This window comes from Rhinatrema bivittatum, chromosome 14, assembly GCF_901001135.1.
Source record: "Rhinatrema bivittatum chromosome 14, aRhiBiv1.1, whole genome shotgun sequence".
Classification (NCBI taxonomy): domain Eukaryota; kingdom Metazoa; phylum Chordata; class Amphibia; order Gymnophiona; family Rhinatrematidae; genus Rhinatrema; species Rhinatrema bivittatum.
The window spans coordinates 75,499,314-75,571,402 of NC_042628.1; the positions used below are offsets into that span (position 1 = coordinate 75,499,314).

The 72,089-nt window shown below is 46.0% G+C and overlaps 1 protein-coding gene across 1 annotated transcript; it reads left to right on the plus strand.

The window, feature by feature from the left end:
• Positions 1–4,568: 4,568 nt before the first annotated feature.
• On the plus strand, positions 4,569–58,934 carry LOC115076170 (phospholipase A2 inhibitor and Ly6/PLAUR domain-containing protein-like). The gene is made up of 5 exons (XM_029577314.1): positions 4,569–4,698; positions 27,278–27,394; positions 35,993–36,145; positions 39,217–39,363; positions 58,486–58,934. The coding sequence occupies exons 1-5, from the start codon at positions 4,647–4,649 to the stop codon at positions 58,602–58,604; spliced, it is 588 nt and encodes a 195-aa protein (XP_029433174.1). The 5' UTR covers positions 4,569–4,646; the 3' UTR covers positions 58,605–58,934.
• Positions 58,935–72,089: the final 13,155 nt, after the last annotated feature.

Here is a 72,089-nt window from a genome sequence, read left to right on the forward strand (position 1 = left end):
GCATATTTGGGAGGGGGACACCTTTATCCCGTTTCCCACTTTATGTAGAAAGTATGGTTTGCCAGGTAATGAAGCGCTGGCATACAAGCAAATCTCTCATTTCTATCGAGGTCTCCATGTATCCCAATTTTTGAAATTGGGAAAATCCCTGTTTGAAGGGTATTGCACGACACCAAATACTCTCAGCAAGTTAATCTCTAAATTGTATAAATTGCTTAATAAACCGTTGCCCACGATGCCCTCCTTTAGAACACAATGGGAAAGGGACTTCTCGATAGTGTTAGAGCCTGAAGCGTGGACTAATATATATATTCAAATTAGCAAAGCTTCGGTATCCTCAACTATAGTGGAAAATGGGTACAAGCTCTCGCACAGATGGTATTATACACCAGAGCGGTTATATAAAATGACAATTCTTGAAACAAATTGTTGCTGGAGAGGGTGTGGAGTAACGGGATCCTTCCTGCACATGTGGTGGTCGGGGGATTGCATTAAGCCTTTATGGAGGGACTACAAACTTTGGTTTCCATAATTCTTGATGCGTCAGTAGACATCTTAATGGACTACGCCCTATTGTGCAATACAGAGAGAGCAAGTGGAACATCAGCTCATCCGTTATGTCTCCAAGTCTGCATTGCTGCTAGATTGGAGATAGCACACGCGTGGAGGTTGCCTAAAAGCCCACAATTGGCGAATGTGATCCGAAGACTGGACTTTGTGTGTACCATGTATAAAATTACAGCTGCCAAACATCAAAAGCTACAATCATTCTATAATACATGGGATGTTTCCTTACGTTGGCGAGAACAGAACGATGGGACACTATAATATAAGGAAAAAGGTTGGGAGAACTCGGTAGATATTGGAATCTGAGAGGTGCGCTATTTTAATTATTCCTTTCTTCTACTGCATTTATGGAACCGGATAGTAAAGGGGAGGGGGAGGGGGGCTTTCACTTAAAAATTTACAATGTAATGTTTCTGCCTCATGCGCTACCTGCGTGAGGCAGAAACCTCCGGCTGGATGTCCCTGGGGCCTCCTTCAACCCTTGCCAGTGCCAGAAGAACCATGGACACATATCGCAACCGACTTCATGGTAGACTTGCCACCTTCTAACGGGAATAACATGATCTGGGTGACTGTCGATCATTTCTTGAAGATGACCCACTTCGTGCACTACCAGGGTTACCATCAGCTGCGGAACTGGCCAAGTTGTTCGTGAAACACATCTTTCGCCTTCATGGCATGCCGAGATACATCCTGTCAGATAGAGATGTCCAGTTCACTGCTAAATTCTAGAGGGCACTGTGTCAGAAATTTGACATCTCGTTGGACCTAACATTGGCCTATCATCCGCAATCCAACGGCCAGACCGAGAGAATGAATTGGACACTCAAACAATTCCTAAGTTCTTATGTGAACTCAAGGCAAAGCTCTAGTCAGATTTACTTCCCTGGGCTGAGTTTGCCTTGAACTCTCATCCTGCTTCTGCCACCGGACCAACTCCATTCCAGATTGACTATGGTCGTCAGCCATTACCTCCACTATCTTTACCTAAGTCCGTATCTTCGCCAGCTGCTCAAACCACTGCAGAAGAGCTGCAACAACTTTGGAGGCAGATCAAGGACCTCTTACTCAAAGCAGGGCAGAGAGTTAAAAAGACCTATGATGCTCATCATCGAGTGGCACCTCAGTTCCAGCCAGGTGACAAATTCTGGCTCAGCACAAAGGTCGTTCGCCTAAAACTACCCTCTGCGTGCTTCATGCCACGTTACGTCTGACCCTTTGCTTTTCTCCGACGCTTGGGGGCATTAACTTACAGTTTAAAATTACTTCCCTCTATGAAGATTCACAATGCCTTCCATGTGGCACTCTTGAAACCGCTTATCCTTTCTGAATTCTCAACCAAGACTCCTGAGCCAGTACCGCTAGATGCTGAAGAAGATATTGCTTATCTAGTTCACGATGTCCTTGATGTACGCAAGAGAGGTAAACACTGGGAGAACTTAATCTCATGGGAAGGATATGGACTAGAAGAGAACTCCTGGGAACCTGCTGTCAATATTCTTGATAAAGCTTGACTCAACGCTTTCATCAAGCATATCCTAAGAAGCCAAAACCCCCTGGGAGGGGCCCTAAGAAAGGGGGTACTGTTGCGCCCGTCGGCCGCAGATGGCTGCGGCCTCTCTGTCCCACCTCTTTTCTGCCTTTCTTCGTTCCAGTTGGCAAGATGGCTGCCTTCACTTCCACACGCTGATTGCTCCGGCGTCCACGGACCAGCAAGGGCGATTGCGCTTGCCATTTTCCTTCTGGGATCACTTATGGCAAGTGTGCAAGTATGCGTTGGCCCTCCTTTTACGTACATCATGGTGAGAACCTTGGGGGCGTCCCTTCCGCATGACGTTACTACCTCCAGGTATTTAAAATCCAGTTTCCATTCCAGCTATGAGTTAGCAACAATTCCTTCCTGCTGATTTCGCTCAGGTTACAGACACCTTCGGGTATTTAAACTCCAGTTTCTATTCCAGCTACAAGTTAGCAAGGATTCCTTCCTGCTGATTTTGCTCAGGTTACAGACGCTTTCGGACGACCCAGGTACCTGCTCCTCGGGGGCCTTGCTACATTCCTGTTTTACCCTTCGGGGTCAGCTTGTTCCAGCTAGAATGCCCTTGGTACCCGCTCCTCAGGGGCCTTGCCTCATCCTGGGCCTCCGTTCCTCAGAGGTCCCTCTCTTCTTCAGCCAATCTCTATAGAGTGAGTACCCCAGCTTTCCAGCTTGCCTCTCTCTCTCTCTCTCACCTTTCTACAGTGTGGATTCACAGCATATCCCGCTATGCGGACCACTACAGATCTACCTCACAGGCTTACCACCTACAGCGTGGATTCATGGCGTACCTCGCTCTGCAGACCACTACTGGATCTACCTTACAGGCCTGTCATCTACAGTGTGGATTCACGGCGTACCCCGCTCTGCGGACCACTACCGTATCTACAGTCCTCTGATGAGAGTTCATCTCTGCAGATCATGCTGCGGAGTATCAGTGAGACCACTCCTCTGGGACCACCCTCCTCTGTGCAGAGGCTCTCTGCCCGCTCCTCGGGTTAATTACATCATCAGCTGTATAATAAGACTCTCTTGACTCCTGTGTGTATGCACCAGTAGAGCCAGCCTATCGCAGCAAGTCCCCACAGGGCTCCTCCCTGTGGGAGGTACCATCTCTTTCTACGACCAAGGGCCCACCAAATCATAACACAACTTCAGACACCTGTGTCCTTGGACGCTTAAAAAAAGTATAAGAAACTTTACTTCTTATCTTTGTTCTTGAGGAGTTAGAAAATGAGAGCTCCCATCTGGCTACCCTTGTCAGGGGAAGGGGGCAAAAAAGTTAACTTTCCTCAATTGGGATTCCTTCCAACTTTCTTATCTTTGTCCTTGGGGGGCTTCAAAATCTGAGCCCGCACCACCCTGGCTATTCTATTTAAACCCGTTAAGAACAGTACGGGGAGAAACGGTAGCGGAGCAAGATAAACTCTGACAGACCACATAAGAGAGACAGTAAATGGGCTAATTGCTTCATGACATTGGTAAGCCTTTTAATTAGTTATTTTTCTGCATAAGAGAACCCTAGCTAGTATTAGCTAAGCATTTACTAGAAAGAATTTATTTTACAAGAAAAAATGTCTTTAGTAGGTATTTATCTAATTGCTATAGTAGCAGTAACTATTGTTATCATACTTATAGCTCTGTACTGTTTGATTACGATAAGATTTGAGAAGTATAGAGCTTCATAAATCTAATCACATGCCTTAAAAGATTATAACTTTTATCTGACTAAAGAGCTGTTATTTTCATATATCCAGTCTGGTTTATTTCTCTAAATAACTCTATTGGAGAACTCTTATCTCTAAACAATAAACTCCATCTCTAAGGGCTGGAAGGTCTTATGAAAAGGTAGAGTAGGAGCAGAGCATATCCTGACTTTCACTGACAGGGGAGGGTATTTCTATGCACTGGGGCCTAATGACAAGCCAGCAAAATTAAAGTTAGGAGAATTTTCAGCCACAACCTGAAATCTCCCTGCTTTTTACCAACTGAAATTTAACCACTGAGTGGCTTACTGAGAATTTACCCCTTAAAATCTCCCTGTGATCAAGCTTGGGAAAGGAGCACTGTGATCACATGGATGGGATTAAATGTCTATGTACTACAATTATATCAGTATGACAAGGCAAAGTTGCCTCATAATTAAAGAAAAAGCTATATTTAATAAAAAGATTCTGGTAATTAGCATTTAGGCTCTCAGATATGTGCCTCCATGTCCTGGTTGCAGACACTTAGGATAAATAAATAAGAGAAGGAATAAATGAGAATCAGATAAAAAGTGTTCCCACGGCATCGAGGGGAAGCTCCTCTCATTATCGTGGTGCGGATCCTTTTCATGACTGACTGTCTTTGAAGTGCCACAGCCACATTGCATATTCAGCAGTAGACATTTCTCACATCTGAACTTCCTGGTCAGGCAGGAGCTTCCTGTTCCCCAGAAGATAAATACTGTATCCTGAGCAGGAGGTGTTATAGAGGACCAGAGGGTGAGCTCGGAACCTGTCATACACAGAGCATCCAGCTCCATCATCTCTCCGGCACCATGAGGGCTTCTCTCATCAGCATCTGCATCTTCTCTGCTCTGATTGTTACAGGTGAGGCACCTTCCCTGGTTTCTCTTCCTAAATTACCATTCCCAAACTGATTCTCATTAATATTCCCTCCCTTCTACTTCTTGTAGCTTAGTCGGTTCATTACTGTTTGCCAAATGAACTCTTGAGAAGTTACACACATGCAGGTGAGCTTCTTTTCAAAAAGAAAACCAAACTGTGTCTATCATGTCAGATGCTGTTGCACTGGAAGGAAGGGCAGTAATAGAAAAGAACATTTTTTCCTATCTCTTTTAATTTAGAAGTTAATGATCACTCTCCATGTCACCTGGTCCTCTTCCTCTAGATTCCCTCCTCCTTTCCTCACTACACAAATGATTTACTAAACATTAAGAACATAAGAAATTGCCATACTGAGTCAGTCCAAGGGTCCATCAATCCCAGTATCCTGCTTCCAACAGTGGCCAATCCAAGCTACAAATACCTGGCAAGTACCCAAACACTAAATAGATCCCATCCTACTGATGCCAGTAATAGCAGAGGCTGTTCCCTAAATCAGCTTGATTAATAGCAGTTAATGGACTTCTCCTCTAGGAACTTATCCACCTTTTTTTAAACCCAGTTACACTAACTGCCGTAACCACATCCTCTGCTAATGAATTCCAGAGCTTAACTATGTACTGAGTGAAAAAGAGTTTTCTTTGATTTGTTTTAAATGTTCTACTTGTAACTTCATGTCCTTCTATTATATGAGAGAGTAAATAACAGATTTACATGAACCTATTCAAGTCCTTTCATGATTTTATAGACCTCTATCAAATTTCCCCTCAGCCGTCTCTTCTCCAAGCTGAACAGCCCTAACCTCTTTAGCCTTTGCTCATAAGAGAGTCAGCCGTTCCATGCCCATTATCATTTTGGTTGCCCTTCTCTGCACTTTCTCCAGTGTAACTATATCTTTTTTGAGATGTGGCAACCAGAATTGCACATAGTATTCAAGATGCGGTCTCACCATGGAGCTATACAGAGGCATTCACCTTTTTATTTGCCATTCTCTTCCTAATAAATTCTAACATTCTGATGATTTTTTGACTGCCACAGCACACTGAGCTGACGATTTCAATGTGTTATCCACTATGATGCCTAGATCTCTTTTCTGGGTGGTAACTCCTAATATGGAACCAAACATTGTGTAACTACAGAATGGGTTATTTTTCCCTATATGCATCACCTTGCACTTGTCCACATTAAATTTCATCTGCCATTTGGTTGCCCAATCTTTCAGTCTCGCAAGGTCCTCCTGCAATTTATCACAATCCACTTGACATTTAACAACCCTGCATAATTTTGTGTCATCTGCAGATTTGATCCCCTCACTTGTCATATTCCTTTCCAGATCTTTTATAAATATATTAAAAAGCACCTGTCCAAGTACAGATCCCTGAGGCACTCCACTGTTTACCTTTTTCAAGTCTGTGGATCCATCAAGTCTAGTGGGCGTAAATAAAGAGGAGGCAGCAAAACACTGCACAGAGGGCAGTAGCCACAGAGGCGTTCACGGAGCGGGATGCCAGTGGCCAGTAGGTGCTCCACCTTCAGGCAGCAAAACACTGCACGGAGCGGCAGTAGCCACAGAGGCATTCACGGAGCGGGATGCCAGTGGTTGGTGTTCCGCCTTCACGGAGGGCTGCCATCTCCAAATAAAACTAAAACAAGAAACAAACAAACAAAGCAGGGGTGGGTAGGAGTATGGGGCAGGGGTGTGGCCTGCTTGTTGCGGCGGTTGCTACCCCTGTTTGAGCTGGATGTTCACTGGGATGCGGATACAGCGCTGCTCTCTGCATGGTGGAGGGGTAGAAGGGAGTTGGGGCCGGAGGGTGCTGGAAGCCAATGGTGATGGGTGGGAGGAAGAAAAAGGGTGGAGAGAGAAAAAGGGTGGGGAAAAAAAAGGGTGGAGGGAGAAAAATGGTTGGGAAAAAATAAATAATAAATAAATAAATGGATGAACTGCGTGGCTTGCTGGGCAGACTGGATGGGCTGTTTGGTCTTCTTCTGCAGTCATTTCTATGTTTCTATGTTTTCCATTGTGACAAAAGACCATTTAATCCTACTCTTTGTTTCCTGTCTTTTAACCAGTTTGCAATCCACAACAGGATATCACCTCTTATCCCTGACTTTTTAGATTTCTTAGAAGCCTCTCATGGTTTCAGCAGTTAGTGTAACTGGGTTAGAAAAGGTTTGGATAAGTTCCTAGAGGTTACATCCATAAACTGCTATTACGGTAATTAATAAGCAACGGTGGCTTGAGATTTATTTAATTTTTGGGTACTTGCCAGGTTCTTATGGCCTGGATTGGCCACTGTTGGAAACAGGATACTGGGCTTCATGGACCCTTGGTCTGACTCAGTATGGCAATTCTTTTGTTCTTATGTTCTTATCTGCACTCATATTTGGCCCCTGCCTATGCCACCTGTTTCTGTAGTACCTGCATGGTGGTTTCCAGAATTGCCTCTTTCTTTCTATATTCTGGTACATTCGTGTACCTTGTGCTGGTTCAGTGCTACAAGTCTGCTAGCTGCTGTGCCAGCTCCACATGTGCTTCATTCAACTCTGCACACTCTTGCCGGACTGCCTCTTCTCTCTCTCAGGTCCTATTCTCCCAGAGGTTTACCACCTGCACATGGGCTTGAAGCTCAGCATTGGTGACCTACAGATCCCATGTCTTAAGAACATAAGAACATGCCATAGTGGGTCAGACCAAGGGTCCATCAAGCCCAGCATCCTGTTTCCAACAGTGGCCAATCCAGGCCATAAGAACCTGGCAAGTACCCAAACACTAAGTCTATTCCATGTTACCATTGCTAATGGCAGTGGCTATTCTCTAAGTGAACTTCATAGCAGGTAATGGACTTCTCCTCCAAGAACTTATCCAATCCATTTCTAAACACAGCTATACTAACTGCACTAACCACATCCTCTGGCAACAAATTCCAGAGTTTAATTGTGCGTTGAGTAAAAAAGAACTTTCTTCGATTAGTTTTAAATGTGCCACATGCTAACTTCATGGAGTGCCCCCTAGTCTTTCTATTATCCAAAAGAGTAAATAACTGATTCACATCTACCCATTCTAGACCTCTCATGATTTTAAACACCTCTATCATATCCCCCCTCAGTCGTCTCTTCTCCAAGCTGAAAAGTCCTAACCTCTTTAGTCTTTCCTCATAGGGGAGCTGTTCCATTCTCCTTATCATTTTGGTTGCCCTTCTCTGTACCTTCCGTATCGCAATTATATCTTTTTTGAGATGCGGCGACCAGAATTGTACACAGTATTCAAGGTGCGGTCTCACCATGGAGCGATACAGAGGCATTATGACATTTTCAGTTTTATTCACTATTCCCTTTCTAATAATTCCCCAACATTCTGTTTGCTTTTTTGACTGCCGCAGCACATTGAACCGACGATTTCAATGTGTTATCCTCTATGACGCCTAGATCTCTTTCTTGAGTTGTAGCACCTAATATGGAACCTAACATTGTGTAACTATAGCATGGGTTATTTTTCCCTATTTGCATCACCTTGCACTTATCCACATTACATTTCATCTGCCATTTGGTGCCCAATTTTCCAGTCTCACAAGGTCTTCCTGCAATTTATCACAATCTGCTTGTGATTTAACTACTCTGAACAATTTTGTATCATCTGCAAACTTGATTATCTCACTCGTCGTACTTGTTTCCAGATCATTTATAAATATATTGAAAAGTAAGGGTTCCAATACAGATCCCTGAGGCACTCCACTGCCCACTCCCTTCCACTGAGAAAATTGTCCATTTAATCCTGCTCTCTGTTTCCTGTCTTTTAGCCAGCTTGGTTTCCTCCTGGTCATGGTTTTCTCTTGCTTCCTGGTTACATCTGCCGACTACCTCCCGACCAGCGGCTGTGACTTCAAATGCTTTCCTTAGCTACATGTGTTCCCACAATAGTGCATGCTGAGTCTGCACTGCAGTTGCCAGCTGCTGTCTCAGCTGCTCACTGTCTACTCAGGAATCCTCTGTTTCCATCAGAGAGCACCAGACCTGGGAGTTCAACATGGAGATCTGGTCCTTGAGCCTCACATGGTCCTCTCTGGTCTGCTAGCAGCTATTTAATTCTAATGCCACCAGTTCCAGGTGCATCTGGAGGAGTTCTTCTTGCTTCCCTGTTTGGTAGCAGATTTGCTTCTCTGTTTTCAGCTCCAACTGCAAATCCACCACTTGGGTTAGTAGTTCTTGCACTACTTTGAGAGCCTCCTCTGTAATGCCAGGCCTTGGCATCTCTGCATCCCTTGTGCTGGAGTCTCCATGGCATCTCTCTCTGGGCTCTCTTGTAATTTAGTCACACTCTGCAGATTCACATTTTTCTGGCCCTCCTTACCAGTGTAGGTGTCTGGACATTCTACAACGCCTCCCTCTCTCTCGGGTTTCAATGCAACACCTGCATCTGGCTCTTCTGAAGTGCGTCCCATAGGCCAATCAGTGCTGCATCCAGGAGTCCATTCTGTATTGCTCCTATCTGGGCAGTCTTTGTTGCCTTCCCCAGGCCAGGCTATGAAGCTCTCCCATGAGCCTTCTGGTGTCTGTCACATCAAGTTCCTTTCCCCAATTTTCAAGCTGCTCTTGCAATTCAGGGTCTGTTTTCCCTTCCACTACTTTGCTGCTTTCAACTCTCTCTGGCAAAGCTGCAGACAGGTGACTCAGCTGAGGTGTAGCCTCTGCTTCCCTCTTTATCTCTGTCAGGCAGACAGTAACCTCTGCCCAGTGTGCTTCCCAGGTCATCTGGTTCCTCATGGCACTCTTTTGTACCATTGGATGCTTCTCTGTGGGCTCTTGCTGTTATGATTCCTGATGAAGGTGCGCTCCAGGAGGCATCTCACCTTTTTCTGGAGGCCGCTCCGAAGCCAGGGCCTTGCCTGAGCAATTGTCCGGATCCTGCTCCACGGCCTGGGAGGCCTTCGGTGTTGTTCGGGGCCTACTCGAGGCCTGCTCCACTGCAGCCTGGATGCTCTGGTATGGGCCACGCCCTTTTCCTTAGTGGAGGGCCCGCGGCTTTTCTCCACTCTTATAGAGCCAGCGAGGGACGGCCCATCTGGACTCCTCCCAGTGAGCTGCCTGCTCCTGGGCTATAAAAGCTTTGCTATAACACTCATGCTTTTTATTTATTTATTTAGTATTTTTATATTCCGATAATTGTTTGGAACATCTAATCGGTTTACAGCGAACAGCAATTCAGCAACAGGCTATACATATAACTTAGTAATCAATGTAACTAATAGCTATGAGAGGAATATTTACTAGATAGAACTTAGATTAGAATAAGTGGTCAGTATATAACAAAATAAATACGTCTCTGGATATCTCCTCTTCCAGAGCTCCGTCAGGCCTTCGTTTCTGTTTCAGCTTGGTGTCCGGTGTCTTGCACGTCCTGATGTTTCATGATGTTCCTTGATGTTTGTTCCTGACCCTGATGTTTTAACCTGCTTTAGACTGCCGGTGTGCAGTACATTACCCTGGACTGCTTTGTGCAGCATATTTCCTTTCCTGCGCTGGTTCCGCTCCCGCGGATGTGGGACAGGGTGGTCCGTGACCAGACCAGTGGTACTGGCTGTGTAGGGCGCCCTGAGGGACAGTGCCAACGTCTGAACCTCCCTACTTGTTTCAGAGTCTACGTCTACAGTATCTTGCTTCAGAGTCTACATCTACAGTCTGTGTTTCCCGAGTCTTCGTCGTCTGTTCCTGATCCTTCGTCTGCCCACGCCCTGAGTCTGGCCTGCTGCCTTTTGCCATCCCAGCGGCAGGTCTGAAAGGGCTGGGAACGGTCGGAGGACAGTTCATCACCAACACTCCACAGTTGGTTCCAGAGGCATGCAGGTCCGGCTGGGGGTCGGGCTGCCTCTCGCCACCCACGCTACACCTACCCTTGGCGCGGGATCGTGCCAGGGGCCCAAGGGCACACTCTCTCTAGCGCTCCCTGGTAACACTTGCCAGTCAGAATCTGGTCTGATGTCAGCTGCCGTGTTACTTCCAGCTTCCTCTAGAGCAGTGTCCCTTTTCAGGGTAGAGCAGACAGCTGATTTGGGTAGCTGAGACACTTTCTCTGTTTCCAGCTGTTCTGAGTCCAGCCCTGGTTTTACTTTAGCCAGACTGGCAATTATCCATGCCCTGCCTGCTTCTGCTTTTTCCCAGGTGTTGGTCCAGAGACTCTGGTACTTCAGGACACTTTCCTGCAGCTGCTTCTGCCCTTGTAGGAGGCTCTGAACCAGGGCTTGCATATTTACAAGAATTCTAGGCTTAGTTCAGAGTGCGGTTGCCCACTGCCCAGTTTTGGACCAGACAGCCAGGTTTTCAGATATGCTGTACAGTGTCCGATCAGAAGTACTGATAGACACTGAAAATCCGGATTTTGTAAGAGGCTCCTCTTTCCCACAACTTCCTGATTACAGGGGAAGACAGAACCCAGAGCTGAGCTGCTTCCTGACTGCTTTTGCCTCCGTTCCTGGGTTGTGATTGGATGGGATGGGTAGAGGAGGAGGGTCCGGCAGGTCTCTCAGTTCCCAGTGGCTCCACAGATCTCTGCCGCAATGCCCTCTGGGTCCCTCCCCTCCCTCACTGAGTCTGGGCCAAGACTTGAGAGAGGGGCTGCAGTGAGCCAGCCAGGGATACAGTCACAGAGGAGGGGAAGATGGAGAAAGAGACAGTCAGAGTCACAGGATGGGGAAAGGGGAAAGACAGAGGGGGCACAGAGAAAAGCAGAGGGACAGGAAGATTTATTTATTTATTTAACATTTTTATATACTGAAATTCATGTAGAAATATTACATATCATCTCGGTTTACATTGTAACAGTAACAAGCATGTACAGTTCCCGCTATTATACACATTGTTTACCAAGTTCTTTGTATCCAAATTTTATTCAGCCTGTTTCATTGTAAGACATTTTTCTGTCATTGTAATTGTTGGAATGTAAAACTTTGTTACCTGAACCTCGGTATACAAAAGTGATAAATAAATAAGAATGTGATTACATTAAACAAGGGAATAAAACTTGGATAAAAAGGAAACTGGGGAATAAAGATGAAAGAGACACATAGGTGAATTGTAAGGAAGGTCACAGGGAAGGTGAGAGGCACAATGGGAGAGACAGAAGGGGAAGGAAGAGACAGATGAGGAAGGGAAGAGAAGGAAGCGACACAAAGGAGAAAGGGGGTCACAAGAGGAAAGGAGGAAGAAGGCACTGGGGAGGAGGGAAGAAGGAGGGAGAAAAAGATAAGAGCATGGGGAGGGAGGGGACTAAAGACAGGTGGGCCACACAAGAGAGGAGTGCACAGAGGAGAAGGACAGGATATTGAGAGACAGGTGGCACAAGGGAGATATATGAAAAGCTGGGAAGGTTTTAAGGAAAGAGACAGTGTACCATCTCTGTCTGAGACAGGAGGCTGTGTGTGTGGGACTGTGTATCTGTGTTTGAGAGAGAAGGGACAGCGAACCACAAGTGTATAAGAGAGGAGGCTGTGTGTTTGGAGGTGTGCATGTGTGTATGAGAGAGGAGGCTGTGTGTTTGGGACTGTGCATCTGTGTTTGAGAGAGAAGGGACAGCGAACCACAAGTGTATAAGAGAGGAGGCTGTGTGTTTGGAGGTGTGCATGTGTGTATGAGAGGAGGCTGTGTGTTTGGGACTGTGCATCTGTGTTTGAGAGAGAAGGGACAGTGAACCACAAGTGTATAAGAGAGGAGGCTGTGTGTTTGGAGGTGTGCATGTGTGTATGAGAGAGGAAGTTGTGTGTTTGGGAGTATGTGTGTGTGAGTATGAGAAAGGAAGTTGTGTGTTTATGGGGAAGCATGGAGGTGGGTGTGTATTAGAAAGGCTTTAGTTGAGGTAGAGAGCAAAACTGCATGAGAGAGGCTGGGCTGATGTGTTTATGAGGAGAGTTGAAATAACCTTTTATAAAACAAAGTATATTGAAGGGGTGCTTCAAAGCCAAGTAATGAGTGGATCAACAATTGACAGTAGTCTGTGACCACCTCCCCTCCAAAAGTACGAAGTATAGTGGGATGTCCAATTATGCTCCATGGAAAAGTTGGCCACCCTAGTTCAGAGCCATTTTACTGCTGGAGGCTACAGCCTCTGCACACACTGGCAGTTTCACTTCCCTCCACAGCACACAGTGCTTTTTCTTCAAAACACAGTTTAAGTAAATCCCTTCTTCTCCAGCACTATCTTCACTGAGTATTAAAATTCAGATGGAGCTTGCCTTTTGTGTCTGCTGAAAATCCTAAACCTGCTTCCCGTAAGGCCCCACAGACCACCCTCTGCTTTAAAAGCAGTTTCGCTTTTTTTTTTTTTTTCCTTCTGTGCTCTTCTTCGAGCCAGAAAGGCTTTATTTCAGTGCTTTGGTGCACATTAGAGCATTGCTTTGACTCCAAACATCTTCTCTGGCCTTGCATTGAGAAAATCCCTGACCTGATGCTACATGAGAGGATGAATGAACAACATCTTGTGGGCTGGAGCAGGAACCACACTGACTCCAGACTTTTCCAATACAATTTCACTTTATTATCCTATCAGCAATCACTGCCTGCCTTTACAGTGCTCTTACAATACATAACTTCCCAGAGAGGGTCAGGAGCTCCTCCTTCTGGAGACGTGTGTGTGTGTGTGTGTGTGTGTGTGTGTGTGGGGGGGGGGGGCCTCCTGACTCCAGCTGGGCTCTGCCTCTTAACCTGCTCAGCAGGGCCCTACCCCTCCATGGGACCTAAGGTGGACCAGGCGTCCAGCCAAGTTCCGCACAGGAGAAAGAAAGGTAATGAGGCTCCTCCTTTACAGTGACACAAAAAACAATTTTCATACTTGCATAATAAAGCACATAAAATATTTTACACATGGATTTCCAAAGCTTTACTGAATCAGCCCCATAATCTGGAAAAGGAACAGTGTGCAAATCCAAGGCTCTCATGCTAAACTTTCAAAAGGGAAACTTTGAGAAAATGAGAAAAATTGTTAGAAAAAAACTGAAAGGAGCAGCTACAAAAGTAAAAAATGTCCAAGAGGCGTGGTCATTGTTAAAAAATACCATTCTAGAAGCACAGTCCAGATGTATTCCACACATTAAGAAAGGTGGAAAGAAGGCAAAACAATTACCAGCATGGTTAAAAGGGGAGGTGAAAGAAGCTATTTTAGCCAAAAGATCTTCATTCAAAAATTGGAAGAAGGATCCAGCAGAAGAAAATAAGATAAAGCATAAACATTGGCAAGTTAAATGTAAGACATTGATAAGACAGGCTAAGAGAGAATTTGAAAAGAAGTTGGCTGTAGAGGCAAAAACTCACAGTAAAAACTTTTTTAAATATATCCGAAGCAGAAAGCCTGTGAGGGAGTTAGTTGGACCGTTAGATGATCGAGGGGTTAAAGGGGCACTTAGAGAAGATAAGGCCATCGCAGAAAGATTAAATGATTTTCTTTGCTTCGGTGTTTACTGAAGAGGATGTTGGGGAGGTACCTGTAATGGAGAAGGTTTTCATGGGTAATGATTCAGATGGACTGAATCAAATCACGGTGAACCTAGAAGATGTGGTAGGCCTGACTGACAAACTGAAGAGTAGTAAATCATCTGGACCGGATGGTATACACCCCAGAGTTCTGAAGGAACTAAAAAATGAAATTTCAGACCTATTAGTAAAAATTTGCAACTTATCATTAAAATCATCCATTGTACCTGAAGACTGGAGGATAGCATATGTAACCCCAATATTTAAAAAGGGCTCAAGGGGCGATCCGGGAAACTACAGACCGGTTAGCCTGACTTCAGTGCCAGGAAAAATAATGGAAAGTGTTCTAAACATCAAAATCGCAGAACATATAGAAAGACATGGTTTAATGGAACAGAGTCAGCATGGCTTTACCCAGGGCAAGTCTTGCCTCACAAATCTGCTTCACTTTTTTGAAGGAGTTAATAAACATGTGGATAAGGGTGAACCGGTAGATATAGTATACTTGGATTTTCAGAAGGCGTTTGACAAAGTTCCTCATGAGAGGCTTCTAGGAAAAGTAAAAAGTCATGGGATAGGTGGCGATGTCCTTTCGTGGATTGCAAACTGGCTAAAAGACAGGAAACAGAGAGTAGGATTAAATGGGCAATTTTCTCAGTGGAAGGGAGTGGACAGTGGAGTGCCTCAGGGATCTGTATTGGGACCCTTACTTTTCAATATATTTATAAATGATCTGGAAAGGAATACGACGAGTGAGGTAATCAAATTTGCAGATGACACAAAATTGTTCAGAGTAGTTAAATCACAAGCAGATTGTAATAAATTGCAGGAAGACCTTGTGAGACTGGAAAATTGGGCATCCAAATGGCAGATGAAATTTAATGTGGATAAGTGCAAGGTGATGCATATAGGGAAAAATAACCCGTGCTATAATTACACAATGTTGGGTTCCATATTAGGTACTACAACCCAAGAAAGAGATCTAGGTGTCATAGTGGATAACACACTGAAATCGTCGGTACAGTGTGCTGCGGCAGTCAAAAAAGCAAACAGAATGTTGGGAATTATTAGAAAAGGAATGATGAATAAAACGGAAAATGTCATAATGCCTCTGTATCGCTCCATGGTGAGACCGCACCTTGAATACTGTGTACAATTCTGGTCGCCTTATCTCAAAAAAGATATAATTGCGATGGAGAAGGTACAGAGAAGGGCTACCAAAATGATAAGGGGAATGGAACAACTCCCCTATGAAGAAAGACTAAAAAGGTTAGGACTTTTCAGCTTGGAGAAGAGACGACTGAGGGGGGATATGATAGAGGTGTTTAAAATCATGAGAGGTCTAGAACGGGTAGATGTGAATCGGTTATTTACTCTTTCGGATAGTAGAAAGACTAGGGGGCACTCCATGAAGTTAGCATGGGGCACATTTAAAACTAATCGGAGAAAGTTCTTTTTTACTCAACGCACAATTAAACTCTGGAATTTGTTGCCAGCGAATGTGGTTAGTGCAGTTAGTATAGCTGTGTTTAAAAAAGGATTGGATAAGTTCTTGGAGGAGAAGTCCATTACCTGCTATTAAGTTCACTTAGAGAATAGCCACTGCCATTAGCAATGGTTACATGGAATGAACTTGGTTTTTGGGTACTTGCCAGGTTCTTGTGGCCTGGATTGGCCACTGTTGGAAACAGGATGCTGGGCTTGATGGACTCTTGGTCTGACCCAGTATGGCATTTTCTTATGTTCTTATGTTCTTATCTCACTATTGGCCCAATCAAATTAATTTTTATTCTGTGCTCAGTGTAAATGTTCTTCTTCCTCTTCTGATTTATTTGGCACATGATCCTCCAACTCCTTCTCTATGTAGTGCTAAAATCACTGTAGATAGTGAATTGAATAAATGTGCCTTATCCCTATTAATAATCCATTGGTTCAAATTTCACAGTCTGTGGCTTTGACACAGATCCCTCTGTAGGGTACGAAAATTGATTCTGTTCATTTATTCCACTCTGCTCTGCTGCACTGATCCTCATCCTTGTGTTAAATTTTAATATTGAGTATGCGCTATTTTTTTCAGAATATGTAAATGAATGTGGATAAGTGAGGGAAGAAAGAAGTCCATAGCAGTGAGCAAGGTGGGGATGAAGGTGAGAATAGAAGAACTGGAAAGAGAGAGAAGGATTAGGAACCAAGGATGAAGAACTGTAGGAGGGAACTTAGAAGAATGAGGAAGAGACTTGATCTATTTTAGAGCTTAGTGTAATGGGTGGAGAGGTAAAGGAATAAAGATGTAGATCTTGGGAGGAAATATGTATTAAGCCAGCTCGGCGTCATTCTGCCTAATCATTGAGATCATTCCAGAGATGGGAGGTTCAGGAGGAGAAGTGGTCACTTAGAAGTGACAGGAGGGTTCAACCTCTAAAGGGCTGGTGAGTAGGCTACCACTCTAAATGGTGACTCAGTCACTAGGGGGGAAGCAATCAAGGGACTGGGCTCTACCCTAGGGACCACAGGATCTGCAGGAGAGGGAGCTCTGCTTTATGAGCGGTAAAGTGAGGATGAAGGATGAATCTAATCTAGAAACTGGAGAGTTACGTTTTACAAGCCTGTCACTAGTGAGTAACTGAGAGCTAGAAAAGGGGATTCTGCAACTTTTTCCTGTTGAGGCTGAAGACATAAAGTCCTTTGAAAGAAGACCCTGGGATCCTGTGATAAATTCTTTTCTTTCCTGTGGAATTTAAAGAACTGTTTTTTTGTCTTTCATTGTATTACAGGAAAGACCTAAGAGGTTAGGACTATTCAGCTTGGAGAAGAGACGGCTGAGGGGGGATATGATAGAGATGTTTAAAATCATGAGAGGTCTAGAACGGGTAGATGTGAATCGGTTATTTACTCTTTCGGATACTAGAAAGACTAGTGGGCACTCCATGAAGTTAGCATGTGGCACATTTAAAACTAATCGGAGACAGTTCTTTTTTACTCAATGCACAATTAAACTCTTGAATTTGTTGCCAGAGGATGTGGTTAGTGCAGTTAGTATAGCTGTGTTTAAAAAAGGATTGGATAAGTTCTTGGAGAAGTCAATTACCTGCTATTAATTAAGTTGACTTAGAAAATAGCCACTGCTATTTCTATCAACGGTAACATGGAATAGACTTAGTTTTTGGGTACTTGCCAGGTTCTTATGGCCTGGATTGGCCACTGTTTGAAACAGGATGCTGGGCTTGATTGACCCTTGGTCTGACCCAGTATGGCATGTTCTTATGATAAAAGGGATGGAACAGCTCCCCTATGTGGAAAGGCTGAAGAGGTTAGGGCTGTTCAGCTTGGAGAAGAGACGGCTGAGGGGTGATATGATGGAGGTCTTTAAGATCATGAGAGGTCTTTAACGAGTAGATGTGAATCTGTTATTTACGCTTTCGAATAATAGAAGGACTAGGGAGCATTCCATGAAGTTAGAAAGTAGCACATTTAAGACTAATCAGAGAAAATTCTTTTTCACTCAACGCATAATAAAGCTCTGGAATTTGTTGCCAGAGGAGGTGGTTAGTGCAGTTAGTGTAGCTGGGTTCAAAAAAGGTTTGGATAAATTCTTGGAGGAGAAGTCCATTAACGGCTATTAATCAAGTTTACTTAGGGAATAGCCACTGCTATTAATTGCATCAGTAGCATGGGATCTTCTTGGTGTTTGGGTAATTGCCAGGTTCTTGTGGCCTGGTTTGGCCTCTGTTGGAAACAGGATGCTGGGCTTGATGGACCCTTGGTCTGACCCAGCATGGTAAAGTCTTATGTTCTTATGTAAGGGAAGAAAGGGTGAAGTGCTGAAGAAAGAAGGGTGCATTCTCTGAAATGCTCCCTGTTCCACGCGCAGGTCACCAGAGGCAGGCAGAGCTCCGGAGTCTCAATGCGTGGATGAGACGATGGTGCAAGGAAGAGGGATTCAGTTTTGTTAGGAACTGGGGAACCTTTTGGGGAAGGGGGAGTCTCTTCCGAAGGGATGGGCTCCACCTTAACCAGGGTGGAACCAGACTGCTGGCGCTAACCTTTAAAAAGGAGATAGAGCAGCTTTTAAACTAGAACAAAGGGGAAAGCCGACAGTCGCTCAGCAGCGCATGGTTCGGAGAGAGGTATCTTTAAAGGATACTAATGATGCATTAGAATTAGGGCATCCCGACAGTGAGGTTCCAATAATTAGAAAAGTAGTCCAAATGCCTGTAACTAAAAACTCACCTGAGCTAAAAAATTCTAACTTATCCCTATCAATTAAAAAGCAGAATAAAAATACAATCAAAAAACAAACTTTGAAATGTTGTATGCTAATGCCAGAAGTCTAAGAAGTAAGATGGGAGAATTAGAATGTATAGCAGTAATGATGACATAGACTTAATTGGCATCTCAGAGACATGGTGGAAAGAGGATAACCAATGGGACAGTGCTATACCGGGGTACAAATTATATCGCAATGACAGAGAGGAGCAGTCGGGAGGAGGTGTGGCGCTTTATGTCCGGGATGGCATAGAGTCCAACAGGATAAACATCCTGCATGAGACTAAATACAAAATTGAATCTTTATGGGTAGAAATCCCTTGTGTATCAGGGAAGACTACAGTGATAGGGGTTATACTACCGTCCACCTGGTCAAGATGGTGAGATGGACAGTGAAATGCTAAGAGAAATTAGGGAAGCCAACCAATTGGTAGTGCAGTAATAATGGGAGACTTCAATTACCCCAATATAGACTGGGTAAATGTATCATCGGGTCACGCTAGAGAGATAACGTTCCTGGATGGAATAAATGATAGCTTTATGGAGCAATTGGTTCAGGAACCGACGAGAGAGGGAGCAATTTTAGATCTAATTCTCAGTGGAGCACAGGACTTGGTGAGAGAGGTAACGGTGGTGGGGCCCGCTTGGCAATAGTGATCATAATATGATCAAATTTGATTAATGACTGGAAAAGGAACAGTGTGCCAAATCCAAGGCTCTCGTGCTAAACTTTCAAAAGGGAAACTTTGATAAAATGAGAAAAATTGTTAGAAAAAAACTGAAAGGAGCAGCTACAAAAGTAAAAAATGTCCAAGAGGCGTGGTCATTGTTAAAAAATACCATTCTAGAAGCACAGTCCAGATGTATTCCACACATTAAGAAAGGTGGAAAGAAGGCAAAACGATTACCGGCATGGTTAAAAGGGGAGGTGAAATGAAGCTATTTTAGCCAAAAGATCTTCATTCAAAAATTGGAAGAAGGATCCAACAGAAGAAGAAAATAGGATAAAGCATAAACATTGGCAAGTTAAATGTAAGACATTGATAAGACAGGCTAAGAGAGAATTTGAAAAGAAGTTGGCCTGTAGAGGCAAAAACTCACAGTAAAAACTTTTTTAAATATATCCGAAGCAGAAAGCCTGTGAGGGAGTCAGTTGGACCGTTAGATGATCGAGGGGTTTAAAGGGGCACTTAGAGAAGATAAGGCCATCGCGGAAAGATTAAATGATTTCTTTGCTTCGGTGTTTACTGAAGAGGATGTTTGGGGAGGTACCCGTAATGGAGAAGGTTTTCATGGGTAATGATTCAGATGGACTGAATCAAATCACGGTGAACCTAGAAGATGTGGTAGGCCTGATTGACAAACTGAAGAGTAGTAAATCACCTGGACCGGATGGTATACACCCCAGAGTTCTGAAGGAACTAAAAAATGAAATTTCAGACCTATTAGTAAAAATTTGTAACTTATCATTAAAATCATCCATTGTACCTGAAGACTGGAGGATAGCAAATGTAACCCCAATATTTAAAAAGGGCTCCAGGGGCGATCCGGGAAACTACAGACCGGTTAGCCTGACTTCAGTGCCAGGAAAAATAGTGGAAAGTGTTCTAAACATCAAATCACAGAACATATAGAAAGACATGGTTTAATGGAACAAAGTCAGCATGGCTTTACCCAGGGCAAGTCTTGCCTCACAAATCTGCTTCACTTTTTGAAGGAGTTAATAAACATGTGGATAAAGGTGAACCGGTAGATATAGTATACTTTGGATTTTCAGAAGGCGTTTGACAAAGTTCCTCATGAGAGGCTTCTAGGAAAAGTAAAAAGTCATGGGATAGGTGGCGATGTCCTTTCGTGGATTGCAAACTGGTCTAAAAGACAGGAAACAGAGAGTAGGATAAATGGGCAATTTCTCAGTGGAAGGGAGTGGACAGTGGAGTGCCTCAGGGATCTGTATTGGGACCCTTACTGTTCAATATATTTATAAATGATCTGGAAAGAAATACGACGAGTGAGATAATCAAATTTGCAGATGACACAAAATTGTGCAGAGTAGTTAAATCACAAGCAGATTGTGATAAATTGCAGGAAGACCTTGTGAGACTGGAAAATTGGGCATCCAAATGGCAGATGAAATTTAATGTGGATAAGTGCAAGGTGCTGCATACTAGGGAAAATAAAGGAAAATTAGTTCTTGTACCTGATAATTTTTCGTTTACCTGTAGTACCACGGATCAGTCCAGACACCTGGGTTGTGACCTCCGCCACCAGCAGATGGAGACAGAGCAAAACTTGACGGGCTCCCCTACATATAGTAAGGTGCCACCCACAGCCCCTCAGTCGAACGAACTGTCAAAGCAAACCAGTGCCTGACTAACTAACTAGAACAATTTTAACCAATTCAAACACCCCCTGGCTGAAAACCGAAAACATCAGACCAGAGGCAAGCGGCAATATGCCAAGAACTGGAACAATAGCAGTACGACTAACCAAACGAGCGGACTCTCTCTCTCTCTTCATCGTACCAAACAGACGGGCGGGAGCCTGGACTGATCCGTGGTACTACAGGAACGAAAATTATCAGGTAAGAACTAATTTTCCTTTCCCTGTACGTACCCGGATCAGTCCAGACACCTGGGATGTACCAGAGCAAACTACCGAGGGTGGGAAGCAGAGAGTCCCGCTCGGAGGACACTCGCCCCAAACCCCGGCGCTTCAGACGCCTGGACATCAAGTCTGTAATGCCTAGTGAAAGTATGCAAGGACTTCCACGTCGCAGCTCTACAGATCTCCTGCGTGGACACCTGCGAGACCTCGGCCCAGGACGTGGCTTGCGCCCGAGTGGAATGAGCACGAAGCCCCCTAGGTGCCACCTTGCCGTGCAGAAGATATGCGGAGCTAATAGCCTCTTTGAGCCAACGCGCAATCGTGGCCCGCGACGCCGCAGACCCCCGGCGAGGACCGGACCAGAGAACAAACAGATGGTCGGAAACCCGGAAAGAATTCGTAACCTCCAGATACCGAAGCAGAATCCTGCGAACGTCGAGCTTCCTTAACTCTTTCATCCCCTTGTCCATCTGATCCCCGACCTCAAAACCTGGGAGGTCCACTGACTGATTTAAGTGGAACGAGGACACCACCTTAGGCAAAAAGGACGGCCCAGTCCGCAGGGAAACTCCGCCCTGCGAGAATCGCAAGAACGGTTCCCGACAGGATAAGGCCTGCAGCTCCGAGACCCGACGAGCAGACGTAATGGCTACTAGAAACACGGTCTTCAAGGTAAGATCTTTCAGCGTCGCCCGCTTAAGAGGCTCAAACGGTGCTCCCCCAAGCGCCGAGAGCACGCAATTCAAATTCCAAGACGGACAAGGATTCCGCACAGGAGGGCGTAAATGCTTAGCCCCGCGAAGGAAGCGCACCACATCCGGATGACACGCTAAGGACACACCGCGCACTTTACCGCGCAGACAACCAAGCGCAGCCGTCTGTACTTTCAGGGTACTCCAGGCCAGCCCCTTCGACAGGCCCTCTTGGAGAAAGGCGAGGACCCCCGGAACAGGCGGCCGTACAGGATCCACCGCATGAGTACTACACCAGTCCTCAAATACCGTCCACACCCTCATATAGGCTAAGGACGTGGACTGTTTACGAGCCCTCAACAAGGTAGCAATCACAGCCTCCAAGTACCCCTTAGTCCTTAAGCGCGCCCTCTCAAAAGCCATGCCGCGAGACAAAAGTGATCCGCATCCTCCAAACAGACGGGACCCTGTCGAAGAAGAGATTCGGCCCCGAGAAAACGAAGCGGAGGCTCTGCCGCCAGCTGAATGAGGTCCGCGAACCACGGGCGCCGTGGCCACTCCGGCGCCACCAAGATCACGTCCGCCGGATGCAACTCGATTCGGCGCAGAACCTTGCCTATCAGAGGCCACGGGGGAAACACATATATCAACACGTCCGTGGGCCAGGGAAGCACTAGAGCATCGACTCCTTCTGCGCCCCGCTCCCTCCGACGGCTGAAGAACCGAGGGGCCTTTGCGTTTTGAGCGGTGGCCATCAGGTCCAGGCGTGGCGTTCCCCACCTGGCACAGATGAGGCGAAACGCCCTGTCCGGTAACTCCCACTCGCCTGGATCCAGCCGATGCCGACTGAGGAAGTCCGCCTGCACGTTGTCCACACCTGCGATGTGAGACGCCGCCAAGCCGCTGAGGTGTTGTTCCGCCCAGATCATGAGCCGCCGTGCCTCCTCCGCTACTTGCTGGCTCCTCGTGCCCCCTTGACGATTGATATACGCCACCGTGGTCGCGTTGTCCGAGAGCACCCGAACCGCCTGGCCCCGTATCCACGGGAGAAACGATTGCAGGGCCAACGACACCGCCCTGGTCTCCAAGCGGTTGATGGACCACCTCGACTGCTGGCTCGACCACTGTCCCTGGACCGAGCGGCCTCCGCAGACCGCCCCCCAGCCGAGTAGACTGGCATCCGTCGTCACTACCGTCCAGGTGGGCATGACCAGAGACACCCCGCAGGACAGATGATCCCGGGAGAGCCACCAGTGCAGACTGGCCCTGGCACAGGGCGTGAGAGGCAGCGGAAGATAAAACTCCTCCGAAACTGGCTTCCAACGGGAAAGTAACGCTGATTGTAACGGTCGCAGGTGAGCGAACGCCCAAGGGACCAGAGCGAGGGTCGACGCCATGGAACCCAGGACCCTCAGGTAATCGCAAACCAGCGGACACCGCATGGACAAAATGTGGCGCACCTGTCGCTGGAGCTTGACCACTCTCTCCTGAGTCAGCGACACCATGGCCCTCTCGGTGTCGAACAGGGCCCCCAGATACTCCAACTGCTGCGTAGGCTGCAGATGACTCTTGGACAGGTTGACCACCCAACCGAGCGAGCGCAAGAGTTGGAGGACCCTGGCAATTGCCTGCCGACACCCGGCCTCCGATTTTGCTCGGATGAGCCAATCGTCCAAGTAAGGATGCACCAGCAGCCCTTCCCTCCGGAGCTGAGCAGCCACCACCACCATCACCTTGGTGAAAGTGCGTGGAGCCGTGGCGAGGCCGAAGGGAAGCGCCCTGAACTGGTAATGGCCTCCCAGTATGCAGAATCTCAGGTACCGGTGATAAGCCGGCTGAATCCCGATGTGAAGGTACGCCTCCGTGAGGTCCAGAGAAGCGAGGTACTCGCCCGGACGAACCGCTGCAATCACCGAGCGGATCGTCTCCATCTTGAACCGCGGCACCCGCAGGCATCGGTTGACCCCCTTCAGATCGAGGATGGGTCGAAAAGCTCCATCCTTTTTTGGGACCACGAAATAAATGGAGTACCTTCCCGTGCCCTGCTGATCCTGCGGCACGGGAGTAATGGCGCCCAGGTCCTCTAGACGCCGAAGGGTGGTCCGGACAGCGGCGCGCTTGACGAGAGCCTTGCAGGGTGAGATGAGGAACTTGTCCACCGGGAGCCGCACAAAATCTAACGCGTAACCGCCTCTTATCACAGCGAGCACCCATTGGTCGGAAGTGATTCTGGTCCATGCCTCGTAAAACAGGGTGAGCCTCGCACCCACGTAAGGTACGAGGGCGGGCGGCAACGAGGAATGGACCCGTCTCGTTTCATTGGGCCGACTTGGACCCCGAGCCGGACGAGGGTCCACCGGTCCTGTTGAACTTCTTCCCTCGAAAGGACTGCGACCAGGAGGATGATCTAGCCGATCCGGACCGGTAGGACTGACCCGACCCTGTCGCCCTCTGTGGCCGCTGCCGACGGTTAGACCGGAATCTGTTTCTCGCCGAGAAGGACGACCGAGGTCTGGGTCTATCTTCCGGCAACTTAAAAGCCTTATTCTCGCTCACGAACTGCATCAGGTCGTCCAGCTGCTTACCAAACAGGAGCTTTCCCTTAAAAGGTAACGACCCCAGGTGGGCCTTGGATGCCCCATCCGCAGCCCAGTTACGAAGCCAGAGGAGCCGACGCGCCGAGACCGCCGCTACCATAGCTCTGGCCGATGTTCTGAGCAAATCGTGCATCGCATCAGCACTGTAGGCAATCACCGCTTCCAAGTTATCCGCCTGAGTAGCCTCCCCGGAGGAGAGGTCGGCATTTGCTTGCAGGACTTGGGCCCACCGGAGACCCGCTCGCAGTGCAAAAGTACTGCACATGGCTGCCCGCACCCCCAGTGCGGACACCTCGAAGATCTTCTTCAACTGCACCTCCAGCTTCCTATCTTGGATATCCCGGAGGGCCGTAGCACCCGTAACGGGAATGGTAGACCTCTTTGTCACTGCTGACACCGCCGCGTCCACCCGTGGAAGGCGCAGCAATTCCAGAGCATCCTCTGGAAGGGATAAAGCTTGTCCATAGCTTTACTCACCTTCAGCCCCAGTTCCGGGGTATCCCATTCCCGGAACAAGATATCTGAGACCGAGAAGTGAAAAGGGAAAGCCAGCGCAGGACCCGCCAGGCCCAGCAGCACCAGATCCATCTTGACTCCTTGCCGGGACTCCACTGGTGGAGGATCCACGCCGATCTCATCCAGGATAGTCGGGATAAGGGGAGAAAGTTCTTCCCTACGAAACAGGCGGACAACCTTGGGGTCATCACCCTCAGCCGCCTGCGGGCCCTTGCCGGCTCCCGGCTGGGGGCCTGTCCGTCGTCATCAGGGCCCTCCTGGCCTTCGGGGGCTCCCGGCATCGCGTCCTCGTCCGAGGAGGCGGTGGACGGCGTCTCCGAGTCTTGTGGTTCACCACGCGGCTGTCTCTTTTCCCGCGGCCCACCCCGGGCATCCCGGGTCCGAACGGCTCTCTTCTGGGGCCGGGAACGATCTTCCTTCCCCCCGGAAGCTTTTCCCGCTTTCAGCCTAGACTTTTTGTACCTTGCGAGTTTCTGCAGCAAAAGCGAGAAATCTTCTGAAAACGAGCCCTCCGATCCGGAGGAACCCTCCACAGCACTCGGGGTCCCCGACCCACGGGGTCCCGGGGGCTCTCCCCCCGAAATCCTGGGCTGTGGCGACAGCGAGGGAGGCTGGGCGCCATCTTGGAGGGCCCTCCTCGTGGCGTCCCTCACGCTGGACAGGAACGGATCCAAAGACGCGGCCTCCAAGCCTCCAGGCCGCGACGGCGAACGGGCACCCCGCGATCGACCCCCCCCCGGGCGACCGCCGACGAGCCCTCGCCCCCGGAGACGCAGCTTGAACAGACCCCGTCCCGGGAGAGACGCGCGCACACAGCGCCGCACGCGCGACACGCTGACCCTCTCGGCATCCGCGGCGACGAACGGACTCCCCAACCAGCGCCGCCCTCCCGCTAAGCGACCGCACGAACGGCGAAACGACGGCGAAAAGGGAGAGAGAGCCGGCGCCGCAAGGTCAGCAGAAAAGAAAAACCCCTATGCCTTTTTTTTTTTTTTTTTTTTTACTTAGGTGCTAGCCGTGGTCCTGCAGTCTTCAGCTCCAGCGGGGGTGAGTGAACCGGGCTCCCCGGTGTCACCCCCGACGCTGCTGCCAGCACAGGCCGGGTCCTCGACCCTCAGCAGCGGCCTCGACCTGGAGGGGATGGTCCTCTCAGGACCTTCCAACCCTCCTGGGAGGCTCCCCCGACGGGAGACTTCTATCTTCTTCTTTATCTTCTTCTCTTGTTTTTTGTTTTTTTTTGCAAACACTCACTGCCCTAACTACTTAGGACTAGATAGAAACAGAAATAGATCCCTGACTGACTACCCCGAGCCAAAACAACCAAGGATCCCCGAGACTGTGGGTGGACCTGCCCCATCTGCTGGAGACAGAGAAAGACTGAGGGGCTGTGGGTGGCACCTTACTATATGTAGGGAGCCCGTCAAGTTTTGCTCTGTCTCCATCTGCTGGTGCGGAGTCACAACCCAGGTGTCTGGACTGATCCGGGTACGTACAGGGAACCCATGCTATAATTACACGATGTTGGGTTCCATATTAGGTGCTACAACCCAAGAAAGAGATCTAGGTGTCATAGTGGATAACACATTGAAATCGTCGGTTCAGTGTGCTGCGGCAGTCAAAAAAGCAAACAGAATGTTGGGAATTATTAGAAAAGGAATGATGAATAAAACGGAAGGTGTCATAATGCCTCTGTATCGCTCCATGGTGAGACCGCACCTTGAATACTGTGTACAATTCTGGTCGCCGCATCTCAAAAAAGATATAATTGCGATGGAGAAGGTACAGAGAAGGGCTACCAAAATGATAAGGGGAATGGAACAACTCCCCTATGAGGAAAGACTAAAGAGATTAGGACTTTTCAGCTTGGAGAAGAGACGACTGAGGGGGGATATGATAGAGGTGTTTAAAATCATGAGAGGTCTAGAACGGGTAGATGTGAATCGGTTATTTACTCTTTCGGATAGTAGAAGGACTAGGGGACACTCCATGAAGTTAGCATGGGGCACATTTAAAACTAATCGGAGAAAGTTCTTTTTTACTCAACGCACAATTAAACTCTGGAATTTGTTGCCAGAGAATGTGGTTCGTGCAGGTAGTATAGCTGTGTTTAAAAAAGGATTGGATAAGTTCTTGGAGGAGAAGTCCATTACCTGCTATTAAGTTCACTTAGAGAATAGCCACTGCCATTAGCAATGGTTACATGGAATAGACTTAGTTTTTGGGTACTTGCCAGGTTCTTATGGCCTGGATTGGCCACTGTTGGAAACAGGATGCTGGGCTTGATGGACCCTTGGTCTGACCCAGTATGGCATTTTCTTATGTTCTTCTTATGTTCTTATAGATGTGATATAGGGAGGAGATGAGAAGAGAAGAAAGATGACTGGACTTTGGCAGTGTGTATATAACATGTTTTCTCCTTTTTCTCAGGGCTCTCTCTGAATTGCCATAAGTGCTTGAATACTACTGCAGTTGAATGCTCACCTATCTCTGTGTCCTGCAACGAGGGCGAAATGTGTATAACAAGGTTGGAAAATAACACAGTGGGTGAGTGCCGTGGCTTTCAGGTGAAGGCTGTTCCATTTCTGGTTAGGTTCTAGGTCCCTGTTTTGTTCAATAATCCCCAAAATACAACTTATATTTCCAATTAAAGGTTTTCAAAAATGAAATATTAACCTCTTTTTTTCCAATTATACACAAGCATGTGTCACTCATGCTGGCGGGATTTAAGTCCCAAGGGCACAAAACATATCTTCTCCTAGCATGTAGCCAGATGGACTCAGAACAAATGGGTATAGTGAGCTCATGCTAGCAGTTGGAGACGTCAGCACGTGGTACATATACCCCCGCAGGAAGTGCAGAAGCTCAGTAATTTCCGTCTCCAAAGCAGTTTGGAGCTCCTTCACGCTCGCTGCGCGTTTTTTTCCAAATTTCTAACGACTTAATTCAAAGAGGATCTTACCTACAAGAAGAGCCCCGCACTCCTGCGGTGATACCCTAAGGTCCCTCCCCCAGTTGAGTTTCCCGGGGGAGGGACCTTAGGGTCCGAGGTACGAGCCTCGGTCCGGTGACCAAATCGCGGCAGGGACCTTGCCCCCCGAGTGAGAAGGGCTCGGGCGCGGCATAGAGGCGCTTCGGTCCCGATCCATCTGCGGTGAGGACTTGGCCCCTGAGCGGACGAGTTCGGGCGCGGCCTAGAGGCAGCGGGTGCACCTCCTCGAGCGCAGCAGTGACGGTACTCACCCTCTCCCCCCGCAGCCAGAGACCGCCCGGGTCGCAACCTGGAAGCGCCGAAGACGAGGTAAGGCAGACATCTTGTATTTACTGGTCTCCGAGGAGCGAGGAGTAGCGGGGTCTGCCTACGTGGAGACCCGCCAAGGAGGTCGCCATCTTGCCTGCCTGCTCGTCATTGCTCTCCGGCCCTGTTCGCTGCCCAATCAAGTGCTCAAATAAGGTTTAGCGCATAAGCGAGGATTGAGCGCATATGTCGGGCGCGTATGCTGGGCGCATAAGGATTGAGCGCATATGTAAGTTGGGCGCACAAGGATTGGGCGCAGGTTTCCGCAGGGCGCATAAGGATTGAGCGCATATTTTACGGATTTCTGCGCATAAGCTGCGCGCATACCGCAAAAGCGCCTATTTTTGGCTGGGAACGTACCAGCTTATAATTATGACAGACGCGAGGACGAGTATGAGAGCCCATGCGTCCACAGCAGCGGCACCTCCAGATTCAGGCATAAGAGCTCTAGGCCTCTGCTCAGCATGCCATCTCAGAGCCATACCGAGAGAGGAAGCAAACTCCCTTTGTGCCCAATGTGAGGAGGCCCTGGGAGCTTCGGGCCAAGGCTGGTCTCAGCCAAGATTAATTGCCAGCAACTCAGGGTATGCCCCGGACCTTACCGGCCGAAACGAGCAGCAGGAGAACCCTAGAGACCTGGTGCCCCTAAACCTAGAACCTGCTTCGCTCTCCTGGGTGGAATTGTTTAAAGGAATTCACGCCTTTGTCAGGATGCAGTCTGATCCCTGAGCGGACCCCCACGCTCCGGTTGATCCTGTCCCTGGACCTTCGAGACCTAGGCACGGCTGTCCACCACCCGAAAGCCCCACCTTTGGGGATTCGGATTATTCTGAGGAGGAAGGCGAGCTCCCCGAGGAGGGAGAACTGCCCTCGGGGATAGAGCCATATCGAACCATGAGACGCTTCTTTGTGAAGGAGGATCTCCCAGACCTGGTCTCTCAATGCCTGTCGGAACTTGCTATCCCGGGCCATGGCACCCTAGTGGAACCTAGAATGAACCCCCTGCTGGAGGGCCTTCGTCAGACGTCCCACCATTTCCCCTCCTACAAAGCAGCACAGCAACTAATTGACCTGGAGTGGACTGTGCCAGAGGCCTCATTTAAAGGGGGTCGAGCCTTGGCCAGCATGTACCCCCTGGACCCGACAACCAAGGAGCTGCTGGCGTGCCCTAAAGTAGATGCTATAATTTGCGCAATTGCGAAACGCACCACCATTCCAGTGGAGGGAGGGGCGGCCCTCAAGGATGCACATGACCGGCGCCTGGACGCCATTTTGAAACAAGCCTTTGAGGTGGCAGCCATGTCCCTGAGAATTGCGACTTGCTGCACAGTGGTGACGCGTTCCTGTTTGTCTCAAGCCAGAAACAACACCCCGGGCGAGGACATGGAATCAGCTCTCTCGTTCCTCACTGATGCTGCCTCCGACCTAGTTCGCACGGCAGCCAAGGGAGTGTCCTCCTCAGTGGCAGCCAGGAGACAACTCTGGCTACAAAATTGGTCGGCCCACTCATCCTCCAAGACTCGCCTGACGAGAATGCCCTTCAAGGGTTCCCTCCTGTTCGGTGATGACCTAGAACAACTGGCAACCAAATGGGGCGCCTCTCCGTTACCTCGTCTGTTGGAAGACAAGTCAAGGAAAAGCCAGCGGCCTTTTCCTCGGCCATTCAGAGGTAGAGGCTCTCAACGCTTCAACCCGTATAGGAATAGCTACCAAGCATCTCGTCCTCAGGCCAGGAATCAGACCTTTCGGACTAGGCGCAACAAGAGGGGAACCGGCTCGGGTTCAGGTCCCAGCCGCACCCCACAATGAGAATCAGCCGACCCATCCACGGGAAGTAGCCATAGGGGGCAGGCTAACCCTATTCTACCGCAGACGGGTCGAGATTACTTCGGACAAGTGGGTCCTAGCCATCATCCGACATGGGTACTATCTGGACTTCCTTCGGACCCCTTCGGACAAGTTCGTGGAATCTCCCTGCCACGACCCCATCAAGAGGGCGGCAGTGGAGGCTACTTTGACAAGACTCCAGACCCTAAAGGCCATAACCCCAGTGCCTGCATGGGAGATAAGTTCTGGTGATTACTCCATTTATTTCATCGTACCCAAGAAAGAGGGCACTTTCAGGCCGGTCCTGGACCTCAAGTCGGTCAACCGACACCTCCGGGTCCCAAGATTTTGCATGGAAACTCTGCGATCCGTCATAAGTGCAATACAGCCAGGGGAGTTCCTCACGTCCCTGGATCTGACAGAGGCCTACCTGCACATCCCGATCCATCAGGATCACCAGCGCTATTTACGCTTCAAAATCCTGAATCAACACTTTCAGTTCTGGGCTTTACCTTTCGGGTTAGCCACCGCACCGCGGACCTTTACCAAAATAATAGTAGTGGTAGCGGCGACACTCAGGAAGGAAGGAATTCTCGTCCATCCCTATCTGGATGATTGGCTGATCAGGACAAAGTCGCTGGAGGAGAGCCACCGGGCGACCAACAGAGTCATATCTCTTCTGGAAAGTCTAGGCTGGGTAGTCAACCTCAACAAGAGTTCTCTACAGCCTTCCCGGTCGCTGGAATACCTGGGAGTCCGATTCGACACCCAGGAAGACGAGGTCAGCCTGACCCTAAAGAGGAGATCAAAACTGCGGGACAGGCTCCGGGCCCTGCTAAGCGCCACCCGGCCCACAGCTCGGGATTATCTACAGGTCCTCGTCCTCATGGCGTCCACTCTGGAAGTGGTACCATGGGCGCGAGCTCACATGAGACCGTTACAACGCTCTCTCCTATCCCGGTGGAGCCCACGTTCGCAGTACTACACCGCGCATCTACCTCTATCGGCCAGAGTGCGGACCCAGCTATGGTGGTGGTTGCAGTCCAACCACACGAGCCAGGGATCAAGAATATCCTCCCCAACCTGGACCCTGCTCACCACAGATGCCAGCCTAAGCGGATGGGGAGCACACTGCCAAGAGCTAACCGCCCAAGGGCGGTGGAACAAGGAGGAGTCGGGGTGGAACATCAACCGACTAGAGGCACGGGCAGTCCGGTTAGCCTGCCTGCGATTTGCCCACAGACTTCGCAACAAAGCGGTCAGAGTGATGTCGGACAATGCCACCACGGTGGCATACATCAACCGACAGGGCGGAACCAGAAGCCAACAGGTGTCCTTAGAAATAGCCCCCCTGATGTCATGGGCGGAGATATCACCGCCGTCCACATCGCCGGGAAGGACATCTCCACGGCAGACTTCCTCAGCAGAGAAAACCTAAACCCGGGAGAATGGAAGCTGTCATCCACAGCCTTCCAGATGATAGTGGATCGGTGGGGGACTCCGGGCATGGACCTGCTAGCGGACAGGTCCAACGCTCAAGTACCCAGATACTTCAGTCGCAGGCGGGATCCCCAATCTCAAGGGATCGAAGCCTTGGTTCAGACATGGCCTCAGGGGACCCTGCTATACGCCTTTCCCCCATGGCCCCTGCTGGGCGCCATTATACACAAGATTCAGCGGCACAGAGGCCTAGTTCTTCTAGTGGCCCCAGACTGGCCAAGAAGACCCTGGTACGCAGACATGAGAAGACTACTGGCAGGGGATCCTCTACCCCTGCCCCCACACAGGGACCTACTGCAACAAGGTCCCATCCTCCACGAGGATCCAGCTCAGTTCTCTCTTATGGTCTGGCCATTGAGAGGGCTCGACTGAAGAAGAGGGGATACTCAGGGGCGGTAATAGATACTAGGGGTGTGCATTCGTTTTGAACTTAAACGTAAAATGCTACTTTTTTTTTTTTTTTAACTTAAAAAAGTGATGAGACGTAAACGATCGGATTTCCAACTTATTCAACATAGCTATGTTGAATACGTTGGAAATCGCGATTGTTGATCCAAAATAAAAATTTAAACCCCTCACCTTCCTTAATCCCCCCCCAAAGACTTACCACAACTCCCTGGTGATCCAGCGAGGAGTGAGGACGCCATTTCTGAAATCCTTTGCGAGGAGCACGTGACGTCGGCGCCACGTCGGAGTGACGCGGTGTCACGTGATTCCCCGCGGGTTCGCGCCGGGTCGCTCGTTCGGCCCAAAAGGAACTTTTGGCCAGCTTGGGGGGGCCTCCTGACCCCCCCCCCAAGCTGGCCAAAAGTTCCTTTTGGGTACAACGAGGATTCCGGAGCGAACCCGCGGGGAATCACGTGACGCCGCATCACTCAGACGTGGCGCCGACGTCACGTGCTCCTCGCAAAGGATTTCAGAAATGGCGTCCTCACTCCTCACTGGATCACCAGGGAGTTGTGGTAAGTCTTTGGGGGGGGGATTAAGGAGGGTGAGGGGTTTAAATTTTTATTTGCACGTATGGACATAGACTCAAATTATGGAATTCTCCATATGTCCATATTGACCGCAAATGGGACCCCCTTTCGACTTATGGACATATGAACTTAAACTTTTGCTCTGCACATCCCTAATAGATACCCTCCTCCGAGCACGCAAGTTCTCCACATCACTAACTTATATAAGGATCTGGAGAGTATTTGAAGTCTGGTGCGAAGCCCGCAGCACCAATCCACATGTCGCTAAAATCCCCATTATTTTGGATTTCCTGCAAGATGGACTTCAGAAAAGTTTGTCCCTCAGTTCCATCAAGGTGCAGGTGGCTGCGCTATCCTGCTACGGGCCTAGGAGTGACGGCAACAGCATCGCCACGCACCCAGATGTTTCACGTTTCCTGAAAGGTGTTAAACAGATTCGCCCGCCACTGAAGTGGCCAGTGCCCCTGTGGAACCTCAACCTAGTTCTGGAATTCCTAGCGGGATCCGCCTTCAGACCCCTCCGAGGCCTGTCCCTCCGTTTACTAACCTTGAAGATGGTGTTCTTGCTGGCCGTATGCTCCGCACGCCGCATCTCAGAGCTACAAGCACTGTCCTGCCGTGATCCATTTCTCAGAATCACCCCAGGGGCTATCCATCTTCGCACAGTTCCCTCCTTTTTACCGAAAGTAGTCTCACACTTCCACCTAAACCAAACCATATCATTGCCAACCATGGAAGGGTTGAAGAAGTCAAAAGAAGGTCGAGTACTGCGTCATCTTGACATCGGCAGGCTGCTGTCCAGATACCTGGAGATGTCGGAAGCAGTACGAAAGACGGACCACCTGTTCGTCCTTCCCAGTGGGAAGAGGCAAGGAGAAGCAGCCTCACGGGCAACTATTGCCCGCTGGATCAAGGAAGTTATCAAGGCGGCCTACGTAGAAGCGGGAAAACCACCACCTCTACAGGTCAAGGCCCACTCTACCAGAGCCCAAGCGGCCTCCTGGGCAGAAACTAGGATGCTGTCGCCTGCTGAGATATGTAGAGTAGTGACGTGGTCCTCCATCCATACCTTCGCCAGATTCTATCGTCTGGACGTCCAGGCCAGGGAGGACACAGCATTTGCAAGGGCAATCCTAAATGGACCTCGGGCAGCCTCCCGCCCAGTCCGGGAGTAGCTTTTGTACATCCCATTTGTTCTGAGTCCATCTGGCTACACGCTAGGAAATGGAGAGATTACTTACCTGTTAATCTCGTTTTCCTTAGTGTAGACAGATGGACTCAGCATCCCGCCCGGCTGCCAATACATATGGCAATTAACAGGTTCGAGGTAAGCCATGTTTTCTTTACATAGGGCATCCATCCTGCCAGGTGTCGACGCCTTCCGCTTGAGAACTCTGGCGGTCTCCAGCTATTGTCAATCGGTCAGATTAATCATGTTAAGTTAATCAATCGGTCAGTCACACATATATCCATAAAGCTTTGCTAGGAAGATTACTGAGCTTCTGCACTTCCTGTGGGGGTATATGTACCACGTGCTGACATCAGATCCGTCTCCAACTGCTAGCACGAGCACACTATACCCATTTGTTCTGAGTCCATCTGTCTTCACTAAGGAAAGTGATATTATCAGGTAAGTAATCTCTCCATTACTCTTCGGGTCGTGCATCCGGCTGGCACTCTTCCCATGCTGACTTTCTGTCCCAAGGGTGCATCCTTTTTGTGGGGTAGCTCTCGCTTATTGCCCAGGCGATGGTGTCTTTCTCTTTGTGTGGTGTTAGCTGCTGCACCCCAGGGTATGAGATGCTGAGACAAACTAGGTACTCTGCATTAAATGTTTACTGATTAAGTAATAATTAAATTAAAGTCCATTTTTTAGTAAAGATGAATTTACAGCTGACTGATGTACAAAGGTGTTTTTTCTCTTCTGGGTAGGTGTCCTTTATCTCCGGTATCTGCGTAAAGCTTCCCATGGTGATTTTAAAATGCACAAAGTTTTCCCAGTGTGCCAAATGGGAATCCTATTGGCGAGGTCCTCTCAAATATGAAAAGTCCTACCTGAGTCCAGTTTATTCACCATCACCCAACCTGTCCTGGTCCCATAAGGTGGAGATCCGAGTGGGAAACTCCAGAATCTTGATCCTCCTTTCCTGATGTTGGTACTGGTGACTTCTCTTGCAGGAAAAGCCTTTAGGAAGTGAGAACCAGGCTATCTCAGCCCTGGAGCCCTGTGCAGAACCTCCCCACAAAACAATATCTGAATACTTGTTCTCTGAGAAATCTCTCGGTGACTGCTGCTTCACTATCACTGGTGCTTGCCCCGCTAGGGAGTAGATTAATGCTCACAGGTCCTCAGCTCTTGTCCTTTGTGTTGGGAGGAGCCTGCTCCAAAGTGAGCAAGGTCTCCAAAGCCATCCCTTCTTGAAAAACAGAAGACATTTTGGCCATAAATAATCTCATGCTGCAGAGTACTGTCACTAGAGTGAGCTCACAGGTCTGCAGCCCCTTTACGAGACTTCCCAAGGGGGAATCTGGCAAAAGTCTGTGCCATTGCAACTAAATAAAGGATGACCCTCTGGCAGGGCATGCAAAGAGAGAGGAACCTCTTCCAAAATAAAATTCACAACCAGGCTGGGAGGACTCTTCAGGGAATGGAAAACTGCATCCTCTCTGCTCTGCAGTAAATGATTGCAAAGATTCCTAAACTGGCTGTACTCAATAGGATGAGGCATCCTATCCAAATCCTCCAGGTTAGGAGGGGCAGAGAGGGATGGAAGGCTCATAGATGTAAACTGGTTCATTTTAAAAGCCCTACGTGTCCCAAGCTGGCAGATATGCACGTGACTCAGCCCGCTGCACACCGCATGGATTTGGAAACCCGCGCAGGTACATGCCTATCTCCCGTTATGCGCATATATTTTTTTCTACCAAAAAGGGTGGGGCATTAGTGTGGTCTGGGAGGAGCATGAGTGGGTCAGAACTGCTCCATGAAGGTTGTGGGTATTTACGCACACCACCGCGTGCCGGTGTCCAGAGCCACGTGACTTCTGCTGGGGACGGCATGTAAGTTGTGTAACAAACAAAAACTAGGCTAGTCAGTAAGGTTTTAGGGCTTGGGGGCTAATAGGTTAAAAGGGAGGCAAATTACCTAGGGGGTTCAAGTAGTCCTCTCCTTTACTAAGGCAAAGTGGGAACAAACTGGGGAAACAGGTAATTGCTTCGGTTTGCGTAGCTACTAAAATTCCCCCACTTGCGGGCTCGCGTCGCCATACGCACGCAGATGCGTACATCAATATAAAATCATGAGCACATGTATGCGCGTATAGCCGATATCATAACTTGTGTGTAGGTTATAAAATCGCCATGTCCATGTGCACACACTGGCAAATGACGCACGTGTGCACTCACACACGGGTCTTACATTTTACTTCAAAGGTTTTAAGCAGGGATCTCGTGGCAGACCCAAGGTGCGCCATACAAGTGTATCATCAATCTTGTGAACTATGCAAAGTATGACCTCTTACAAATATTTTCTTGTTTCCATAGGAAATGATGTGCGTTTGTCAATTAAGAAAGGGTGTGAAAAATACGACCCATTTCTCTGTACAACTCCTAACTTTTTGGACGGTAGTATATTTCACTATGATGCCTTCACTTTATGTTGCGATGAAGACAACTGTAACAGTGGACCTGTCACAAGTAAGGACTCAGAGATAGATTTTCAAATGGACCTAGCTGGCTAACTAAGCAGGTTACCTGCTAGATTTATTGGGATGAAATTCTATGATGGATGCACAATGTTTTGATTGCCGGTATATAAAAACTATAAATAAATAAATAAATAATGAAATCAAACCAAACAAATGTAAAAAGCCTCAATTTGTTTTGGGTAATTAGACAACAAACAAAAAAAAAATCACTGAAATCTGAATTTTTTTTTGTTTTCTTTCAATTTTTCAATGAAAAATAAACAACAGTGCTTCCAATATTTAAAAATGTATCCTTCAAGTCTTCTTGTAAGTCACCTTCCACCCCGCCCCCACCCGCTTGTCTTTTATCACATCCTTGCTGTCTCCTAAGTCGAAATGGGGCAGGAGTGTTCCCCAGTCCTCCCTGTCCCTCCAGATCTGGTATTCAAAATGACGTTAGCTGGCCCTGAGGCAAACAAGCAGTCTGGAGCTAATTTCCAACTCCTTATAGCTGTATCTGCTCAGAAAATGACATGCAATAGAATGCAAAGCTCAGGGTGCTTTGTCTGCAGCTGACAATAAAGGAAACGACTCAGCAACTTGACTCCTAAAGTGATGCATAGTTTTGCTGGGCAGTAAAAAAACATGAGGATCAATTGTAAAGTAGATTCACTAATGGTGCCAGTCAGAATACATCCAAGTGAATTAAGGGAGGGAAGTTCTGGCAGTTCCACTGTTATCTTCTAACATTTCTTTGAAATCAAGTATGGTTTCAGAGGAGTGGAGATAGGTGGATATGGCTTCTCACAAAAGTGGAAGTAAGGAGGAGGCTGGGAATATCAGAATTCCCAGGAAATTCATCTCCCTGTATTCTAGTTCTAGACTTTCCCAGAGAATTTGTCTCCCTGATTTTGGTCTGTCTAGACTGCCCCAGCCTATTTACCTTTGGCTATATGCCCAGGGATTTCACCTCCCTGTATTCCACCGGGCCCGGTATTTTTTTCCAGGGGGTCAATTCCCTAAATTGCTTTCCTGCTCCCTATATTAATCTGCCGGCTATGTCAGACCATTACCTTGTAATTCTGACTGCTTTGTAATTCAGAGGAACACACTAGTCTCCACATAATAGTGCAAAAACAAAAAGTAAGCACATATCCCTTAAAGGTCTCAGTGTTAGTGCAATACAAATGGTACAGCACAAAAAAACAAAGAGAAAAATTTAAAAATACCTTCAGGGATCTTGTGTCCTGTATTCCATTCGAATCGAGAGAAGGGCCCTCGGGCTGTGCTGTCCTGCTTCAGGTCAGCTGGCGTCCTCTCTCCAGCTGCCCTGCTTCAGGCCAGCATCCCTTCTTTGATTCCCGGAACAATGCACCATCTGCAATGAAAAAAGTTTACCAAGGACACAGAGACAGTGTATTTCTCATGATAAAAGCTATATTTCCTATGCGCATAAGGAAGTCAGCTCCAAAGTTTGAGAGACTGACTTAATCAGATATCCAATTGACTGGACTTAAATACAATTTTCCTTTGATTTAGGATCAGAAGGTGAAAAGAAACATTGGCTTACATTAACATTCCTAAGTGCCTTGGGAACACTAGCTAACCTTGAAGACTTGCATCTTTTATAACTCTTCATTGTTGTGTCTGAAATTACAAAGAGATACACTATTTCTTCTGTTATCTAAACTTGAGGCAGTTTCAGAGAGGACCTCAAGACCTAGCAGTGCCTCATGGAACACTTCTGGTAAATTTCCACTAAATAGATGCCCCTAATAAATTTTATTATCACAACGGGTAGATGTGAATCTGTTATTTACTCTTTCAGATAATAGAAAGATTAGGGGGTACTCCATGAATTTAGAACATAAGAACATGGGTCAAACCCCAAGGGTCCATCAAGCCCAGCATCCTGTTTCCAATAGTGGCCAATCCAGGCCATAAGAACCTGGCCTGGATTGTCTATTTCATATTACTGTTTATAGTAATAGCAGTGGCTATTTTCTAAGTCAACTTAATTAATAGCAGGTAATGGACTTCTCCTCCAAGAATTTATCCAATCCTTTTTTGAACACAGCTATACTAACTGCACTAACCACATCCTCTGGCAACAAATTCCAGAGTTTAATTGTGCGTTGAGAGAAAAATAGCTTTATCCGATTAGTTTTAAATGTGCCCTACTGCACAATGTAAATAATATCCATTAAGAGACATTACGGCACAATGTAAATAATCTACCTCTGTAAAGATTATATAATTCTTGTCTATTCTTGTCTCCTTCCTCCCCCCGTTTCAACAACCTTGTTATATTGTAACTTTTTTACTTCCTTGGCACTGGTTAAAAGAACAAAGTTATTGCACCCCTTGTTATTTGTAAACTGGCATGATATGATTGTATCATGAATGCCGATATAGAAAAGCTTTAAATAAATAAATAAATAAATAAATAAATAGATAGATAGATAGATAGATAGATAGATAGAACAAAAAAATATAGGCAGATCAGCTGGGTTTTAAAGATAGGAGCTAACAGGGTAGAAAGGAGGCTATTTAACTAGGGAGGATTGAAAGTCCTATCCCCTATCTGGGGAAAATTGGGATCAAACTGGAAAAAGTGGTAGTTGCGTTGGCATTCATGTGTATTAATATCCCCCAGTTACAATGGTAGAAGCAGCATTTACATGCATAGGCACGCGCCCACTTAAAACTGCAGACACAGGGTCGTGCGGTCAGGCTATTTTACAACATAAACTTGTGTATGTTATAAAACGGCAGAGTCCCTGGGCACGGGCTGATGAACATGGGCACCTCTTTAAACTTTACCATCTGAGTCCTTTAAACTAGAAACTCTTGCCACAGAATCATGAAAGATCTGCTGCAGGAAACTTGGGGCTCTGATTTTAAAGGTTGCTTTAATTGTTTTTTCTTGTTATTGTTATACATGCGTAACTTGAAGGTTTTTGTTTATTGTAATCTGTAAGAGCTATGTCAGTGACCCAGCACACTAAACATCAAATTAAATAACTAAAAACATTTTCCTAGAAGAGTCTTGCTGAAATCCTTTTCCTTCTTGGTTCTTAGTTCCTGCACGAAACACCACGCTGAATGGCTTGCAGTGCCCATCCTGCTATGTTGAGGGTTCTTTAAAGTGCACCAAGGAAGAGACGATTAATTGCACTGGGAATCAGGGACAATGTGGCGAGTTGTATGGTGAAGTAAGGAGACCAGGTAAAGTACTGCAGTTCTCAGTTTGATGAAAATCTTATCTAGTCAAAAATGAACAGAACCATTATCGAAATTTTGATCTTCTAAATGTAGGCGAAAGCTGTAAATCCACCCTGAAACCTTTCAAAAATGGTCAGGTATGCAACAGTTTCTGTGTGTCAAATATTATATCTCACATAAATCTAATCTGATTGGACTAGATCCCAGGGCCAGATCCTGGAGCTGGAGAACAACGTAGAAGCAATGGAGGGACATAAAGGGGGTATTTTTCAAAAGAATGAAATTGGAAGTTAAGCGTGTACCTGACATGTACGTGTACAAGTAGAATTTTGTAAAAACTTGAAGTCTGCGCAGTTTAGGGGTGTTCCCAGGTGGGGTTTGAAGGGTTGCACACAAGTTAAATAAGCAGTAAGGACCGGATTTACGCACATAACCTGTCTTACGCGTGCCGGGCCTATTTTAAAAAGGCCAGGAGGCGCACGTAAAGCCCCGGGACACGTGTAAGTCCTGGGGCTTTAAAAAACGGGCGGTCCGGGGCAGGGTGGGGCAGGGCCGTTGTAGCTCTGTCGGAGAATCGCGTGCCAGCAGTCGGCTGGCGTGCACAACTTGCGCCTGCCCGGAAGCAGGCGCAAAAGGTAAAATAAAGGTCAGGAGGGTTAGAGTAGGGCTAGGGGGGAAAGGTTAGGGGATAGGGTGAGAAGGTTAGGTTAGGGGGAAAGGAACGGAGGAAGACAGTGCGGCTTGGTGCCTTGCGTATGCCAACCCCGGATTTTATAACATGCGCATGGCTGCTGTGCATGTTATAAAATCGGGCGTAGATATGCGCACGCCGGATAGCACGCACACATGTAGGCCGCACGTGCTTCTTTTAAAATCTACCCCTAAATGCGCATAAATAACCAAACTTATATGCAAGCTTTTAGATATGAAATCCCGTTTGATTCTTGTCTGCAGTCTTTTGTTGGGATGTCAAGGATGAAGTAGGGTGGAGGGTCTGGGTGACCTGGTACACCCAGATTATAAGTACCTGCATTCTTTATAAATATCTCTCTCTGCATGTAAACTGCAGTAGTTACAAATTCATTACAATTACTTTGCACATAAAAAATGTGCTTGCATTTTTCTAAAATAGGTATGAAATAAACGTGCATACTTGCAGGGTAGAGATATATGGTATTTTATAAACTGAACAGCTCCTACCACACAGTTTATAAAATACAGGCATAACGTTCCCCATATCCACTTCAATGTGGATCGGCTCATTTATGAACATTTTATCAAATTACATTCATTATGTGAATGGGATAGAGAGAGAGAGATTGAGAGAGAGGGATGCAACCCATGGGGCATTGAAAGAGGATCCTTCCTTCTGCATTACACAGTTTTAGTTAATACAACTACAGACGCATGAGTACCTCATTGAGAGGATGATACCTTCATAAAAGGTTAGTAAACCTCCTTTTTTCCTCACCTCTCATGACATTATCATGGTGAGAGCGCCCTCTTTAAGAGGCAAGGAAGGCATTTGGCCAGTGATCCAGAGATAGCAGGAGTAGGAGAGAAGGAAGGCTCCACTAACACTGCCCACGAGCTCTTTCCTTACCCCCTGCAGCATCAAAGTGTGAACAAGAGCTTACCAACTCTCCTCCTCTGGTCCATCCCTCCCAATATCATGATGAGATGGCCCCTTTAAGGGGTATGCTCCTTTGTATGCAACTCTGGGCACAACTTTGCAAAGACTTGCAGAAAAAAATACCACTGCAAAGCTCTGCTCCCCTAAACATTCTTTCAGTGTCCAAAAAGTTGCTCCACTGTCCAAAAGTGAGTAACAATTTTAATGTTCGACATGTGAGGCAATGCATAATTAAAAAGGGGTCTTCTGAAAGTTGTAACTGTAATACTAATCTCATAGTAAACCCATTCTAAAATTTGAAAATGATATTACAACCCTCACTCAGAAAAAGCATTCAAAGTTCCTGAATGTGATATAAGTCTTTCAATGTGATACACCTCCCTAGCAAGAAAACCATTTGGATGTTCTAACTGTGATACAAGAGAAGAACCATTCAGAATGTGAAACAATTTTCAAACCTTTTTAAGTGTTTCAGCAGTGATATAACATCCAGACACAGAGAGGGAAGAGGGAGATAAGAATTCCACACTAATATGCTACAAGAAAATCACTCTACCTCTGAAGGTATTGTGAGGCAAGAGGAAACTTCACCCACAAAAATCAAGCCACCTATCACTTTGCACCCCATTAACCACATCAACCCAAGCATTTCATTTCCCTTTATGCTTGGCTTGCTCAATATACCATACACATACAACATAGCTTAACTCATCCTAGACCTAATTGAAGAATTTAAACTCCAAATCCTTTGCCTCACAGAGTCCAGGATAGGAGAAGACAATGCAGTCACCCTCATTCAGGTGTGTCCACCAGGTTTCCAAGTATAACATACAACCTGCCCATCTTTCATTACTTCCTAGCTCTTGATCTAGCTGCAGCCAAACAAATAGTCAAATCTGACCACCTTGTATTGAATTCAAAGGTTCCTCACAAGTCAAGTTGATTATCAAGTGGGCCATAGATTAGGATGAGACTGAAACATGCCCTAATCTATGGCCCACTTGATAATCAACTTGACTTGTTTCTTAAACAAACAACTTGTTGCACTTGGGGGTGGACCCTTGTCCTGGGGCAAGGATGGAATGGCTCCTGAAAGGGAACAGGAGGTAACTGGCCCCAGGGTGCGGAGCACTGAAGGAGACAGAGGCTAGGTAGAGCTTCACCACTGGAAGCCCGAGGTCCCCCTAGGAGGAGTCCGTAAGGACCCAGGCCGCTTGGACTTAGGTGGGCCTCGCAGGGTCTCCTGGGAGAGTGGAAGTCCGGCATGCCCACAGACACAGAAGGAGTGCGGTTGGGATCGAGCTGGAGCAGGGAGAACCAGAACAGAGTTGGTGATGACAAGGCGAGAAACAGAGCCAGACTCTGGCGACATGGTCAGGCAGGTGAAAGGTCAATATTCATAGGTCGGTCCGAGGAGTGGTCACCGAAGCAAGGGTCAGATACCTCAGGTCAGATGTAGTCAGAGGTAAGCAGAGGTCTAGAGGCAGGTGGCAGACAGGTGAGTAGATCTGGAGCAGGCTGAGGTCTTGAGGCATGCAGCAGACAGACAAGCAGGTCAGGAACAGGCTAGGGTCTTTGAGGCAGGTAGCAGACAGACGAGCAGATCTGTAACAGGCTGGGTTCTTTGAGGCAGGTGGCAGACAAACGAGTCAGGAACTAGCTGGGGTCGTAGACAGGCGGCAGACAGGTCAGGAACAAGCCGAGGTCAGTACCAGAAGTCAGTCCGAGGGTACTACCTGGGAAGGCAGATAGACGAACACAGGAACAGGCAGAACTCAGAACGAGGATGAAGGAACAAGCTAGGAACGAGACTAGGAACAAGCAGGAACAAGCGCGAAGACAATCTAACATACAAGCTGACCCGATTGCCAAGGCAAGGAAGTGAAGTCAGGAACTTCCTTATATTGTAGATCAATCAGGGCGTGCCACGGAACCCAGGCCCGCCCTCGGCCCTACAAGTATCGGGGCAGGCTGCACGCGCATATGGGCGTGGCTAGCATGGAGGAAGACGCCGAACCTCAGTGTGAGGCCTGGTGACTGCCGCCGTGGGACACTGGGACCTAGCAGGGCTAGCAACTACTGTGAGGGAGGTCGTCCCAGGACCCGCTAAAGAACTATTCAGGTGAGCGATCCCGTGCTCGGGACGGTCGCAGGCAGGGTGCGTAACAGTATCTCCCTCTACTAGGCCTCCCCCTACGCGGTTGTGGTTTCAGAAGGTTTTCAGAAGGTTTTCAGAAGGTCTTTATCGAGAATAGTTCGAGATGCTTCCCATGAATTCTCCTCGGCCCCATAGCTCTCCCAGGCTAAGAGATACTCCCACTCGCCTCGGCGTCACCGGACGTCGAGGACCTCTCTTACCTGGAGAGATGTGTCTGGTTCTGCAGAGATATGCAGAGCAGGAGGGTCTTTACGAGAGGGCCAGGAGAGAACCAATGGCTTCAACAGGGACACATGGAACGTGTTGTGGATACCCAGTGAACGAGGTAGCTGGAGTTAATAGGAAACAGCTTCTACTCTTCTGATTATCGGAAACGGTCCTATGTATTTGGGAGCCAGACGGTGAGAGGGTAGCCTTAAGCGGATGTGTCGAGCACTCAACCAAACTTTCTGGCCTGGATGAAAGTGTGGAGCAGGTCATCTATGAAGATCAGAGGCACGCTTGGCGCGTTCTGCAGCTTGCGCCATTCGCTCCTTTACTCGGGTCCGCACATGGTGAATGGTTTGAGCCATGGATTGAGCCACTGGAGATGGAACCAAGGTACTAGAAGCGGCAGTCGGGACTGCCGTCTGAAGATTACTGCAAATGGAGATGTGTCGGTGGCTATTGCAACATGAGTGTTGTGCGACAGCTCGGCCCAGGGGAGGAGCTCCGACCAATTGTCTTGCAGATCATTAACATTGGAACTTAAAAATGTCTTCTAGGTCTGATTGGTCCTCTTGGCCTGTCCATTCGCCTGAGAATGATAGGCCGACGTATAGTTCAGGATAATATTGAACTTTCAGCACAAGGAACGCCAATACTTGCTGGCAAACTGTGGTCCCCAGTCGGACACAATCCCCTTGGGGAGTCCGTGAAGACAGAAATATTTTTCAGAAAAAGTCTAGCAAGTTCCAGGGCTGAAGGAAGACCCGGTAGAGGAATAAAGTGTCCCATTTTCGAGAAGCGGTCGATAACGACCCATATCACCGTGTTGTTCTGGGAAACAGGCAGATCTGTTATGAAATCTGTAGAAATGCTGGACCGCGGTTCAGTAGGTGCTGGGAGAGGCTGAAGCAAGCCCCAAGGCTTCCCCGTAGGTGGTTTTTGCTGAGCACAAGTAGGACATGAGTCCACGTAGTTTTGGGAATCTTGTAGGCCACCAATAATGCCTTCTCAGCATCTCCAAGGTCCAGGCGCGACCGGGGTGGTTTGCCATTTTGGAATCGTGAGCCCACCTTAACATGTAACCGGCGGGGAACGACGGTCTTCCCAACTTGAACTGTGGTAGTAGCTGCCAGGGTAATATAAGCAGGGTCAATAATGAAACTGTGGATCTCTGGAACATCCTCCGGCTCAAAGGATCTGGAGAGAGCTTCAGCATGTGAGTTTTTTTAACCTGGACGGAAGCAAAGGTTGACGTTAAACCTCTCGAAGAACAAAGCCGACCGGGCCTGAGGGGAGTTCAGAAGTTGGTCTTCTTTGAGATGTTCGAGGTTCTTGTGGTCCTTGTAGATGGGAAACTTATTTTTCTCCCCTTCCAACCATGGGCGCCACTCCTGAAGTGCCAACTTGACCGCAAGGAGTTTGCGGTCGCCAACAGTGTAACGTTGCTCCGTGGTGGAAAACTTAGAGTAAAACGAGCAGGGTACTAGCTTGCCTGTGGGAGAATGTTGACTCAGACGGCTCCAGCACTGACCGCGGAAGCGTCAAATTCCACAATGAATGGATGCCTGGGATCGGGGTGGTAGAGATAGGGACCGGAGCTGAACGCCTGTTTAATTCTCTGGAAGGCAGCAATAGTTTTCGGCATCCAAACTCGGGTGTTGGCCCCCTTCCTAGTCATAGGAGTGAGTGGGGCAACTATCGAAGAGTAGTTCGCAATGAAGCTCCAGTAATAATTAGTGATTGCTAAGAAACATTGTAACGCCCAGAGGCCTATTGGCTGAGGCCAGTCACAGATTACCTGAAGCTTCTCTGGGTCCATCGCTAAACCCCGAACAGAGATGATGTATCCCAGTAAGGGTAAGTGGTTCCGCTCAAATAAGCATTTTTATAGCTTTGTGTACAGGTGATTCTCCCTCAGATGTTGGAGAACAATGCAAATGTGTTCACGGTGTGACTCTATATCTTTAGAAAAAATCAGGATGTCGTCGAGGTAGATGACTACAAAATTGTACAGGAGATCTCGGAGGATTTCATTCATGAGGCGCTGAAAGATGGCTGGAGCGCTGCATAGCCCAAAAGGCATTTCCACATATTCATAGTGGCCGTCTCTGGTATTAAACGCCGTCTTCCAGATATCATCGGGTTGAATGCATACCAAATTGTATGCACCTCTCAGATCCAGTTTGGAGAAGATTCATGCCCCTTCCAGACGGTCGAACAACTCGCTGATCAGGGGCAGTGGCGTAGCCAGAATTGATTTTTTGGGTGGGCACAAGGTTAACATGGGTGGGCTGTAGGCATGCAGGTCTACTAGTTGTTTTTTTACTGATAAATAATGCCAAATTATGATACAAACATAATTCACGGTGATTTGTGATACTTTAGCCTTCTTATTATTACGATTTTATACACGGCTCCTACCTGTCCATAAATTTTGAGAGAGCGGTTGTGTTGCTTATATTTAAATTGCTAACATCTCAAAATATAGATATATATTTTTACCTTTGTTGTCTGATCTTTGTATTTTTCTAATCAGTTGGTCCTGGTCTCTTTTTCCCATTTTTTCCCTTATAGCTCATTTCCTAATTCCTTTTCAGTGTCTTTCTTCTATTACTGTCTTCTTCCCTTACACACACACACAAACACTTTCTCTCACAGACTCCCTCTCACACACTCTAGCTCTCACTCTCATATGCTCTCCCCCCCCCAAAGCTCACATTCTCTGCAGACACACATACAAGTTCTCACTTTCTCACCCCTCCCCAGGCTTATATTCTTATGCACACACAGATGCACATCCAGGCACCAATTCTCACTCACACACATAAACCCAGACTCCTATTCTCACCCACAAACCCATGCTCCCAGTCTCACCCACACATATTCAAGCTCCCATTCTCATCCATACATATACACATTTAAGGTCCTATTCTCACCCACACATACACACATTCAAGCACCCATTCTTATCCACATATTCAAGCTTCCATTCTCACCCACCCACACAAACCCAGGCTCTCATTCTCACCCATATATACACACATTCAAGCTCCCATTCTCACCCACCCACAAACCCAGGCTCCCATTCTCACCCACACATACACACATTCAAGCTTCCATTCTCACCCACACATACACACATTCAAGCTCCCATTCTCACCCACACATACACACATTCGAGCTCCCATTCACCCACATATTCAAGCTTCCATTCTCACCCACATACACACCCAGGCTCCAGTTTTCACCCACACACACTCCCATTCTCATCCACACATACACATTCAAGCACGTGCACAGCTTCCGCTTCCTCCCCCCCAAAGCAGGAAGATCAGCTGCCTCTCCTGCTGCCACCGGACTCCTGCTATCTTCGGGCGTCGGGCGGTATGGCCCGCCGAACTTCCTGTCGGGGGGGGGGGGGAGCGGAAGCGCAGCACACAACGTCCGCTTCCTCCCTCCCCCCCCAAGCAGGAAGATCGGCGGGCCCGACGCCCGAAGATAGCAGGAGGCCGGTGGCAGCAGGAGAGGCCAGCTGATCTTCCTGTTTTGGGGGAGAAAGCGGAAGCTGTGCGCGGCGCTTCCGCTCCTCCACCCCCAAACAGGAAGTTCGGCGGGCCGTTTGGCCCGAAGATAGCAGGAGAACGGGTGGCAGCAGGAGAGGCCAGCTGATCTTCCTGCATTGGGGGGAGGAAGCGGAAGCTGCACGCGGCGCTTCCGCTCCCCCCCCCTCAACAGGAAGACCGGTTGGCCATACGGCCGCAGCAGCGCTTCCCCATGTGTGCCGTGATGGCGCGCGAGGCGTGGGTTCTCTTGTTCGCTGTCGCGGGGATGGGATCCCGCGACAGCCTTGCAGTTCCGGTGCCAGTTGGGTGGGCCTGGGTCTAAGTTGGGTGGGCACCTGCCCACCCGTGGCTACGCCACTGATCAGGGGTAATGGGTAACGATCCTTATGAGTTATCGCATTGAGTCCCCTGTAATTAATACAGGGACAGAGGCCACCATCCTTTTTCTTCACAAAGAAGAACCCCGCTCCTGCGGAGGAATCAGAAGGACGAATGACCCTTTTTCAAGATTCTCCTTAACATATTCTGACATGGCCTAGGTTTCAGGCTGAGACAAACGGGTAGGTTCTGCCTTTGGGAGACATGGTGCCCGGCAGGAGTTCAATAGGACAGTTGAACTTGCGTAATGGGGGTAAGATATCCACTTTCTGCTTAGAGAACACATCACTGAAGTCAGAGTACTGCAGAGGTAAACCTGGAAGTGTAACCAATTTCAAAACAGGTATCACTGGGGATACTGGATGCAGACAAGTCTTCACGCATTTTGGGCCCCAGTGTACCAACTGCAGGGACTGCCAATCGAACTGAGGTTTGTGGGCCTGGAACCAGGGGAGCCCCAGGATCACCGGATGGGAAGAGCATTTTAGGACGTAGAAGGATGTTTCCTCCTGATGTAAAGTACCTACAGTGAGATGGATCGCCACTGTCTGGTGAGTAATAAGACCTGGAAGATGTTCCCCCTGAATGAAGGCAATAGGAAGATTCACCTCAAGGGGTTGAAGAGGTATTTTCAGAAGTTTGACGATGTCGTCCATTATGAAGCTACCGCTCGCTCCGGTATCGATGAGAGCAGTGGTCGCAAAGGTGTGGGCCTTAACGCCCAAGGTTACAGGAAGCAAGAGTTGAGGGCCAGAAACAATTGTGCCCAAGCTTGGAATCCCTGCCAGCCTCAGATGTTGCAGTTTACCGGATGGACCGGGCAACACTGCAGACGATGTCCAGAAGTGCCACAGTAAAGGCAAAAACCCTCCTTCCTCCGACAGAGATTCTCGGTCAGGGATAATCGCCCACGATTCACCTCCATAGGTTCCACGGTAGAAGAAAATGGTAACACCAGGTTCTTCCCTGGAGAGTGAGATGCACTTGTGGGGCTTGCAGTAGAAGGGCATGGAGCCTTTACTTCTAGACGTCTTTGCTGGAGGTGATGATCAATCCTACCGGCAAGAGAGATCAGGTCTTCTAGAGACGTGGGAGTCTCATGGGCCGCAAGGTCATCATTTAGAGCATTAGAGAGTCCATCTAGGAAGATGGTTTGCAGACAATCTTCTTGCCACCCAAGCTCTGTGGCTAAAGTCCGAAATTCCACTGTACATTCGGAGAAGGTTCTTGACCCTTTGCGGAGGTGGAGTAGGCTATGACTGGCAACAGCTATGCGACCTGGGTCTACGAAGGTCTGCTTAAACAGACTAATGAAGTCAGATAATTTGGAAAGGATGGGGTCAGAACGTTCCCATAAGGGAGAGGCCCATGCCAGAGCCTTCCCTTCCAACCGGGATAGAATGATGGTGACTTTGGTAATCTCCTTAAAAAACAAGGAGGGTTGCAGTGCGAACTGCATAGAGCACTGATTAAGGAAGCCACGACAGGAGCTTGGAACGCCATTGTACGCTGTATCTTGTAATTGAGAACACTGTGGCGGCCAGTCCTGGTAGGGCCATGGAGGCGGGAGACTCCACCGAGTCTATGGCCTTGGCAACCTGTTGTGCTCAGGGGTGGACCCTTGTCCTGGGGCAAGGATGGAATGGCTCCTGAAAGGGAACATGAGGTAACTGGCTCCAGGGGTCGGAGCACTGACGAGATAGAGGCTATGTAGAGCTTCACCACTGGAAGCCTGAGGTCCCCCCGGGAGGAGCCCTTAGGGACCCAGGCCGCTTGGATTTAGGTGGACCTCGCAGGGTCTCCTGGGAGAGTGGAAGTCCGACGTGCCCACAGACACAGAAGGAGTGCGGTCGGGTTTGAGCTGGATCAGGGAGAACAGAACAGAGTTGGTGATGACAAGGTGAGGAACAGAGCTAGAATCTGGAGAAGAGGTCAGGCAGGCAAAGAGTCAATGTCCATAGGTCACTTCGAGGAGTGGTCACCGAAGCAAGGGTCAGATACCGGAGGTCAGATGTAGTCAGAGGCAAGCAGAGGTCTAGAGGCAGGTGGTAGACAGGCAAGCAGATCTGGAACAGGCTGAGGTCCTTGAGGCAGGCGGCAGACAAGCAAACAGGTCTGGAACAGGCTGAGCTCTTGAGGCAGGCAGCAGACAGATGAGCAAGTCAGGAACAGGCTGGGGTCTTTGAGGCAGGCGGCAGACAGACAGATGAGTCAGGAACTAGTCGGAGTTGTAGACAGGCGGCAGACAGGCAGGCAGATCAGGAACAAGCCGAGGTCAGTACCAGAAGTAAGTCCAAGGGTACTACCTGGGAAGGCAGATAGATAAACACAGGAACAGGCAGGACTCAGGAACGAGGATGCAGGAACAAGTCAGGAATGGAACTGGAACAGAAAGATCCTGGAACGAGACTAGGAACAGGCAGGAACAAGCGCGAAGACAATCTAGCATACAAGCCGACCTGAATGCCATGGCAAGGAAGTGAGGTCAGGAACTTCCTTATATTGTAGATCAATCAGGGTGCACCGCGGAACCCAGGCCTGCTGTCGGCCCTACAAATATTGGGGCAGGACACGCACGCGCGCGTATGGGCATGGCTAGCATGGAGGAAGACACCAAACCTCGGCGTGAGGCCTGGCGTGCGCTGCCGCGGGACGCAGGGGCCTAGTTGGGCTAGCAACTACCGTGAGTGTGGTCGTCTCAGAAATTGCCGTGCTGGGCCAGACCAATGGTTCATCAAGCCCAGCATCCTGTTTCCCCAACAGAGGCTAAACCAGGCCACAAAAACCTGGCAATTACCCAAACACTAAGAAGATCCCATGCTTCTGATGCAATTAATAGCAGTGGCTATTCCCTAAGTAAAATTGATTAATAGCCATTAATGGACTTCTTCTCCAAGAACTTATCCAAACCTTTTTTGAACCCAGCTACACTAATTACACTAACCACATCCTCTGGCAACAAATTCCAGAGCTTTATTGTGCGTTGAGTGAAAAAGAATTTTCTTCAATTAGTCTTAAATGTGCTACTTGCTAACTTCATGGAATGATTCGAAAGTGTAAATAACCGAGTCACATCTACTCGTTCAGGACCTCTCATGATCTTAAAGACCTCTATCATATCCCCCTTCCGCCGTCTCTTCTCCAAGCTGAACAGCCCTAAGCTCTTCTGCCTTTCCTCATTGGGTAGCTGTTCCTTCCCCTTTATCATTTTGGTTGCCCTTCTCTGTACCTTCTCCCCATCCCTTCGGAAAAGCCCCCCCCCCCTTCCCCCAAAAGTTCCCCAGTTCCTTACAAAACTGAATCCCTCTTCCCTGCACCATCATCTCATCCACGCATTGAGTCTCTGGAGCTCTGCCTGCCTCTAGTGACCTGCACGTGGAACAGGGAGCATTTCAGAGAATGCTACCCTGGAGGTTCTAGATTTAAGCTTTTTACCTAAGAGCCTAAATTTGGCTTCCAGAACCTCCCTCCCACATTTTCCTATGTCATTGGTGCCCACATGTACCACGACAGCCGGCTCCTCCCCAGCACTGTCTAAAATCCTATCTAGGTGACGCGTGAGGTCCGCCACCTTCGCACCAGGTAGGCATGTTACCAGGCGATCCTCACGTCTACCAGCCACCCAGCTATCTACATTCCTAATAATTGAATCACCAACTATGACAAGCGACCTAATCCTTCCTTCCTGAGCAATATCCCCCACAAATTTGATAACCTCACTCGTCGTATTCCTTTCCAGATCATTTATATATATATATTGAAAAGCACCGGTCCAAGTACAGATCCCTGAGGCACTCCACTGTTTACCCTTTTACACTGAGAAAATTGACCATTTAATCGTACTCTCTGTTTCCTGTCTTTTAACCAGTTTGTAATCCATGAAAGGGCATCGCCTCCTATCCCATGACTTTTTAATTTTCATAGAAGCCTCTCCTGAGGGACTTTGTCAAATGCCTTCTGAAAATCCAAATACACTACATCTACCGGTTCACCTTTATCCACATGTTTATTAACCCCTTCAAAAAAATGAAGCAGATTTGTTAGGCAAGAATTCCCTTGGTTAAATCCATGTTGACTGTGTTCCATTAAACCATGTCTTTCTATATGCTCTACGATTTTGATCTTGAGAATAGTTTCCAATATTTTTCCCGGGACTGAAGTCAGGCTCACTGGTCTATAGTTACCCGGATCACCCCTGGAGCCTTTTTTAAATATTGGGGTTACATTGGCCACCCTCCAGTCTTCAGGTACAATGGATGACTTTAATGATAGGTTACAAATTTTAACTAATAGCTCAGAAATTTCATTTTTGAGTTCCTTCAGTACCCTAGAATGCATACCATCCAGTCCAGGTGATTTGCTACTCTTTAGTTTATCAATCTGGCCTACTACATCTTCCAGGTTCAAAGTAATTTCGTTCAGTTCGTCTGACTCATCACCCCTGAAAACCATCTCCGGAACTGGTATCTCCCTAATATCCTAATTTGTAAACACTGAAGCAAAGAATTAATTTAGTCTTTCTGCAATGGCCTTATCTTCCCTAACAGCCCCTTTAACCCCTTGGTCATCTAATGGTCCAACCCACTCCCTCACAGGTTTCTTGCTTCGGATATATTTTAAAAAAGTTTTTATTATGAGTTTTTGCCTCTATTGCCAACTTCATTTCAAATTCTCTCTTCGCCTGTCTTATCAATGTTTTACACTTAATTTGACAATGCTTATGTTTTATCTTATTTTCTTCAGATGGATCCTTCTTCCAAGTTTTGGCTAAAATAGCCTATTTCACCTCACCTTTTAACCATGACGGTAATCGTTTTGCATTCTTTCCACCTTTCTTAATGTGTGGAATACGTATGGACTGCACCTCTAGGGTTGTATTTTTAAATAATGTCCAAGCCTGTTGAACAATTTTAACCTTTGCAGCTGCATCTTTCAGTTTTTTCTAACTATTTTCCTCATTTTATCAAAGTTTCCCTTTTGAAAGTTTAGTGTTAGAGCTGTAGATTTACTTGTTGTCCCCCTTCCAGTTATTAGTTTAAATTTGATCATGCTATGATCACTGTTGCCAAGTGGTCCCACCACCGTTACCTCTCTCACCAAATCCAGCGTTCCACTAAGAATTAAATCTAAAATAGTTCCCTCTCTTGTTGGTTCCTGAACCAATTGCTCCATGAAGCAATCCTTTATTACATCCAGGAACTTTGTCTCTAGCAAGTCCTGATGTTACATTTACCCAGTCAATATTGGGTAACAACTAACCCATGTTGTAGTTACACGATGTTAGGTTCCATATTAGGAGCTACCACCCAGGAAAGAGATCTAGGCATCATAGTGGATAATACTTTAAAATCATCGGCTCGGTGTGCTGCAGCAGTCAAAAAAGCAAACAGAATGTTAGGAATTATTAGGAAGGGAATGGTTAATAAAACAGAAAATGTCATAATGCATCTGTATCTCTCCATGATCAGACCGCACCTTGAATACTGTGTACAATTCTTGTCGCCACATCTCAAAAAAGATATAGTTGCGATGGAGAAGGGATGGGCTCCATCTTAACCAGGGTGAAACCAGACAGTTGGCGCTAACCTTTAATACTAATATGCATTAGAATTAGGGCATCCCAACAGTGAGGTTCCAATAATAACAAAGTAGTTCAAGTGCCTTTAACTAAAAACTCACCTGAGCTAAAAAATTCCAATTTATTATCCCTGACAGCTGAAAAGAAGAATGTTAATACAAACACAAAACAAATTTGAAATGTTTGTATGCTAATGCCAGAAGTCTAAGAAGTAAGATGGGAGAATTAGAATGTATAGCAGTGAATGATGACATAGACTTAATTGGCATCTCAGAGACATGGTGGAAGGAGGATTTTAACAGGAGCAATTCCGTATTTCAGGTTAGAAGGCTTTTTTCTTTTTCTTTTATTTCTTATCTGTATTATGTTAATTTCACATAATCTTTTCTTATGGAGATGCTTTTTATTTCTTTCATATGTACTCATTTTTACCTTTGATGCTATTTATGTATGATTTAAATAATTCTTATTATGCTTTTGTGAACCGGTATGAATATCGCTATATAAAACAAACAAATAAATAAATAAATAACCAATGGGATAGTGCTATACCGGGGTACAAATTATATTGCACTGCTGGAGAAGAGCATCTTGGTGGTAGGGTGCTGCTTTATGTCCGGGATGGCACAGAGGATAATAAAAACAAAAAATGGGAAAAAATTTACAATAAATCGAATTAATATAACAAAAATAAAATATTTATCATGTTAAAAAACAGTAAAAGAGCTAATGCCAATAAAGCTTGTTTTAGGGATTCAGGTAGAAGGCCTTCTTCTAAAGACTTATTGATAATGGTCACAATTGTTGGGGCTATTACTTGTGAAATTTGTTTAAGGGTCTGGATTGGTATTGAGTCTAACAGGTGTTGGGCAGGGTTGAGGCCTAATATTAGCCTTGTTAGTTCCGAAATTGAAGTAACATCAAACTTAGACCAGGATGTATTTGCTTTTGTGTTCATGATAATTTCTTGAATTGGTATGTTTTCCAAGTTTGAAACAAGTGCATTAATTTTACTTTTGAAAAACAGTACTAATTCTTAGCTAAGGTTTTTATTTGTCTCTATATTTGTTTGTGCTGGTTTGTTAATTAGTTTATTCACTATGTTAAAAAGTTTTTGGGGGTTTTGTGAGAACTTTTTAATTTTGTTCCCATACAACTCTTTCTTAGTTTTATTAATCAAGTTTTTATAATGTGTGAGGAAGATCCAATAGTTAGTTAAAGTTCGGGTACATTTGTTTTTTTCTCCATTCCTTTTCCTTTTTTTCCTTAGTTTTTGTTTTGCATCTTTGATCTAAGAGTTATACCAGGGATTAGAATTTTTGTTCTTATTAACGTGTTTAAGTTTTACTGGATTAATCTTATCTGCTAGGTTAGACGTGATTGTATGCCACAGTTGCTTTAGTTATATTGGAGAGGTCAATCTCTTGTAATTGGGTTTCTTTCATTTGTAGCTCTTCTATATTGAATGCCGGACGGAAGTTTTTTCCATTTTAATATTGTCTTTGTGTGAGTTAAATGTGATATTAGCATTTATTAGGAAGTGGTCTGACCATGGTACTGGAGAATAGTCGGAGCTAAAATCTCTTACTATGTTTGAGTTGACAAATATTAGGTCTAATGCGTGGCTGGCTTTGTGAGTTGGCGTTGTGGTAATTAAATCATAACCTATAGCTGTTAATGCATCATATAAGGTTTGGCAGGGTATCTTATCCATGTATAAGTTGAAATCGCCCAAGATTATGGAGGGATTAATCGGGTTTAATTTGCTGGCAAAGAATTCTATGATTGGTGAGACATTATGCTCTAAGATACCTGGTGGGCAGTATAGCAGACAGATCTGTAGAATTGTTGATTCAAAGATGGCGATTTCATAAAGTTATGTCAGTTGTTTAGGTAATAATTTCATTTTCATATTTTTTTTATTATTAGCATAAGTCCCCCTCCCCTCCAATTAATTCTTGGGATTTATATTGTATCATAATTATCATTGCAGATTTGATTTACAATAACATTATCACTTTTTTCAGACATGTCTCAATGAAAGCGACAACAACTATTTGTCTGTTAATAGCATTGATCTGTTAATAGCATTGATTTCTTCATCAGTGATTGAGCATTAATCAATAGGAATGAGAGAAAAAAGTAGTTAAATAGTGAGTCTTTGGTAGATATTGATGTTATAGTTTGGTGTGTGTCTTGTTTTGTATTTTGAGATGTTTACCTTTGAGTCTCCGCAGAAGTGTGGGTCGTATAATCTCTGTCCATGATCACTGTGATTGGTGAAGCTTTGTTAATGTCCATCTTGTTGAGAGATATTATTTTATTGACACTCGGTTCTGTACGAAGGGGCGCACAAAAGGGCGAGCCCCTTTGTCGCGCTCCTTAGGCATGCGATATCAAGGTGCCCGGCGCAGCGCTTATGGCCCCCTCAATGCCCTCCGATAACGTCAGCGATCGAGGGGGGAACAGCACGCTTCCTTATGTTCCGGGGCAGGTAAAGCAGCAAGGCAATGTATTTCAGCAACAAAATAGGCAGCGGATAGCGCCTAAGTTGTTACCAGAGGCAAAGATGTGCAAATGAGGCAAGAGAGTCCTGAGGTGCCCGATGCAGCGCTTATGGCCCCTCGCTGCTCTCCGATGACATCAGCGATCGAGGGGGGAAGAGCACGCGTCCTGATGTTCTTTATTTTGAATGTGATTTGTGATGCAACTGTAACGTTCATTATAATTTTGATTGTAATCCACCTTGAGACTAACTTACGAAAAGGCAGAATACTAAATGTTCATAATTAAACGATGCATAAATAAATCATTCACATCTATGAACTTTTAAGGAATCACTCACTTAAATGTCATTTTAAGTATTGAAAGCCAAAAGCGCTTCACTTATAAGCCCATGAGGAGGTTAAGAATGGATAAACATGGACAAATGGCTTTTAGGGTAGACAGATAGCTGGATGGATGGATGGATGGAAGGGTGGATGAGGGAGTCATAAATGGTTGTAATATGACATGATGGGTAGATTGACAGATGAGTGGATTATCTCACATTGACGTGCTACTATAAAGTTGACTGTAAACAATGGCTGTCCAGGAAAAGCAATTTTCAAAGAAACTTCTGTGAGTAAAGTAATGCTTTACTCGCAAAACTAGCCTTTTACAAAACTGAAGACTGATATCTGCAAAAAGTATTTTTACATACATCAACGACAGACTTTCCAGGGGATAGAGTCTAGGCGAGGTTGGAAACGCATGCAAAATCTCCCAGCAAAACTATGTGCATCCAACAACATGTGCAATTCTATCCACGTAGTTTTGCTGGAATAATTTTAAAGCAAATTTTTGCACACAAATTCACTTTGAAAATTGGTTTACTTTATGCAGATATTTGCCAGCTAACTTATACATGATGAGAACCATATCCAAATCATTTGGCTGGCTAATCCAGAAGTTAGCTGGCAAAATGAATATTTGAGCACATATCCGATTTCACAATAGTCAGCTAATAATTTAGGAGGCTAGAATTAAGCCAGATAATTAAGGGGCATTCCAGGGAAATAACTTGGATAAGATGAGTTAGCCAGCTAACAGGCCGATAAGAAAACTGTGTGGGAGAGCCGGCGCTCTGAGGCGAGTGACCGCTTTCCCAACACGCGCCCAGGCCCCTCTCCTGGGTGCACCATGCAGTGTTTAAATTAGGGCCCGCGCTAATAAGGAGGCGCTAGGGACACTAGCGCATCCCTAGCGCCTCCTTATTGGCGGATGTGGCGGCTGTCAGCGGGTTTGACAGCCAAAGCTTAATTTTATTGGCGTCGGTTGTTGAACCCGCTGACAGCCACAGGTTCGGAACACGAACACCGGCAAAATTAGACATCCGTTTTCCAACCCACGGGCTGCGGGCAGATTTGTTTTTTTTCTTTATTTTTGGGGCTTCCGATTTAATGATATTAAGTCGGAGGGTGTACAAAAAAGCATTATTTTCTGCTTTTCTGTACACTTGCCAGGTGCCGGCCGAAATTATCCCCTACCTTCAGCAGGAGTTAATTTCTGACAGTAAAATGTGCGGCTTGGCCGCACATTTTACTTTCTGTATTGAGCGTGACTAACTAATAGGCTCATCAACACGCATTTGCTTGTGATGCGCGCTATTAGTTTCAGGGGGGGGGTTGGCCATGCGTTTTCCATGCGCTATTACCCCTTACTTTATAAAGGATAATAATAGCGCGTCGAAAACGTGCGTCCAAATGGGGCTAACGGTGCGCTCGGCCTTAAGCACACCATACTGTATTGGCCTGTAAGTTAACTGGCTATCTCTGACATTCAGAGTTAGCTGGATGTCTTAGCCAGATAAGCCCGGTCAGACAAAAGAGTTAACTTTAAGGTAGCCAGTTACATTCAATAGTGCAGCTGCACTACTGAATATACCTCCAAAGTTAGCCAATTAAGTTTATCCACCTAACTTTGCTATCTGGACTGTTCCTGAATATGAACCTTGATGTTACTACGCCCTAAGGGCTGCATTTTAATAGCTATGCGCGGGTGTAGATTTGTGCGCTCAACCCGGTGCCTATCTAACCCACCCCCCAGCCCTACCTAAAAACCCCCCACCTTTATTTTATAAGTTGCTCCTGCCTCCAGGCAGGAGTAGGTTGCGAGCACGAGCCGACGGCCGGCCCACGATCCTAGGCACAGCAGCAAATGGCCGCTGTGCCCGGAGGCTTCGGTCACGCCCCTCCCCGCCCCCAGACCGCCCCGCCCCTTTTTTCGAGCCCCGGGACATACATGCATCCTGGGGCTTTACATGCGACACAGGGCCTTTTGAAAATAGGTCCGGCGCGCGTAACCCCCCCTTACGCGTATAAATCCGCTTGGATATGCGCGCATAGGTTTTGAAAATATGCCCCTAAGGATGTTATTTCCAAAAGGATTCTGCATGCAATTTGATAAATGTCAAGAGTATGTGTATATTTTTGGATTTGAGTGTACATTTCCCTGAGGAAAATAAGGGGTGGTTTTGCGGGGTAGTATTCAGAAGTATGCACAGTAGTTGCTATTTTGTAAAAGATATACATGTATGCACTACCAAACTTATTCATACACTTTCACTTCTGCTAAGCGATTTGTGCAAATGAAATTGGACTTGCCAGTTGTCAGCAGTTTATGAGTGGAAGGTCTGGGTAAACTGATGGTGAGTTAAGTTGAAGGGCGAGAGGATCTAAGTGAAATGGAGAAGGACTGAGTGAAGGAGTGAATGTATCAGCAAACTGGTGAGTCTACACATGAGTGAAAGCATTTTAAAAATGGGATACACAGATACATGCTTAGTTCAGGGTGTTTATTTGAGCAATGTCACAATTATTTCATGCGTAAAAAAAGTGTCTATGTTTATAAAATGGATTAAGAAAGTATGCATTTGTTTTTTTTGCATTGAAAAGATATATGACTACAGGTACAGTTTCCACAATACAGTTTAAAAAATACTAGCATTACTCTCTGTGCATGCACTTATGTGCACAAATGCTATACAGCAGATGGGCTCTTACTGCACAGATGGACACAAGGAAAAGAATTGGCCTGAAAATAAGCTGTGATTTCTCTCTGTCTACAGACCAGCCATTTAAAAACGCTACATGGAAAGGATGTGTTACCACTGGAGCCTGCGAGCGTGGATTTAACGTAACTGTAGCAACTACCGCCATGAAAGGGGTCCATACCTCTTGCATATAACACATTGGGAAGCATCAATCAAATCCTATGTTTTGATCCAATACTGCTTTTTCTTTCCCTTCACAATTACTTTGAATAGAAAAGGTCAAGTTCTGTGCAATGACCAATTCTGGCTGACCCTTAACTATGTTTAAATCCTCAGTGCCTGGAGGCTTCCATGATCTGTACAGCTTTACTTTGAATCCTGTAGTCAAGTATTAAAATTATGCAAGTGAAAAGAATTTAAGAAAAGATTGTTATGCTATGTTTACTTTTCAGTATATAATATGGCTGTGCCAAGAGGCTGCACATTAAAAAGATAACACGAAAAAGAATTTCTCCACATTTATTCATTCTTTCCTTTATTCGTGCAAAGTTGCGGCATCTAGTATATCTTAGCTGCACATCTGTATACCTTAGGGGAAAGGCGAGATAGGGGAAATATGATAGAGAAATGTAAATGCCTCCAAGGTCTCCATGCTCAGGAGGTGAGCCTCTTTCAACAGAAGGCAGGCACTAGAACGAGGGGTCATGGGATGAAGAGGACTCAGGAGTAATGTTAGGAAATATGTGATTGCCATAAAGACTGCATCATATTCTAAGGGAAGAGCAGCAAGTTGTCGAGTATCCACAGAAGCAGAGAACAGCACATTCCCTCACCAATTTGTGAGAACCTAAGGGTACACAAGACAACTAAAACTCTTAAGAGAGGTACAGTAATCATACAAGTTTGAGAACCGCTGCCCTAGAAAACATAATGCCCAACTCCTACTAGAGGTGCAGATTGGAAACCAGAACAAGTTGGACTCCTGCTGCAGATCCTGATTCAGGAATCCTGCACACAAACAGAAAGCTTACCTTGGTCCCAGGTGCAAAACACAGACAGACCCTCAACAAATACAGCATAAATGACCACAAATTAGAAATAGAAGCATGGAGACAAGAACTGAACTGGAAGACCTTCAGAAGCCAGAAACTGTCTGGAGTGTAACACCAGACAGATAAATAAAAGTATTTTTCCTGTACCATCTCAAAGAGAAGTATTCAAAAATACACATTTCACAAACTTAGCAGAAGAAATCAAATTCTTACTACAGTTCTGCACCAGAGCCCCACCATTCCCCAGCAGTCTCCTTCTCAATCCATCTGGTCCTCAGCAGTGTCGCTTAACCCTCTCTTCCACCCGCCTAAGAACTCAGGCAGTCTCGCTCCCTCAGCCCCCCTCACCCCTCCCACATACCCCCTGACCCTCCCACATCTTCCCAGTCTCGCTCCCTCAGCCCCCCCCTCACCCCCTCCCACATCTCCCCAGTCTTGCTCCCCACACCCCTTTCCCCATGGTCCCCTGCAGCCTCACTCCCTCAAGCTTTTCCCCCAAGGTCCCCACCAGCCTCGCTGTCTCAACCTTCTCTCCTTGATGTCCCCACCAGTCTTGTCCCAAACACATTCACTTGGAAATGGAAGTCCAGATTGGAGGTTGCCTAAGTGGTTCTGCTGGAATAGATCCTAATGAGCCTGGAATGGCTTATGTGGCAGTGGGTATGCCGACACCCAAACCTTATGCTGGAAAAAGAGCTGGAAGTAGAGGAGGCATAGTAGCAGGCTCAGACCATGCCTGAACCAATACGGTCCCCAGAGAAGACACTCAACCCAGATAGAGGATGATGGGAGTCCTAAGAGCTAGAGACTCTGACAACCAGTAGAGCAGATCCAGCCAGATGAAAATGAACCAATGGTCGTTAAGGCCGTGGCCCCGCACTTTTATAATTTCGTGAATGTGTCCAGCCAGGGAGTCTCTACTTTTGTGGTTGAGGTTGAGCTAGATGGTGTTCAAACTCAGGCATTACTGGACTCTGGAAGTGTGAAAACACTTATTCGAAGAGAGTTAGTGACATGAGTCTAGATTGACTAGGGCAGAGTAGTGACCCTGGCATGCATTCACAGGGACCAATAGCAGTATCCAGCAAGTTGGGTACAACTGAAGACTCCAGTCAGCCAAGTTAAAATTGAGGTGGGAGTTCTGCCTTGGCCGCTTCACCCCATGGTGATAGGATGGGAATGTCCAAACTTTAAGAGATTCTAGAACCAGCTCATAATGGGTTCATCCAGCCACAACAATGAAGAATTGGAGTTTCCAGTACTCGTTCCCTTGAATTATCTAGATCTGTATCATAAAGGCTCTAAAACTCCTAAGTCCCAAGGCTACATCGACAGGATAAATACAGTTATGCTACTAATTTAGAGGCAGCTGGGAAGGAAGGGTCTGAGTCAGGGGTAGAACAACAACCCGTCCTGGCCCCTTTGAGTGGAAAAAGAGGGGTGACCTGAAAATTTTCCATTAAGTGGGCCTAGGAGCATATACAAGTGGTGAACAGAAAGCTAGTCCTTGGAATGCAGGTTACACACCCTAATCCTTCATATTTTATGATGAAAGGGGACTTACCTTACTGAACCACAAAGGAAAGTGTGGAGGGGGAATTGATAAAACAACTCCTAGTTCCCAAACCATAATGCCAGGTCATACAACTAGTACATAGCCACTTCTAGGGGGTTCCCCGGAGAAGGAAAATACCTGAAAGAAAATATTGGCACAGTTCTATTAGCCGGACCTACATGAATAAGTCCAGTTGTATTCCCATTCCTGCCCTACCTGCCAACTCACAAAGCCTGCTGGCATATGGGCAGCATCTCTCATACCAATATCCGCAATGAAGACCCGTTTGAAAGGGTGGGTATGGACTGTGTGGGGGCCACTTGAGAGATCTACTGAAGGAAATAAGTACATCCTCATTATTCTGTACTATGCCACAAGATATCCGGAGGCAGTACCACTACAAAATATGACCTCAATGGTGGTGCCTGCTCTAACAAAGGTTTTTTCATGACTTGAGCTACACAAGGAAGTCTGGATGGATAAGGAAATGTCATTCATTTCCAAGGTAATGAAACACCTCTGCATCTTGCTCAACGTAAAAACTCTGTATACCTTGGTGTATCATAAGAACATGAGATATGCCATACTTGGTCAGACCGAGGGTCCATCAAGCCCAATATCCTGTGTCCAACAGTGGTCAACCAAGTCACACGTACCTGGCAAGTACCCAAACATTAACTGAATAGATCCCAAGTTACTAAGGCTGATAACAAGCAATGGCTTGGATAAAGGTGAACCGGTAGATGTAGTTTATTTGGATTTTCAGAAGGAGTTTGACAAAGTTCCTCATGAAAGGCTTCTAAGAAAATTAAAAAGTCATGGGATACCAGGTGATGTCCTTTTGTGGATTACAAAGTGGTTAAAAGACAGGAAACAGAGAGTAGGATTAAATGATCAATTTTCTCAGTGGAAAAGGGTAAACAGTGGAGTGCCTCAGGGATCTGTTCTTGGACCGGTGCTTTTCAATATATATATAAATGATCTGGAAAGGAATACGACGAGTGAGGTTATCAAATTTGTGGATGATACAAAATTATTCAGAGTAGTTATATCACAAGCAGATTGTGATACATTATAGGAGGACCTTGCAAGACTGGAAGATTGGGCATCCAAATGGCAGATGAAATTTAATGTGGACAAGTGAAGGTGTTGCATATAGGGAAAAATAACCCTTGCTGTAGTTACACGATGTTGGGTGCCATATTAGGAGCTAACTCCCAGGAAAAAGATCTAGGCATCATAGTGGATAATACTTTAAAATTGTCAGCTCAGTGTGCTGCAGCAGTCAAAAAAGGGAAACAGAATGTTAGGAATTATTAGGTAAGGGAATGGTTAATAAAACGGAAGATGTTATAATGCCTCTATATTGTTCCATGGTAAGACCACACCTTGAATACTGTGTACAATTCTAGTCGCCGCATCTCAAAAAAGATATAGTTGCGATGGAGAAGGTACAGAGAAGGGCAACCAAAATGATAAAGGGGATGGAACAGCTCCCCAATGACGAAAGTCTGAAGAGGTTAGGGCTGATCAGCTTGGAGAAGAGATGGCTGAGGGGGGATATGATAGAGGTCTTTAAGATCATGAGAGGTCTTAAACGAGCAGATGTGAATCGGTTATTTACACTTTCGAATAATAGAAGGACTAGGGAGCACTCCATGAAGTTAGCAAGTAGCACATTTAAGACTAATCGGAGAAAATTCTTTTTCACTCAACGCACAATAAAGCTCTGGAATTTGTTGCCAGAAGATGTGGTTAGTGCAGTTAGTGTAGCTGGGTTCAAAAAAGGTTTGGATAAGTTCTTGGAGGAGAAGTCCATTAACGGCTATTAATCAAGTTTATTTAGGGAATAGCCACTGCTATTAATTGAATCAGCAGCATGGGATCTTCTTAGTTTTTGGGTACTTGCCAAGTTCTTATGGCCTGGTTTGGCCTCCATTGGAAACAGGATGCTGGCCTTGATGGACCCTTGGTCCGATCCAGCATGGCAATTTCTTATGTTCTAATGGCTTTTCCTTATTGATTAATAGCATTTTAAATTGCACTTGTCCACATTAAATTTAACCTGCCATTTGGATGCTCAATCTTCCAGTCTTGCAAGGTTATACTAACTGCCTTAGCCACATCCTCTGGCAATGTTTTCCAGAGCGAAATTGTGCATTGAGTGAAAAAGAATTTTAGCCAATTTGTTTTAAATGTACTACTTTCTAACTTCATGGAGTGACCCCTATCCTTCTATTATATAAAACTGTAAATAACCAATTCACATGTACCCATTAAAGTCCTTTCATGATTTTCTACACATCTATCATATCCCCCCTCTGCTGTCTCTTAAATTAGCTGGTGGAGCAAAACAAGGAGATGTTCTCAGAATCTACCAGATCGTAACCACCAGGTACAGCATAACATCATTTTACCTCCTGGAGTTGGAGTTGTGGTACGGCAATGACGCTATTAGATTCCTGAGGCCAGGTTCTGCATCATTGAGACCGAAGAGAAGGAGATACTCTGGCTCGGGGGTTATAGATTGGGACTCATCCATTATGTTGGTGCCAAAGCAAGATGGGAACATAAGGTTCTATAGTGACTTTTTGTTTAAATCTTTTTTATTGATATCAGTAAATAACAAGAAAAGTAATCATGAGAATTTATTTATTTTATTCGATTTTATATACCGTCACTAGGACAAGCCATCGTAGCGGTTCACAACATAATGTAAAACAATAAAAACACTAATACATAAACATTTATTATCATCACATTCTTACTCTTTAAAATAAATACAGAATCTTGTATATAGTTTATCCATTGCATTTCATTTCATGTTACTTGCCATCTGGACCTTTATTCTTCCTCTGCATCCCCATCTTGTTCCTTCGCATCCCTGTTTCATGTAACTATATTTTTCACTTCCTAAATCATTTTGTGTTATCCCCTGTTAACTGTAAACCGATGTGATATGCAAATGAATGTCGGTATATAAAAGTTCTAAATAAATAAACAAAATAAATACAAATAAAACAAAAAGAAAGAAAGCTCATGTTAAGAAATGGTAAATAAATTTTGTGCTCATACTAATCAGTGCGGAAGTTTTCTTAAAACTATAAAACTAAATAATACAATATATTAGCTAAAACAAAAAATGTGTGGTAGTTTGAATAATAAGTTAAATGGCTAAAAAATAAAAGATAAAAAGCAAAAAACTAACAGGAAGGTGGTTAGGTTGTATATGCCTCGCTAAAAAGCCAGGTTTTTAAATCACAGTTGAACTTTTTCAAATTGGACTCAAGTCTTAAGACAGTTGGAAGCGCGTTCCAGATTTTGGGGCCTGCCAATGAGAATGCTCTCTCTCGCACTTGGTCTAAATGTGCTGAGTGTACAGAAGGAAGAGATAATCAACCTTTGTTTGCAGAACGTAAATTTCTTTGTGGTATGTGCAATCTGATAGCTGTGTTTAGCCAATCCACCTGTTCTCTATAAATCAATTTATGGAATATACAGAGTGTTTTATACTTCACTCTAGATGCAATAGGTAACCAATGTAGTTCAATTAAAGCTGGAGTGATGTGATCTGATCTCTTTTTACCGGTTAGGATTCTTGCTGCCGCATTCTGAAGGACTTGAAGAGGACGGACGGAGGAAGCGGGAAGTCTTAAGAAGAAAGAATTGCAATAATCTGTACTTGTAAAAATGAGTGCCTGTAGAACTGACCAGAAATCATTTTGGGAGAGTAGAGGTTTTAAACGCCCCAGAGTCAGTAGTTTGAAATAGCCCTCTTTTACTTTCATTGAGATAAGTTTATTAGGAGATAGTTCTGGATCAATAGTGACTCCTAGGTTTCTAATATGTTCCGCCGTCTTAATAATAGAGTTGTCTTTTAGCGTAATTAACCTGGAGACTCTAGGGGAAATCTTCCTTTCTAATAGAATGACTTCTGTCTTGTCAATATTAAGCACCAGCCTCATTTGCGTAAGTAATTGTTTAATTATTTTTAGGTAGAGAGCCATTGTTTTGCAAGCATTGTCTACTGAATCATGTATGGGCAACAATATCTGTATGTCGTCTGCGTAAAGAAAGCCAGTCAGTCCGAGTCCAGAGAGTAGGTGGCACAACGGTAACATGTAGATGTTAAACAAAGACTCCAGTATTTAATTCAATTTTATCAGCTATTGTATGTGTAAGCCGGGTAAATGTACTTCTGTTAGAAGACTCCTGTGGCCGAGTAGTGTAGTCGTGTGACAGCAAGGTAGTCAGATATTAAATACAGAAATACTATTTACCGCTTAAAAATAATTGGAATAACCAATTCAAAACAATTCCAATTCTCAATTTTATTTATATTTTCTATTTTAAAAGAAATTATTTGCTTTATATATAATTAATATATGTTATTTCCTTATATTATTAAAATTTCATGAACTATTAAAATACAATTACAAATAAGAATTGTATTATTATTACTCTCTTTATATATATATTTATCACTTTACTTATATATTTCTTTTAATTAACCCAAGTATGAAATTACTATTAAATGTGAGAGTTCATCAGAGTTCATCAATGCAACAGTCACTTATCTGTTTTTCTTCCTTCTTTTCTTTTATCTTTATTGTTGCTTTTTTTTCGTTGCTGGCCAGTTCTTCTTTCTTTTCTTTTATCTTGAAATCTTCCTCCTAAACTTAATCTTAAACAACTTAAAAGGAAGCAAAACTGACTCCCTTCACTGTTTCAGGATCTTCTGCATACTACAGCAAGTATGTTACTTGTTGTTTTATTACAACTTTATATTCTAACTAATAATAAAAAAAATATAATTCATAACTCTAGCACTACTGTTTCAGAACAGACAATATATATCATACACACCTTTACACTTACTAACAATCTTGCATTCACTATAACTGCACTGTAACTGTACTTATTTGCCTTAGTTAGGCCTGGATATGAGAGGACTGGCTTAACAGATCCTTCTCCATCAATGATCAGGCACCAGGTGCTGCTCTGACTCTGTAACTCTCTTTTTTCTTCTGTCTGCTTGGCTCAATACTTGATGACATCATAGCGCTAAATAGTCCTCAGAACTGATTATTTTTGTCTTTATACTGTGCTTATTCTTTCTCTTTTTATTTTTCCCCTGCAGTGTCTGACTTCAGTTGATTTTTGTTTAATCTGAATGTCTTTTAAATCTCTATGAAATTTAAATTCCTACACTGTGCTTTGTCTCCCTCCTGTACACCTTTGCCAGCCTCCTCACCGGTAACCATGGAAGCCAGTGATGCGTCTCCTAGGAAACGCTATCTCTGCCTAACCTGATCATCCAGTGCGCATGCAACCTTGCTGATGATGCGCTGGGTGATTCCAATCAACTTTCTTATGTTTTAAAATAGTGTAGTTTAATGAGGAATCTAAAATCCCTTCCTGAGCAGTTTCATTGTATTTAATTATATAGGTATCCTTTTTTTATCCTGAATATTATTTCCTGTTTGTGCTTATTAGCTTCTATTTTTCTTCTTTTTACTTAAACTTGTTAACCTTCCCCCCCCCTCACAGTACTTGCAATCCTTGTCTCAGTGGTGACGTCACTGAAGTTCCTGCACTCTCCTTTCTAACCTGCCTCCCCCTATCCAGCAGCTCCACCCCCGCCTCCAGCACAAACTAAAAGATAAAAAAAATACCAAAATCAGCCATAAGACACCCTCAGCAGTGACAGCAGCAGGAGGGCAGCAGCTTCTTCTCTTCTCCTTTCTAACCTGCCTCCCCCTATCCAGCAGCTCCACGCCCGCCTCCAGCACAAACTAAAAGATAAAAAATACCTAAATCACCCTCAGCAGTGACAGCAGCAGGAGGGCAGCAGCTTCTTCTCTTCTCCTTTCTAACCTGCCTCCCCCTATCCAGCAGCTCCACCCCCGCCTCCAGCACAAACTAAAAGATAAAAATACCTAAATCACCCTCAGCAGTGACAGCAGCAGGAGGGCAGCAGCTTCTTCTCTTCTCCTTTCTAACCTGCCTTCCCCTATCCAGCAGCTCCACCCCCGCCTCCAGCACAAACTAAGAGATAAAAATACCTAAATCCCCCTCAGCAGTGACAGCAGCAGGAGGGCAGCAGCTTCTTCTCTTCTCCTTTCTAACCTGCCTCCCCCTATCCAGCAGCTCCACCCCCGCCTCCAGCACAAACTAAGAGATAAAAATACCTAAATCCCCCTCAGCAGTGACAGCAGCAGGAGGGCAGCAGCTTCTTCTCTTCTCCTTTCTAACCTGCCTTCCTCTATCCAGCAGCTCCACCCCCGCCTCCAGCACAAACTAAGAGATAAAAATACCTAAATCCCCCTCAGCAGTGACAGCAGCAGGAGGGCAGCAGCTTCTTCTCTTCTCCTTTCTAACCTGCCTTCCTCTATCCAGCAGCTCCACCCCCGCCTCCAGCACAAACTAAAAGATAAAAATACCTAAATCCCCCTCAGCAGTGACAGCAGCAGGAGGGCAGCAGCTTCTTCTCTTCTCCTTTCTAACCTGCCTCCCCCTATCCAGCAGCTCCACGCCCGCCTCCAGCACAAACTAAGAGATAAAAATACCTAAATCCCCCTCAGCAGTGACAGCAGCAGGAGGGCAGCAGCTTCTTCTCTTCTCCTTTCTAACCTGCCTTCCTCTATCCAGCAGCTCCACGCCCGCCTCCAGCACAAACTAAAAGATTAAAAATACCTAAATCAGCCTTAAGACACCCTCAGCAGTGACAGCAGCAGGAGGTCAGCAACGTCTTCTCTTTTTTATTTTTATATACAGCTCTCATCTCAGGAGGAGATCTCTGTCAGCAGCAGTGTCAGTCTCTCTCTTTCTCAATTATTTAAGCTGACCATTGATAGTAGCTCAATCCTCCCGGTTTATTTCTTCATCTGTTTATTCCTTTCTTGCCATCCTCTGCCTTTCTCTCCATTGCTTGTTGTCACTTCCTGAAATGTTTTCCATCATTAGCTGTGACCCATCTTAGTCCGGAGTCCTTTGCATTCTGAGTGCACGTCCTGCTCATTGCCAGAAGCACTAACAGTAGCTGATCACTGGTAACACAACGCTGCTTCTGGTAGCTTCAGTCCTCATCTTCTTTCACGGGTTCTTTTTCTTTCTTCAGTTCCGCATGGCCTTTGTCTCTGGCAGTCCCTCATAGCAGGACTGGGTGCTGTCCTCAGTCTCCGTCCTGCTATTGTCACTGCCTCTGGCACAACTCTGGCCACTAGAAAATCTGAACCTTCTGGACTCTACTTGTGGAGCTACAGGACAGGTAAGTTTTCTAACTATTATTTCAGTTTATGTATTTATTTATTTTATTCTGTTTACCCCTTTACATATGGGTCATTTGAACCTGAAAAAAACACTATACTCAAATCCAAACATCACGAGAATCAAGGTCATAGAGAATTCCACATAGGACCAATACTAATTCCATATTGCAAATCAGAAAAGTTTAATGTTTTCCCTTCCTCATTTAACAGTTCCACAGTATTTGAATTGATGTCTACACAAAAGCCAATGCCATGATCTTTGCAAGGGACTGATCAAGCCATGGTTCTGCAAATGCAAAGGCAATTGTTTATTAGTAATGGGGTAGATTTTCAAAGGGTTACGCGCGTAACCCCCGAAAACCTACCCCTGCGCGCGCTGAGCCTATTTTGCATAGGCTCGGCAGCGCACATGTCCCGGGACTTCAAAAAAGGGGCAGTCCGGGGGGGCGGCCCGGGGGCGTGGTGGTGGTCCGCGGCAGTCTGGGGGCATGGCTGAGTGCCCCGACCATAACCTCGCGGACCTCAAGGACTCATTGCGAGAGTTTAGCCCACAGATTGAAGCACTTGAGGGCTGCATGATCCTTAGATGTCTCTTCCAATCTGGGCTGTACACCACAATGTCATCCAAGCACACAGCTACATACTCTTGATGTGGGTGGTACAGGCAGTCAACCAAGCATTAAAACATTGCTAGGGCAGCATAAAGTTCAAATATGAAGTCAGTAAACTGAAAAAGTCACCTGGACATCGAGAGCACAGTCTTCTCCTTCATCTCTGGCATGAGAGGTACCTGCCAATAGCCTTTTGTAAGGACCAGGGTAGAGATGAACTGGGCTGATCGCAGAGCTGCATCAGTTCATCCATTCATAGTATTGGGTATGCATCATGTTTTGAGACCTTGTTGCCTTTTTTAAAGTCAACGCAGAGTTCAGGTCAAGTGATGCGGTGAGCTTGATCGGACTTGTGTACATGAGCTCTGGATATCATCTCTGCTAATCTGAAATATTCTGCAAATTCTGCTCAATCCCTCTAATTCAACATATAGCTATGAGAAAGACTTCATGTCCATAGATTATCCCAATGTTCGTCGGTATATAAAAGATAATAAATAAATAAATACGTATAAATCACTGAGTGATATGCTGACTAAACTAGTAAAAAACGTTAAATTGAAGACAAGGCCCAGGGAACCTAAAATGACCACTCACAAAGAAGCTGGTACACCAGAGGCCTCGAGCAGCACTGCAGTGAGTGAAATCACAACAGCAGTATCTGCCAAGATTACAGGCAAAGTAAATTCGATATCTGAACAGATCGCAGACCTCAAGGACTCATTGCGAGAGTTTAGCCCACAGGTTGAAGCATTTGAGGGCTGCATGATCCTTGCTGAACATGAGATGCTTGTGACATCTGGGAAGCTTAAGAAACTTGAATCTCTTCTTGCAACGCAAACTGACAAAATCGATGATTTAAAAAACAGAGTGCAGTGTAATAATTTAAGATTTGGTGGAATTCCGGAAGACACAGCAGAGCATAAATTGAGTGAGTTTATTACCTTGTAGTTATTGCATGCAGCAGAATGTCCTGACCTGCTAGTCCAACTGGCTATTGAACATGCACATTGTCTAGGGCCACAGAGAGAGGATGGGAGGTGGCCTAGAGTTGTAATTGCAAAACTCCTGAATTTCTTGCACAAGACTAATTTTACAGCTAGTGTCCTCTAAGCAGAAACAATTCACTCTGATCTGTGCAATATTGGCCTCCAAACAAATTTGCTTTATGCTCCAATATCCAGCCAAGCTATGCGTCTGGAACAAGGACGTTTTCAGCACTTAGGTAGAGGCTAATCAATTTGTGGCCTCTCTGATCCAGTAATGGTATAAAGCTCTGATATAAGGATCAGAGAGGAACTCCGTGTGCTTGTTTTCATGGCTGGATATCAACACATCATACCAGAGTGGAGATTTTCACGCTGATCCCAGCGGGTTGGTTCAATTGGATGCACAGAGACTAATGGCAGTCTGCATGACTGTGTAGATTATTTTTGAGTATATCGTCTCTTAAAAAATGCCTGTTGGAGGCTAAACGTTGGCTCTGGAGCCATTAATTTTCAAGGAAGTTCTTCCATGTCATGGTTTAAATGTGAGTTGTTACTGCTGAGTTATTCATTACTTGATTTGTATATTTTCCTAAATAAGAGTGGGGGGAAATGGTTATGTAAGAGGCAGATACCTGTTCATATGCAATTGTGAGGCTGACTCTCCAAAGAGAGAGTTGGGTTTTTAGATGGGGGTTGTAGGGAGTGGGAAACAGAATCAAAGAAGGGAGAAGAACTGGATTTAGTATTCCTACATAAGGGAAGGGATGGGAGGTCTATTTATGCTAACAGACGGGCCGATACAGTAAAGTCCACGGGAGAGTGGACGAACGCCCGCTCTCCCGGCGCACGCACCGGCCCTTCACTGGAGCGCGCGATACTGTATTTAAATTAGGTGACGCGGTAAAAACGGGGAAAAGGAGGCGCTAGGGACACTAGTGCGTCCCTAGCATCTCCTTTTTGACAGGAGCGGCGGCTGTCAGCGGGTTTGACAGCCGACGCTCAATTTTGCCGGGGTCGGTTCTCGAGCCCACTGACAGCCACGGGCTCGGAAACCGGACGCCGGCAAAATTGAGCGTCCGATTTTCGGCCCGACAGCCGCGGGCCGAATTCAAATTTATTTATTTATTTTTTTACTTTTTTTACTTTTCGGGACCTCCAACTTAATATCGCTATGATATTAAGTCGAAGGATGCACAGAAAAGCAGTTTTTATTGCTTTTCTGTGCACTTTCCCGGTGCCGGAAGAAATTAGTGCCGACCTTTGGGTCAGCGCTAATTTATGAAAGTAAAATGTGCGGCTTGGCTAACAGTGCACTCCGTCGGAGCACACTGTACTGTATCGGCCTGATAAAGGTCTATTTTGTGATTACTTTCATTTATTTCTGGGAACAGAGAGTGTCCAGTTGGGAGTCATCTTCCCTGGTCAAGGTACGTTCATATATATTACTTTATGTTGCTGTTAACAGTTAAATGACCAAGGCAATTAGAGTGATAACATGGAATGTGTGTGGAACTGGATCAGCCATTAAGAGAAACAAGCCATTGAATGTGATAAAGCATTTTAAAGTGGGTATCGCCTTTCTACAGGAAACAAAACTTACAGATGTGAAATATAACAAGCTGCAGAAGCGCTGGGAAGAGCAGGTTTCTCTCTCGTCCTCTGGCAGTAGGAAAGCAGGAGCAGCAATCTTGTCTCATCGTTGCATAGCCTTTCAAATGTTCTAAAGGACCCAGAAGGGAGATGCATTCTGGGAGGGGTTGCTCTGTGGGAAACCAGTTGTTTTGTGTGGTGTTTATGCTCCCAACTCTTACACACCCAACTTTTTTATACAATGTATAAATCTCCTTGCGCATTATTCACCTACACCTATCATAATGGGAGGAGATTTGAATATAGTCCATGACCCTCAGTTAGATAAATCATCCTCACAACCACTGGGAACTTTATATCACAGAATGGGGGATTCCCTATTTATGCAACTTGTTAGATTTGTTGGATACCTGGAGATGTATGCACCCCATGGAAAGGGATTATACCCGTTTTTCTAGGGCACAAGATTCTCAAGCATGATTTAGACTATTTAATAATTTCAGTTTCTTTGTTTTCTTGTACTGCTGGCTCTGAAATTGTCCTATAGAAATATCAGCCCATGCCTCGATATGGGTAGATTTGGATGGGGTTCTTTCACAATCTCAGTCTCG

Bases quoted from the DNA above. Each gene is read 5' to 3' on its own strand.
- LOC115076170 (XM_029577314.1), top strand. From the start codon at position 4,647: ATGAGGGCTTCTCTCATCAGCATCTGCATCTTCTCTGCTCTGATTGTT. The intron at 27,395-35,992 runs GTGAGTGCCGTG...TTGTTTCCATAG, and splicing joins GTTGGAAAATAACACAGTGG to GAAATGATGTGCGTTTGTCA. The intron at 39,364-58,485 runs GTAAAGTACTGC...CTCTGTCTACAG, and splicing joins TGGTGAAGTAAGGAGACCAG to ACCAGCCATTTAAAAACGCT.